Here is a 70,459-nt window from a genome sequence, read left to right as displayed (position 1 = left end):
AGTAGCAGAAGTGGATTCCATAACTCTACCTGGGCAATTAATAAGACGCAATCATTTATAAAGAAAGTGTGACTTATAGTAACTAGTAAATTCGGTCGACTAGGAATTTCAGTAAAAAATTGCAATCACTTAAAATCTTGCAGATATTTTCCTCATACATAAATAACTTTGCCATTACCATGGTTGCATAATGAACATTTACAAAAATCCCTGGAATTCCGTAACCAAAATCAAACTCCACAATCCATACAGTCAAATAATATATCAGCGTAAAAATTTCATACCATCGCTATCCATCAAACGCAGTAAGGGAGTAAAAACACTAGTAAAAAATAAACGTTGTTTCGTTATCCAAATAGGTTTTTTATTGAAGAAATTTCATTTAAAACGGTATCCCAATAGGTAACTTCATTTAAAACGCTAAAGATAAAGATAGAGAGAAGAGAGAATGCTAGATAACGAGAGGAGAACGCTAGACATAGGAAAACAGTTTCACTTCAACAATAATTGTGTTCTTCCACGTTACTGGAGATATTAAAGAAACAGTAGTCTTAAAAGTTTTAACCAACTAAGCTTGGTTTTGAACATGGCATGGTCGTTACTCGAATAGCCATCCATTGCCACCGCCATCAGCCAAGGGGACTGTAGTTGTATGTGCATTGGTGCTGACGTGGTCGTCGCGAAAAGGATGGGCTACCATAACTTGTACAATGGCAATCATCTCCTGCGAAAAGTTATGGGCTTCCCAAAAAGCTGTATCCGTGAAACAATTTTCTGGTACCTTTTGGGGGGGATCCGGAACCCCAAAAAGGAAGGGACGCAGATGGGAGAGAAGGCGGTGTGAACTTTTAGTGATAAGGGTGTGCTGCCGGGGCGTGCCATGTGGAAGCAGGACTGTTGGGTGCAGAAGGAAAATTACAGCCGGTGGTGGATTCGAGGAAGGCTTTGGGGTGTCAGAGTCCGAATCCAAGGAAATGTCAATGACGTCTTCATTTGGGTGATGATAGGCCAGGCGTTGGAGGAGCAGACGAACACTACAGCGCGGAACACGTCGACTACGATGTAGGGTATCCTTGCATGACTCGGCGTGGTGTTGGGTTGTCAATGATGATCAAGGCATAGCTGTCGGTCTAGCCCACGACTCCCGTGTACCTAGAAAATACTCGTCCCACAAATGGGGAGCAAGTGTTAAAACATCGGTTGTAAACAATGTGGCGAGACTGGATGCCTTCTGCTAACGATTCCATCAAATGAATTGTTGGAGTAAAACTGACCAGTTTTGGTGAATCTGATGAGCATGAGAGCCTTCCATTGGATGAATTGGTGGAGTAAAACTGACTAGTTTTGGTGAATCTGATGAGCACTAGAGCCTTCCGTTTGGAGGAAGTATCGGAACGACTAAGAACTTCCAAGGGGTCTTTCTACGGAGGAAGCCGAGGCCAGGATGGTTCAAACTAGAGAGAAGAGGGAGATGTAGAAATAGGTGAGAGAATCTAGAATGATGAAGAAAGGGAGGGATGCGATAGAAATAGGTGAGAGAATATAGACTGTTGAAGACAGAGAAATCCATCACAAATACTACAGAGCATTCATTTCGTCTCGCAAAGGAATTGGGAATTAATGTAAGTGTGCTGCGACCAGAATTGGGAATTAATGAGAGTAGAGTAATTTCGTCTCACAAGGATTAAATACTCCTCTACCCCTGCGATCGATCTCCGCATAAGACATATCTACCTGAGCAGACCAATATTGGAAAATGATTTTTAAACAGCATACTTAAATCTTATCCAGAGGAGGAGCAAGGAAAAGAAGTTCACTAGACTGGATGGGACTTAGGGTTATTAAAATCAGATTTAGGATATTTAAATGAACTTAGGGTTATTAAAGGAATGGGAAGAAAGGAACTTTTATTGTCCTCTAAAGGAAATCTGTTATGCTGGGATCAGATATGGACAAGGGGAAAAAAGATTGGTTATGAACAAGATCACAGACACTTACATCCGCGGCAAATATAGTGGGACGGAGCTGATGACCGTAGAAGAGAAGCTGTTATGTTTCTCAGCTAAGTTAAGATGCTTATTATAAACAATCTCATAGCTGGATGTTAAGGAGACTATAAATTGGTGTGTACAGAAACATCAAGCATAAACAACGGCTAAAATTTGTAATGACGCATGCGTATGACTCCTTAACGGAGCACATATGAGGGGAAATAAAATTCGATTTCCATGGGCGCAGTTGTATCCTGGTCATGGCGGTAGTAATCGTATGGTGAGGAATAGGAGACAGATTAAGTAGACTGTGGAAGAAGACTGGTCCGGAGATAGATTCAAAGGAGTTTGAAAGGAGATAGGGGTCTACAAAATGGAAAACGAGTGCGTTACACAACCGTTCTTAGCTCTCCAGACCAAATATTTCTTTCCAACGCAGGAGAAAAATGGATTTCCCAACCCTGAGCACGGCTTTTGGAAAACCAAGGTATTACACAACAGAGAGGCATTACGCACAGCACACAAATGCACTTAATGGCGCAAAGAAATGACATCAATCAAGCTAAGAAAAATGGGATGCAACACAACGACATTATAATAAAGCCATTGAAAGAGAAAGAGATGAGAACATACCTTGACGTCAAAGAAGCAGCGGAAGAGCGCCGTGCGCCTGCTGGGAGACTTCATGTTTCCGAAGGAGACAACATGTGATAGTTACCGAGTTCAGCCTCCGGAGTGCTTCCTCCTTCCTTCGCAGTTACAGGCTACCAGCGGATGCCCTAAATCTGCCGAGCGCGGGAGAGTGGAGACTGGAGGGTGGAGAGTGGAGAAGGAAGACCAAGAGAGTGGAGAGTGGAGAGTGGAGAGTGGAGAGTGGAGAGGGGAGAGGGGAGACGAGGGGAGACCGGGAGAGTGGATAGTGGAGAGTGGAGAGGGAGACCGGGAGAGTGGAGAGTGGAGAGTGGAGAGGGGAGTCCGGGAGAGTGGAGACTGGAGAGTGGGAATGGAGATTTAGGGCTCCAAACGCGGGCCACATATATGTTTCCTGCCATATATTTTTTCGTCCGGGACGAAAAGACGGGACAATTTTGTGCCGGGACGGGACGAAAAACCATCCCGGCATTTTTGGACGGGAAGATTTTTCTGTCGCGGGACGGAAAATCATCCCGTCCTCCGTCCTAACGCTAACGTAGGACGTTAGACGGGACGAAATTCGTCCTGAACCATCCTCGCCTCGTCCCGTCCCCGTCCCTGAACTATAGCCACCACACTAGAGCAGGCCTATCAGATTGTAGAAGACCTATAGCTATGTCAAAGTCTATACCATACCCCCGTCTATAATCGTCCTGCTCTTACCGACCGATCTCATTCTGACAATTCTGCTTATTCCAATCGTGTGGCCCAGCGCAATCCCCCGTTAGCTCTCCTGGCACCACCACCAGTTCCCACTCCCACTCGCACTCCCACCGATCACCGTCCTCCAGCTACGACACTGTCCTCCGCTACGCCGAACACCCGTACATCACCTTCCCTCGAATCCACTACTAGAGCTCCTCTTCAGCCCAATCCCGCACATATCGGTCCCTCTGGCTTGACCTGTTTGAAATGCCAAGGTCGTGGTCATAGAGCTTCCCTATGTCCTTCACGAGCCCTACATATAGGTCAGGAGCCCTCCAATAACATCCCTATCATAGATGATCAGCCTATCGATGAGGAGGAATATAGAGTAGATAGCTATTTCGAAGATGAATTCGTGCCCGAGGAAGATTTAGTGGGCTTCATTGGTATCACCGACTGCCCACCAACCCTTCCTCGTCGGGATCCTTCTACATCTGTTAGGGGAGTTGTCCGATGTACCCTTACCCAGCCTTTGACTGATAATTCTGCTTTGAGGACGTCCATATTCTATACATATTTCAAGATTCGTGACAAGATGTGTAAAACAATTGTAGACAACGGCAGTTGTATTAACGCTATATCTGATGTCATGATGTCACACTTGGGATTACCTTTAATCGACCATCCTAACCCGTATTATGTATCCTGGATTGATGCTACCTCGATTCCCGTAAAGAACCAATGACGTCTTCCTTTGAAGGTTCAGTCTTACGAGGAAGACGTATTGTGGGATGTGCTACCCATGAAGGTGGGCAGCGTTATCCTCGACCGCCCTTGGCTGTATGATAACGATGTACATATTTTTTGTAGGAGCAACACTTTTTCGTTCATCCATCAGGGAAAGAAAATTATGTGGCATCCTTATACCCAAAGTCCACAAAAGCCTTCGCCAAAATCTCCATCCTTAGGCTTGTGTATTCTTAACGGTCACCAATTTCAGAAGGAGCTAGATAGTAAAATGACTATGTGCTTAGCTATGATCCCCCATCACTCCTCCGAGGATTTCACCATCCCGCCCCCCGAGGTTTCTCAGCTACTCGAAGAATTTGCAAGTGTCTTCCCTAATGATTTACCTGATGACCTACCCCCAATGCTTAACATTCAGCACGCCATCGATCTCATTCCGGGGTCATCTTTACCCAACCTCCCTCATTATCAGATGGATCCCACGCAGTATAGGGAGCTACAGTGTCAAGTCCAAGAACTCTTGGACAAGGGATTCATCCAAGAGAGCCTCAGCCCATGTGTCATACCCGCACTGCTGGCTCCCAAAAAGGATGGGAGTTGGCGCATGTGCATAGACAGAAGAGCTATAAGTAAGATTACGGTCAAGTATAGGTTTCCTATTCCCCCCATCGAGGACATGTTTGATATGATGGGAGGTTCAAAATTTTCCTCCAAAATTGATCTTAAGAGCGGTTATCACCAAGTTTGTATCCGTCCAGGAGACGAGTGGAAAACTGCCTTTAAGATCAAGGACGGATTATATGAGTGGAAAGTCATGCCCTTTGGTTTATCAAACGCACCTAGCACCTTCCAGCAATTGATGAATCACATACTTAGACCATTCCTAGGGAGCTTTGTCGTCGTATTCTTTGACGATATTCTTATTTACAGTAGGTCCACACCCGATCATCTCCGTCACTTATGTCTAGTTTGCGAAGTGTTGAAGGCCGAACAATTATACGCTCACCCAAAAAAATGTTCCTTTCTTGTTAGTCAAGTCTCATTCTTAGGTTTTATCTTATCTGACCAAGGCATATCCGTTGACCCGGCCAAAGTTACCGCCATAATCCAATGGCCGATTCCCAAAAGTGTCCATGATGTTCGTAGTTTCCACGAATTAGCGACCTTTTATAAACGATTCATCTCCAATTTTAGTACCATCATGGCCCCGATAACATAATGTCTTAAAGGGAATAATTTTGAGTGGACTACCGCGGCCCAGAAATCCTTTGACGATATTAAGATGAGAATGACTCAAGCCCCCTTCCTCCGACTACCTGATTTTGATAAAGTATTCGAGGTCGGTTGTGATGCGTTGGGGTTAGGGATTGGTGGAGTATTGAGTCAGGAGAATCACCCCATCGCATTCTTCAGTGAGAAATTAAACGATGCTAAGCTAAAGTACTCCACCTATGATAAGGAATTCTATGCCATTATTCAGTCTTTACGTCATTGGCGTCATTACTTATTGTCTAAGGAGTTTGTTCTCTAGTCTGACCATGAAGCTTTAAAATATCTCCACTCCCAACAGAAGCTTAACCCCAGACACGTTAGATGGGTCGAGTATATCCAATCCTATACCTTCGTACTCAAACATAAGAGAGGTGTCAAAAATAGGGTCGCCGATGCCTTGAGTAGACAAGTCCACTCACTGAATGTTATGAAAGTCGACGTTATTGGATTTGATCAGATGAAGGACCTATATCCTGATTGCCCAGATTTTGCTCCCATTCTATATAGACTTTAGGCAATTACCCGAATCATGAAAACCAAGATTATATCTTAGAAAATGGATTCTTATTTTATGATCGTCGCCTATGCATCCCACAGTCCTCTCTTAGGGATTTTCTTGTGTGGGAGACGCATGCCGGAGGCCTTAGTAGTCATTTTGGGAGAGATAAAACCATCGCTATGATCGAGCATAGGTTCTTTTGGCCATCCCTCAAGCGAGACGTAGCCAATATAGCTTCCCAATGTCGTGTGTGTGCTCTCGCCAAGCAGGTCAAACAGAACACCGGCCTATATACCCCTCTACCGGTTTCTCAGAAACCTTGGGAGGATGTGAGCATCGACTTTGTGTTTGGGCTTCCGAGGACGAACAAACGCCATGATTCCATCATGGTGGTTGTGGATCGTTTTTCAATAATGGCCCATTTCATTCCTTGCTTTAAAACTTCCGATGCCTCTCATGTCGCTCCACTGTATTTCAATGAAGTTGTCTGCCTCCATGGACTTCCAAAAAGTATAGTATCGGACAGAGATGTCCGACTCACAAGCTACTTTTGGAAGACTCTTTGGCACCTCTTGGGGACAAAGCTCAAGTTTTCCACGGCTTTTCACCCCCAAACAAATGGTCAAATTGAGATCGTTAATAGAAGCCTTGGCAATATATTACAATCATTGGTTGGGGACAACCTTAAATCTTAGGATTTTTTCATTCCGCGTGCCGAATTTGCCTACGACGCGTCAGTCAACCGCACCACTGGCATGAGTCCATTTGAGATAGTGCATGGTTATTCACCTCGTACGCCCATTGACCTTATACCCATGTTATCGCATACTAGAGTCTCAGATGATGGTCATGAGTTCGCCAATCATATTAGACATCTACATGAGGAAATTCATACACGCATCATAAATAGCAATACCTCATATAAACAGACCGCAAATTTACATCGGCGTTTTCACGAATTAAAGAAGGTGACATGGTGATGGTGAGGGTTAGGCCAGAGAGATTCTCTTCCAAGCAGGCTACTAAGCTTCATGCTCGTAGTGCTGGGCCATTTCCAATCCTCAAACAAGTAGGAGAAAATGCCTATGCCGTCGACATACCCTCCACATGGGGGATAAGCACCACTTTCAATATCTCGAATTTAGTCGGATTTAAAGCCTCACCTCTTTCATCTAATGGCCCTCCTCTACCTTCGGACTTCTCGGTGAGTGAGTTTGACTTGTCCACTCCCCCTTCACTACCTTCTGACTGGCAAGAGAACATCGAGGCTATACTGGACGAAGTAATCACCTTCACCAAAGGTGGGACAGTGCGGAAGTTTCTTGTTCATTGATAGGGCAAAGCATCGACGGACGATACGTGGATTACGGAGGAAGACCTGGCTCACCTGCGCCCCGACTTGGTGACCCCGCTAGAATTTTCGGACGCTTACTCGACAGAGTCGAGTTCTTCGCACCCCGGGGGAATTGATGGCGAGGACACCAACGCATCGACATTGGACGCATCTCCACCGTCAACCGAAGTCAACGCCGCCTCTACGGACACTCTGCCACCGTCAATCGAAGTCAATGCCGCCGCTACGGACATGCCACCACCCTCATCGGACGAAGTCAAAACTCCGGCATCACACGCGTCTCCACGTACGCATGTCCCTACACGCATCATGACACGTCACCAACGACAGATCAACAACTGCCCCTTGACGTGACACGAGTCGCGTCTCTCGTCTTCTATTTCTCGTTTTTAATTTCTCGTCGTTAAGTTGTATTTTCTCTTTCCTCCAAGGCCTATATGTATAGGCCATTGTTTCAAGAAACAGTTAGGCAGTCATTATTCAAGAATTGAGTTTTTGTTTAACCCTTCTTGGAGGACTGCCTAGCCTCCTTATCCCTACTCCAACCCTAGCTCCGCCGCCGCTGCCCAAGGGTGCCCACGGCAGCCATCTCAAACCGCCTAGGATGGTGCCCGCGCCCGCTTACTCTGTCCATGCCTGTTCGACCGTCTCGCTCTCTACCAGGGCCTTACAACGCCCAGAACGCCCAGTCTTCTCGTCCAGTGGCTGCTCAACGCCCGGATTCGCCCAGACTTGTTACGATCAGAATTCCTCACAGCCTCTTCACGCACTACGGTGCGGAGGTATGTCTGAACCCTTTGGTGTCGAAGTGTTCTCCGTCCAGTATTCCATGAGAAGTCTCCACTGCCATCAGATTTATTTTGATTTGGATTTTTCCAAAATTCTCTTCGAGAGTTTCTATCGTGACGTAAATTCGGGTATTGATTTTGGTGCTTCGGCATCGTCGTAGTGGGTGAAGACAGTACTCCCGCCCTCGACGAGGATCGGAGCTGCACCACCAGTATTTGATCGGTTTTAAACTCTGAATTCGACCGTGTGGATTTCTGTGGTCTGTTTTATCCCACCCTTACCCAATCTATCCATTACCTTCCACCCGTCGTTATCATTTCTCCGTCCCTCTAGTCGTCCATTTCCTAGTCGTCCTACATCATCTCCTCTCTCTTGATTTAGAGTATCACATTTATTGTGAGTTAAGATGTCTTTTTTTTCTTATTGGGCCACGTCATCACTACAATTAAAAAAGAAAAATAATCAGCTATCATTCTCTGTTATGGGATCATGATTTAGGATGCCATAATTGCACTAATTTTACATAACATGATTTGGTTTCTAATCATTGCTGAAAACTCTCATTCATTACTTACTGACGGGTCAGATTGTGCCACATAGCACTATCATGAATTACCCCAAATGTATTAATAAATTAATATTTAAAAAAATAAAAGGAAAAATATAACTAAAAATATTTTCTGACTTATAAAATTCAGATCTTCATGAACATAATATCGAAAAAATCATAACAAAATTATATTCTGACTCGAAAAATTATGCATTCAGAACATGATAAATTCCTAAAAATACTTAAAAATTAAACAAATTAAAGAAACTGTTCTAAAATAGATTTATTCATTTTAGGTTTGCAACTATGCATATATAACCAATTCAAAGCAAATAAACATGTAAATATTTTCCTATTAACTATTAAGAATGTGTATTATTACTAGGTATTCCATTTTTACTAGTCTCGGCAGGTCATCCATTAATATATATTTCTTAAATTTTATAAGTTAATATATATATTTTTGAAATCATTTAATGGCTCTTTTATTTTTTCTGATCTCCCAAAATTGGAGGAGAGAGAAACTCAGAGATCTTAGAATGATCTGAATTCAGATTGCAATATCTGATGATCAAGAAGAAGTTTCAAGCTAAAATTTTGAGTGTAGCTTTTCGCGTCCTTTTCCATCCCTACAGTTGGATCTCTAAATGGAGCCTCAGATTTTCGTAAAAACTATCTTTAATATCACTTCCTCCTAGAGAGTCAGATTGAAAGAAAGTGAAGTTTTGAAAGACTATCAAAAGTATTCTTGGAGTCATGAGTGCTTCCGGAAGATCAATAGAGAAGTGGAGAAGCTGATTTTCATCATTAAAATGCCTTGATCTTGGCAGAACATAGGGATATAAGGTTAGTCTCTTCCCTTGCATTGGTTTCTCTCCTTCATATTCTTTTATTTATATCTACATCCCTATTTTTTTCATCTCCTTCTCATCATCATCTTCGATCATCTCACTCTACCACTGCCATTTTGATCTCGATCTCAATCTCGTCACCTTCATCTCGTGTAAAAACCCTAAAACATCTTTACATAATCCTCTTCTCCATCTCACAACCACCTATCCAATTTGTTGGGTTCTGGTGCCTTGATTGAATGATAGAAAATACTTTTATACACAATCGAAGCATTGATTGATTCCAATTCAATCTCTAAAAAACATAATATATCACATGTACCTTGTGAGGAACTTGTTCCACCCTTGACTTGATCCCTTTGAGATTTATCTACAGTCGTTCAAATGCTCGGCCTCTAGAAGTATCCACGTGATCAAGTTCTCTTGTATCTCCACTTCTTTTTCTCTCTCATCTTCAAATCCTTATACTCCTTCTCACCATGGAGAATCTCTTCTTGGATGAGTCGAGAAAGCTCAAAAGGAAGAGAGGGGGGCCACTCAGCACTAGTTGGCCTGGGTGCCTAAAATGGGTGCCCCTCCCCTATTTATAATTTACTTAAGATTTTTCATAAAAACTTATTTAGTAATATATATTCATCAATGACTTTGTCATCTTATGTGTGCGACCCTCTAGGCCCATATATCATTGTACTCAGTAACTTTAGCAGCCTAATTAGCGAACCTTATTTATTAGTTATATCAACGCATAGATTAATTAATTAATTAAAGATTGGTTTAACCCAATCGATAGGTTAAGTTCCAGCCCCTGGGGTGCCAAGCTACACCTCATACTATAGAAGATGTCGAGTAGTGTTAGAACTCTGTCCTAGAACCTTTACCGTCATCGGTTACCATACATGTATAATCCTTCGTATGTGTAAGATTCCCGAATGACTTAAGGTATGGTTGATTGTCAAATCTTAATCTGTCATCCGATTATGAATGATGTATAACAGAGATCATTGGAGAAATCCTCCAATATCCTCACTACCCTGGCCATAGGTTTAGTTACCTCTTCTTCCTTGAGTCAATCTCCTCTTACATTGAGGTTGGATGATCCTTACCTGACCACTTAATCATCTCCTATGGTTAGAGACTCGTAAGTCATAGTCGAAAAATAGTTGTCCATCCATGAGATGTCCTTGGTGTCTTATGTCAATGGTTCACTTATACAACCGTAACATGAATTAACATGATTCATGTTTAGGTATAATACCATTTAAGGATTCATTCGAATCAATTCAGTTAACTCTTTCTCCAAAGAGCACCCACTATTTGTCCTTAGTGTCGTCACACTAACATCCATACGATTAACCATACTTATCATTTAAGTAGGATCAGAAATTACTATTCTATCCAGATAATTCGATCACCATCTCGACTATCCATCGAATAGGAATATTTAGAATATATGTTTAAAGACTAGCAATCATTGTATTATGATCTCGTCATAATTCACTAGGTCATTGCACGTATTCATGTACTTCATATAAACAACACATTGAAATAATAATGAACTAATATTTCATTCAATGAACTTAAATAAAAATATGGTTGTGTGATTTGGCTTGAAAGCGACCATCAGATTCATTAGTTAGATCATTATCATATCGTCTTCAACCATTCTATTTCACTGTCATCCATCCACTCAATGAAAATCATTTAATTGCATGATTCAGAGAATAGGAGGTTCAGGTATGTTTAAGGTATAAGATCATCACTGTTGGAGTAGAGCTACTCCTAGCTTTCAGACCTAAGCCATTTAAAATGTAGTTTATGAAAGTTATGAAGGAATTTCTGTGTTACCAAATTCATAAGATCCTATAATTATGCAATGAAATCCTTTTCTCAATCTCACTCTTCCTCTTTCCTGTTTCTTCCTCTTTAGTCTTCCCCTCTATTTAAATATGTTTACACTATGAATCATGGACTGCGAACTTGTTAGCATTTAGTTTTCATTTAAAGTCAGATTGAGTGGTTGATTTCCATTCTGAACCTCCGTATGAAAATTTTCTCAGCCCTCAATGAACAATAACTGTCTTTATAGAAGTTCTTACATCTTAAGCTTACAAAGATAAGCTGAGAGGAATTACATAATTTCATTAATAACATTGAAAAGTATTCAGATTCATTTGGTTTCAATTCATATGTTTAAATATCCTGACGGTTCATTTTACTTTGATATCTGCATTCTATCCTTATAAAGGAACTTGACAATTTGTTTGATTGGTAAGAAATGTATTGAAAGATTAACAAATGACTAAGAGAGAAAACCGAAAAAGAGAGAGAGGAGATGGTGGGAGGGAGAAAGAGGGAAAATATTGCAGTCCTCTGAGAAAATAAAAATATGCTAGAAACGAGTATTAGCTGCTACGTTATGTAGAAGTCACAGAAGAGAAAGAGAGAGAAAATTACTTCTTCTGAAAGGTGACCATACAGAAGAAGGCAATGAGACGAAAGGCAACGCCATAAGCGATTAAGATCGATATACAAAGCCCCCAATCGCCAATCTCATAGTTACTCTTGAGAAGAGACCCGCAGCGGGTTACCAGCCAGACCCCGGAATACCTGAAGAAGAAGAGACCCATAAGAGATAAAATAGTTATCATTATTTGATACACTCTCCGCAAAAATGTCAAATTTTTTGACTTTCTGCAAACCTCTCAGCATTTGATATCACAAAGGCCTCCAGGGCCCACTTGGTGTAGCACAAGTCTGCTAACGTCCTCACACTCAGGGTTTGCTGTTGAGTGGCTATTAGAGTCAGAACTATAGGAAGAAGAACAGACCACTGCAATGAACAACGAAAACCATGAGTACAGTCTTAATGAAGGAAAATGACAGAGAAGTTCTAAGTTGAGTAATCCATGGTGTACCCACCATCTGGGCTGAGCCTGGTTGGAAAAAATTGGCAAACGCATACGCTATCCCGGTGACGCAGTAAACTAATGCCACCAGAATAATGTAGTTGTCTGTAATGGAGGACCTTGGATTGTTGAAAAAGTAGAACATCGATAGGTAAACAATGGGCTTGATAAGCGTATTGAAATGATCTATGGTATCTTTTGCCATGAAATAGGCTAGAGAGCTCATTCCAGACGCGCTCTCTCGCCAGTAATGCAACGTCTCCTGGGTGAAGGATCTTAAGGCTCCTATTTTGCACAAAAGAGCTGCAGATTGGACAAATGGCCCCATTAGAAGGTCCGCAAGTTTATTTTGTAATGAACTCCAGCTAAAAAGGGAAACCTTCGGTTCATATTTTATGAAAAAAAAAGTTTCTCTAGGACCTCTTTTTGGATCTAATCTTATTAAGAATATTGTTAAAAACGAAATTCTACATAATCATGCGTGGTTGACACTTTCAGTAAATGGAAACAATGTCAAAACTCGAGGATGCGCTTACATATCTCCACAGTTACTCAAGAGATTTCCAGAAAGGATGATTCTTCTAATGAATATGTTCCAACCTATGTAAACTCATATTCAGATGTAAAGTCGACTTAGCTCTATCATGGATTGACGTTTTTTTGTGTATGGAGCACGCTGTAACTTCACTAACTATGAACTTGATTTATTTAATCAAGAAGATATTTTCTGTCACGGAATGACATTTTCAGGAAAAAAAAATCAACCTTGGCGAGACAATCATGCAAATATTGGATAACCACATCGTAGGTTCAAAAGAATATTCATGGATTGTAGGATCTATAACCAAAAAAAGGGCCTCATCAGGGACCTACTATTTTTTCTAATAGAAGACGTACCACTGTGAGGCTTTACTGAATATTCATGTGCAAAATAGACAAATTTTAGGCATTCAAAAGTTGGGTGAATTAAAGTACCTCAAGTGCTTACTTTAATTCATTCGTTATTGTTTTTAAAATAAAAAGTTTTTTTACTGATTAACAATTTCTCCAGTATGACTTCTTCATAAAAAAATATTTGATAACATTTTTTAAAACTATTTTACTGGTTCTACAAAAATATTTAGAGAACTCATCACCTGTTCCGAGTTAAGAGAGAAGAGGAACTTACAGACAGCAATCACGGTGTACGTATAGCCAAGAGCTCCGAAGGTCTCATCGTCAACTTTGGCCAATGTTCCTAGGAACACCCCAGCCAATAGCAAAATAATAAAATCAATGAACTGTATCCGTGCCTCCCGCAGGCGTTGCTTTCCAACCCTGTGGACACCAAAATCGAAATCTAGATTGAGCTCGTTGACTAAACAACTCTGTTTCCGACTAAATTTGTATTAACCCAAGTATAAATCTCATTCTAGGATTGGGCGAACCTTCCGAGGAAATATCTGTACTGCCGGAAGACCCCTGGTGTCCTCCGGTTGGAAAGATCATGTGTTCTTGAGAAATTATGCTCAATGTTGTCTTTCTTCTGCTCGACTATGCACTTAACGTCACCCCAAAGTTCCCCAGCGATCGATGGCACCGGTTCTGATCCTCCACCCAAGCTCTCATCTCTCACCAAACCATCGTTGGCATTTTGAAGCATGTCTGGTGGGATATCGTAGTTGTTGTGTTGCATCCATTTGATAGGGAGCTGCTTGTAGTTGATGCCAGAGCTTGTGCTGGGTCTCACCATCCCTTCAAGAATATCGATGAAGTGGTCAGGGGGGTTTACTCTCTCCGGAACATTTATCCCAATGCCAGAGAAGTATTCTTCCACTTTTTTCACGGATCCATGGTAAACAGTGAGACCTCCCTTGGCTAGGAGTATTAGATCGTCGAACATCTTGAATAAAGTGTAGCTGAAATGAAGAATAACAGATTGAGAGAGAATCAATAGGTCAGCAATTTAGTGACATCGATAATTTCTGGTCACTTCATATGACAATATTGAAACATTTTCATGGGAATGAAAATTAATGGCAGTATTTTGACACTTTTGACAAGAGTTTTGAACTATCTGACAAGTCGAACCGCGGACACTTTTTTATAAACATGCGTGTGAAAACCGTTTATTGTCAACGGACAATTCATGACGCTTTTGACAAGAGTTTTGAACTGTCTGACAAGACGAACCACGGACACTTTTTTATAAACATGCGTGTCAAAACCGTTTATTGTCAACGGAAAATTCATAAATCCATCTGTGGTAATGATGAAAATATTCATGAACTGTTTTCATGCACACTCGTTATACAAATACACTCATCCAAGGATTTTACGCACGAGCTGTCCATATGATGAAGATGTCAATTCCAACGCCGAAATGCTACTTCATGATTTTTTTCATGAACACAGTCATTCAGTGGTTTTGATAAATCGATGTTAGTAATAGTTGAGCAGCTGAGCTCAATGATGATCTGACCAACCATTTAACGAATTATTTTCAAGGACCCTGATTTCGTCCTGCCGAGACGAAACTCTCAAAAGATACGCCAATGACGATGATAAACTGCAATTTCATAAGTTATGTTCATAGACAAATGATGGGAAAGTTACCTGGGTTGGTGGATCACCGTGATGATATTGACCCCCTCCAAGGCCTCACGGCGAAGTGCTCTGAGAAGAAGCTGGGAAGAAGCACTGTCCAAGCCTGAGGTGGGTTCGTCGAGGATCAACAAGGATGGCTCCATCACCATCTCTAATCCAACGTTGACCCGCTTCCTCTGACCCCCGGATATTCCTCTCTTCTCCACAGTTCCAACAAGAGAATCTCTAACCGGCTGAAGCCCTAGAGATTCAATCACTCTCTCAACCACCAAGACCTTGTCGGCCTTGGACAAATCGTCTGGAAGCCTGCAAGAACAAGATGCAAATCGAGACTGAACAGTCCACCAGAAATCTTAAAGATCAATCCGATGGATATCTTATATTGTTTAGGAAACCCTCGCTCAAATTTTCTATCTATATAGTCAAGTTTCTTGTTTGACAGAATTTGCAATCCTCTTTCATCTTGGTTCCTGGCTGATGAATTACCGCTTTTGCATTAAAATGAATGATCAGTTTTTCTTTAATGGCCTCAGCGCAATTAAATAAAGTGGAACATATTAAAGATACTATAATAAAGAAAGATAAAATCCCATTTTTATTACATACACCGCCTCCTGCCAGCGTCATCAATCACTGAGATATAAGGGAACTGGTCAGCTAATACGCATCGAGCAGCCAGGGTTAAAGATGGTCTCAGGATCAAACATGACGTCTCAATCTCCACGGTATTACGACAAGAAATATCCTATAAAACACCATCAATATGTGACACAAAAAATGCAGAAGTAAACGACGATCTCGAGCTCTGTCTCTTTCTCCCTCTATTTCTCTCTTCTTTTCGCTTCTCCTTTCTTCATTTCTTCATAAAATAAACTCTAAAATATGGGAACTTACATCCATTCACTCCTGCATGGACATGAATTACTACATGCATACATTTGTGCGTATATAAGATGTAAGAGATTGATCGACGAAGGATGCTGAAGGAAGCGACCGTACCTACATCTTGCGCTGAACCAGAGGTTCTCCTCCACAGTCAAGTTTCCGTGCACGACATCATCCTGTGGGACGAATCCGATGATCTTCTTGTACGAATGAATAGACTCTATCTTCCCGTTTATGAGAACCAATCCCGACATCTCGCATCCTGTAGCCTTCCCTGCCAGCGCGTTGAGAAACGTCGTCTTCCCCGCGCCGGAAGGGCCCATGACAGCCGTCACCCGCCCTGCCGTTATCTTGCCCGTCACGCACCTGATGAGATTCTTCTTCTTCCCCTTTAACGTGAGAGTTAGATCCTTGAACGCTATCTCGATCGTCAGCCGCTTCCTGATATCGGTGTCCGTCGCCATGGAAATCACTCCCGAGAAAGTTAAGTTTTTGTTCTGCTGCTGCAGCGCCTTCTCCTTCTCGATCTGCCCGTAAGCGTATTTAAATATTTGGCTTCGCGTGTGCATCTGCTTCCCCTTGGGCATGTTCTTCTTGATGTTCTTGTCTCCGATCTCTAGGTTGAATCCTTCGTCGCCTTCAGGGTTGTCCTCGAGCGAGCGCATCATCTTCGTAAGCTTGCTCGGTTCTTTGCTGTTCGGCGGCGAAGATGAACTGGAGCCGGGAAACTGAGGCGGCGATTGGGAATCATCTGATCCGAATCTGCTGAACCCGGGTATCTTCAGTTGTTCTCGGATGGATTTCTTTCTTGAAAATGTGCGAGAGAGCTGCGTTTGTAGGCCCACGGCGTGTTTCTTGGCTATGTCTTTTGCCGCCTTCCATCGTTCCCTGGCCTGCGCGGTTTCTCTTGCGCTTCTCGCTGCTGCTTCCCGGGACTTGGCTTGCTGTCTCTCGCGGCTCGTGAGAATTTGATCGGAGAAATTGTAAATGATTAGCAGAAGCAACCCCAGCGCGAACTGCCGCAGAAGATAATTTCAATGTGCTTTCTATAGTCTATGTTGTGGGGAAGGGGAGGAAGAGGGCACAATATTTTTGCAAAATAGCACGTACATGAGATAAAACAGAGCTAGCCTAAAGTAATGAATTTTAATCAATTACTTTTATTTCTTAGGTAAAGAAGTATGAGATCAGGAAGTTCATTTAACCTTTTCAGGTTTACTATAATTAATCGGTGAAGAATTCCTAAGATAGCAAATTTTTTAAACAAAAAAAATTCTGGTAGATACTGATTTCAAGCAGAAATCGATTAAAATGAACTATTTAATGATTGAAATGCTTTGTCGATAGATAAATTTTAAGTCAGCGGCGATTGATACCGTATGTCCGTGGATGGGAATGGAGGCATTTGATCATAAAATGAAATTATGATCCAACCGGTTCTAGTTTGAGGCATGATGGGAACTTAAATATCCTTTCAATTTTAGCAGAAAAAAGATATGATGAGAATATTTCGTTAAAGTATCCTTTCTATACGACGTTGAAATTTTTGTTGACGGAACAAATTTAAACTAAAAATCATTTCTCTTGCTTGAAATTCAATGAAACAAACAAGAGAAAATAAGATTCAAGATTACTCACAATTAGTAGTACACCGAAAAGAGTGATGTCTTGATTCGATGATCTTAGCGCACAAGAGCTCTTTTTGAAGCACCCTGATAATTTTCAATTGAAGTCAAAAGAATGATTCGCGACGAAGAGGATTTAAAATACCTGGAGAGTTCTAAATAGAATTGTACGGATTAAATCCTACCAAGATGACGAGAATTACTTCAACTACAGATTAAATTTGATAAGTAATTATCAAAATTCGCGTAGGTGATTATAGTATTTATCAAACAACTTTTCCACCTCGTGAAAAAGTCATAAAGATTAATGAAGTCTCCTACAGAACTGACTCAGAAGCAAGACAAAAATAAAATGAAATTTTATTTTGACGTACTATTCTGAGAGGTAGATCCCATCCTGCAGTAATGCCTGAAATTTTCCCAAAAATAAGCGTGTTATTTAAACATTAAGATAGACAGTCTATACATTTTTGCGGGAAACTAACGAAGAAACAATACCCTCTGCTACAGGGGATCTTTTTAGTGGTGCTTGGGCAGTAGAATCCCGCAGGGCAAAAAATCTCGCTACTACTGCCGACATCAGCCCATAGATCAGCACCACCGCAGGTGTGGTTCATTCGGCCAGGGGGCAGTTGGTAATTGTATCTACAGAACGAATCGGTAGGAATATCAGAGATTGGAAAGGGAAAATAGACGAGTGGTGAAACGCTGGGAGAGTTAAGAAGTGGGCAAAAATCACTCACGGATCGCATAGACCGGAGGTCTTGTTCAGTTTTGCCATCGGGCAATACGCGCCCAAGGGGCAGGCTTCATTCGAGAAGAAGAGAAATATCAGCCAAAGAAGATGTAAAGTTTCATAGAAGCAAATAATCGGTGCAAATGATTTCAGAAAAACCAGAGGAATTTCCACGTTTCGTGGCATTTGGCTTTCTTTTGTTAAGAACCATACCAGACCTTATCACCCACGTTTATTAGATTAAATAAATATAACCCAAGAGGAAAAAGTTGGTTGAGCCGGTTATAGAGAGACAGCCAGAAAGGCAGAAATTTAGAGAAGTCAAAGCCTGATCTTACGTATCATGCAAGTGATTCCATGTGGGCAGAAGAAGCCAGGGCAGCAGGGATGGCAATCGAGAACCCTAGACGGCATGATCTTGGAATAAAGATCGATCTTGTGATCTGCCCCCGCACTGCATGCCCATCCTGGTTCGCACCCAGCCGCCCATGATGTCAGATTACAATTCTTGTTCGGCTTCAGGACATTGCTCTTCCCTCCGTTCTCGTAGAAATTGGAGAAATAGAACTTGATCTCTGCTGATGTGCATACTCTCTGCATCATGTCCCCTGACGATCACGTCAACGAAGATCTCAGACGATTTGGGTGAGCGCTACTGTATGCTTTTAATAGGCTTTAAAAAGTTATTGAAATGATTATTGGCCATGATTCTGTAATGTATGCTTCTGAGCGCCTAATTTGTAGTTCGTTCTTCGATTGAGCCGATCGTAATTAAGATAAACGGGGAGACGGAACGAGTGTTCGTTGAAGGAACGAAGCACCGTCTTTCGCAACGCAGATCTCAAACTTTTGCACGAGGCGATCAAAGACGTTATGCATTTTTTCCGGAGTACTTTTAGGTTAATTTTCTGGTAGAATTATGATCTACGCTTCAAGCCAACTAACGGCGTTCATAATGAACCGAACATGAGAAGAAAAAAGGCGAGATTAGCTGCAGATAATCCAGGCACCTCTGGTTTGCTTGATACAATCAGTTAAGAAACCTAAATCGGAAGAGAAGTTGAAAGCTCCATTCCAATCGTTATCCCTGAAACGCCATTACCAGTAAAAAAGCAAGAAAAATTAACTCTTGCGCTGACACATATCAAAGCAATAAAAATTCAATAGTTCCTCGGCGTACTTGTCCTTGACGCAGAAGCCCAGACGATTACCGATGTCGGCCGCGAATGTATCTGTTAGATTGGAGAGCTTGCTATAGATAACGCTCGTGATGAACTGGTTCACGCTCGGATTGTCGATGCGTGCACCGCTGTAGTCATCGTCCTGGCACCTCGCTAGCGGTGCATTTGATGATAGAAGGACGATAACAGCGGCAAAGAAAACTAAGGAAACGCTGCCAGTCGTCTCCATCTCTCGTTTCACCTGAGGCGGCGCCATGACATTGCTCCTCCGACGGCGAGACGATCAACCTAAGCTCAGAAATGGCTGACCGTTGGTGATGATGGACAAAGGTAGGCCCCGGAGAGCCATAGAGTCGGCTCTAATTCTGGGTCAGGGACGGAGAGAGAGAAAGAGAGAGAGAGAGAGAGAGAGAGAGAGATTGTAAGGCGGGGAGAGACCGAGGACCGAACATTCCGGAAGAGAAGCCATGCATGCGTCGTTGTCCACGCAGAACCAGGTTTCAATTTGCTTGAGAGAAGCCATGGAAATGCATGGCGTATAGGAGGGAAGAAGGCCCCCTTTGTATTCATCTTCTTCCTGTTACAACCGAAATCTTGGTAGATCAGAGTTCCTTACGTAGTCAAGCCAACAAACCTACATCTCATTAGATATTATTCAGTCATCACAATTTGACCCAGGATAAGCGACACCAATGCCCACCCAGGTCAAAAAATCTCTGTTTCTAAGTTTCATTCGGCGGTTATATCAGTATATCTGATTTCACACCATATGAGGCTAATCTAAAAAATGTGGTGTTTTTTCACTTCCTACAGAAAATCGCGGTAGATCAGAGTTCTTGGAGTTGTTTGCATACGTTTCATTACTTCTAATTCATTGAATCTTCGTCTAGAGTTCCATCGAAGTCCGACTGCCTCCAACCACATCGAACTCTTAGTTTTTTCGTTTCTTTCGACAGTTTTATCGTGTTATACCAGATTTTATACTACAAGACATTACGGTAGAAAAGACGGATACAACGGCAGCAAGGGAGTGAATGATCGCTGACGCCAACTTTAATATTGCCGTGTGCTTAGAGACGGCAGAAGCGTGCCGCAGGCGGCACAACGTGCATGGCTCCCGTTGGCAATAACAAAAGTCAACCCTCACGTGCATGTCTGACCTTTTACCACGCCATTTTCCATGCGGAAGATTTGAGAGCACGAAGGTCAAATCAACTGTTACCGCATCGGTCTGTAGCGTGGTCAGCTGCTGATGCTAGAATCCAAGAAACGAGAATAAAATAGAAGTATTAGAAACAAGGAAAGAAAAACGAAACTTGAATGAAGAAGGTTGTTTCTTGTGGAAAAGAGAAACTTGAACAAGCAGGGAAAAAGCATTAAACTTGAATAAAGAAAGTTGTTTCTTCAATGAAAAGGAATTTTGAATAAACGGAAGGAAAGAAAACTCGAATAAGGTTTCCAGAAAGAAAAGTGAATGCCCAACAAAGCTGAAAGAAAAAGAACCCAGTTTCATATTTTAGATGACCGGGGTCGCGTGTCGTTTTGGGAAATGAATAGAGAGGGAAAGAAGTTGTGTAGGAAGTGGATGACTATGACTTCTTTGTCGCTTGTTTCTCACTGGGTGACAGAACGTCGCGAGAGAGGCGCAAGCCGATGTAGTTCAATGTAACAGGCAGGATAAGAGAGGGGGACCAAAGGCAGATTTCCTCGACTTCTGTCATTAATGCACCGCGCAGTGCCTGCTACCCTTCTCCGCTTCCACAGTGGCGAAGCAGAAACCCCACTAAATCATCCACCAGCTCATTTCCCATTAAAGCTTCTGCTGGGCACAGGGATAGAGAGAAATGGAATATATATATGTAATTCAATTTGATCAAGTATCATTTAAATCCCCGTTGAAATGATTCGATTATGTTAACATTGGGATTAAGGGATTTAAATCTGGACTTTGTTTGTACGTGTAGAAAGTTCGTTCCATTAAAGCTGGACTCTAGAGATTTAAATTGCCCTCATGGGGCACACAATATCTCTCTGGCATTCCATTACTACTGAGACTTTGGTTTCTTGATTTGTCTTTCTGGCATCTCATGTATTCGTGTATGTTTTATTTATTGGTTTTATTCATATTTGAGAATATATGCTAGCGTACTTAAGCTCTAAAATGACAAGGACGCCAAAGAGTACTTTAAGAGAGGAGGGTAGTTTTTTAGGGTTAGAGAGAGGATATAAAAATGGCGTGGGCACCACCTAAAAGACCGTAAGAGAGGCAGGCTGGATTGATATAATATCGGAGGCTGGAATCCCGAGGGTGCTGTTTTATTCTCCACTCCCTCATCAATGCAATGCTACGAATCTTCCAACTCTGCCATCGCTGCAGCCAGCTCAGAGCAAGTTAAATTCCTAGGCAAGAAAGATATACCCGATTTATCCTTTTCATCTTGTCCGCTTGCTTTATTTTCCAGCTTCGGATTTGTAAAGCTCGTCGCCATGGAAGGAAGGCCGAGGAAGATGAGGATAGATCATCCGCCTAAGCCAAAGACGCAGACTGAGAGAAAGAGGATTCCAGTAGTCTACTACCTTTGTCGAAACATGCATCTAGACCAGCCTCATTTCATTGAGGTACCTTGCTCTTCAGAAGCGTTATATCTCAAAGGTAAGACTGAAGTTCTTCCAAGCGTTCTTCCCATAGATACGCCGGCGACCTCTGATTTTCCCGCTGTTCTTGCCCAGATGTGATCAACAGGTTGAATTCTTTGCGGGGGAAAGGCATGGCTGCAATGTACTCCTGGTCTTGCAAGAGGTAATTCATTCCTCTGGTTTCGCCATTGATGAAAACAATAATGGTAAACAAGTTGAGAATGACTGCGGGAACTCAGGCTCTACAAGGGGGGATTCGTGTGGCAAGATCTCGCGGAGGACGATCCCATTCCACCAGCCCAAGAAAATGAGTACGTTCTCAAGGGATCAGAGCGCATGAATTTATCTTCTTCTGGTAAATCTTCTACAGTACTTTAAATTTTGGCTTGAATGATTGTTTAACATCTAAGAATAAGACAACGGAAACCTATTTTCAGATCATCCGAAGGCCTTCAGCCGTCTACAGCGAGTATCTCCTTCTTTGTCTAGCCCTGAGCTGCCGGCGAAAGCGGCGGCGCCACCACGGCGGCCACCGGCGCCACCTTCTACGCCGCCGCCAGACGGCGATCACTCGCCATGGCGCTACCGCGGAGCTCTAAGTATTTCAACTCAGACTGATGAAAGAGCCGCTGGACATCGAACGAGGGGCGTTTCAACAGAGGAGACCTCGTCAGACCGCAAATTCGAAGGGAGCTCTGAGATAAGTTCAGACGATATCTCCCCTCCTCCCACGTCATCCAGCGCGTCATCCTCTGCGGGGAAGACAGAGACGCTAGATGCCTTAATCAGAGCCGACGAGAAGAAGACGAGCAGGTTCACCACGTTGGAAGAGGAGGAGCTATCTCTGCCAGCAGCTGCGAAGATCAAGGCCGCTCACGTTCTGATGAATCTCATCACCTGTGGGTCTATCTCTGTCAAGGACGGCCATGGCGGCGGCTTTGTATCGGCGTGCAGGCCGAGAATCGCACGCGAAAAACTTGCGTCGCCGAGTTTATTGCGGTCGAGAATGGAAGAGGACTTAGACGGGCTTTTCATGGACGACAATCCGAGAAACAGGACGGTAAGGAGGATCGAGGAGAAGGAGTACTTCAGCGGCAGCGTGCTCGAGATGAAGAATCGCAAGGACTGCGAAGAGAGTCTCGTTCCCACCCTCAAGCGCTCATCTTCATACAACGCAGAAATGTGCGTGTGCTCTCTCTCTCTCTCTCTCTCTCTCTCTCTCTCTCTCTCTCTCTCTCTCTCTCTCTCTCTCTCTCTCTCTCTCTCTCTCTCTCTCTCTCTCTCTCTCTCTCTCTCTCTCTCTGATTTCTCGCATACAGGAACTCTAACTTGACGGAGGGGGAAACGAAGAAGATGCCAGGAGAGTCAGGAAGACCAAAGGGCCACAGCAGAACTGAGAATAACTCATCCGCAAAGGAGGCGAGGAATGAGAACGAGTACACCGAGAAAGCAACGAGGAGAGAAAGCAAACGACACACGGCAGCCTCTGCCGCCATTAAAGAGCCTTCCTCGAAGTCGGAGTCTTTCCGGGAAAAGGATAGGACATTCAAGATAGAAGAAAGTTAAGCCCTCTCTTCTTCTACCTCCGACTTCTTCAATCTCTCTTACTCTCACATCCCAATCGAACTGACGAGATTGCTATATTTGCTCTTGCAGGCTCACGTCCGGGGCTCGGGTTATAATCCACTCCGCCGCACCGCGACACAGAAGCGACGATAGCTCGAGCTCCTGATACTTTACATCTTCTTCGCCCATCATTTCCTGTACATAATTAAGCAAGTAGTTTTATTTACTTTCAGATTCTCACTCGCGCCCCTGCAACTGCTACTTATCCTTGTCCTGGTTGTATCTTTTGTCAAGATTTAGCTTGGGTTCCAGGTAGAACTCTGAGGCGTATCTGAGTCAAACACAAAGTCAAAGTCAATTACGAAATTTGAAAATCAAAGTAAAATCAATGCCAGTATCGGCTATCTTATTGGGCATACTTCTGCTTGCTTTTGAAGACCCTTAAGTCGTATGGACTTTTTTATCTTATGGGGCACTAGTATTATCTCCCTTAAAAAAAGGGGGCAAAGCTCTCAAAATATGATATGGTTAGATACTGATAAACAAGATGATATCCCGTGATTTCTCCATTGAAAACTAGATAACAATATTCACGAAACCATTGGGCTCTTTATGGAGCTTGAAGTCAAACCATTGGGCTATTGGAATAGAAAGGTAAAGTTTTGATTTTGGGCCTCAAAGGAGAAATTAGAGGGATGTGGACCACGACATCCTTCCATCCAGTTACCCCTTCAATTTCCCTCTTATAAAGAATTATAAAATTCAAAGAATTAAGCCCTCAACTAATGAGAAAATAGCAATAAATAGAAAGGAAATAAATTAATAAATGATGTGAGGGCATTAAATAATAAGTAATCATTCCCTACATAAAAATATTCATCTTCCTTATTTCATCATTCTAGACATCTTCTAATGGAGCGTACCAGCGAGACAAGGCTCTCCAGGATCTGGGTTTTTCAACCTAATTGATGCATGTATTTTGATGAGTTCACACTTTTTCATCATCTTCTTGTAGTTAAAAATGTACGATGCATGTATAATATAAGTATCTAAGTTAAGGGAGAAGCATTGAGGGATCAATATATGAACATCAATAACTTAAGAACCTATATGCAAGTTGTCCCAATCATTCCCATCCATTTCCCTTAATTTTCTTTCACCTTATCTTTCTATTCCACCAGATCCACCACTTTCTCTCCCTAGAATCCAATTTCTCCATCTAAAAGCTATACTTTACCTCAACTATCTTTCTCTAAAAGATTACCCAAATTTCCTTCATTTGACTTGGCAAAATGGCCAGCTGCCACTTTCCGCCATGTGCACGCCATCGATTGTGCATTATTTGTCATTGACTATACACGAATGTTGACCTCTCGCCATTGTGTTGTGTGACCTCGAGATCTACACTTACCACCATGTCACCGTAGTACCATTGGACATTCAGATCCACACCAACTTAGGATTCTACGCCATGTCATTATCCTTTACAATTTCATCATGTCAAAATTCCAGAATAAAATTCTGATCAACGGTGAGATTTTGTCACACCATCGGAGCTATATCAATGTGGCATTTGGTAGTTGAACCACATATATTCTTGATAATGGAAGATATTTTTTAAACTTGTCTCTTGTGATCATCTGCACATCTGCTCTTGCATGCCCCCTCATGTGTCTACTCATGTGTCTATCACCTATAGCTTGAATGCCCAGTACCTAACATGCTTACTTGTGCACCACAAACGTGATTGCCCCTGTGCCCACCTGAGTTCTTACAAGTGTTTGCTTGTCTGATATAAGATACCACATATTGAATTGTCAAACAGATATCAAATATCTGCCTGATATCAGTAATTAGGCCAGTGATTATTGAGTTTAAGACATGGGCAGATCCCCGTTGTGGATATTGGATATGTATGGCCACACCAAACGTTGGTGTGGAGATCAATATCTGATAACTGAATAATGGTTTGACACATAATATCACATTGTTCCATATTAGAAAAAGTAAAACCAATATATATATATATATATATATATATAAATATTTTCAAAGGGAAATGTATTGTAAAATGATCTGCGACCTATAAATGATCTGTGGACTTGGTCCAACTGGTAAAGGCGTTTGATGAATGTGGCCCATTATAGGCTGGGTTGGGCTAATATAAATTCTACTTGGATTTCAATAAAGTTCAAATCATCTATCTTAATTGAGTATATATTAAATTCATCATCAGTGATTAACATTACTCGCACATAGAAGAAACATATCGTCAATAACTTAATTACATACTTGAATATTTCATTCAAAATTTATATTTTAAATTATATATCAAATATAAAAATCCAATATCCAATATCGATATCCAATACTGCCATCAAATGCCTGAGGTGAGGTCGAATGTCATTATGAGGACTGATAATGGTATCAGATATCAGTACTATAGCAACCAGTATCTGATATCGCATTCGAAATTTGGACATCTGTCAAGATGGATCTATGTTACCTATGTATTTCAGTTCAGGCATGCTATTATGCACTTCTATCTTCCCCATGTCTTTCTTCTCAAAATTTTGACTTATCATTGAGGCTAATTCTTGTTATATTAAATCATCTATATTCTCCTCTCGCGTGCTCATCCTATTATCCACAATTTTAAATAATATAATATTATGATTATTTATTCCTTTTGTGTGAATTTAATTTGTATTATTGCATCATCTACAATCCAATTTATTAATGAACATTGATTATGACCCTAAAACTTAAAATACAAGTCAGAATCATTAAAAATAGTTAGTTCAACTTTAGTTAAAAGGGGTAATTTCCTTTCAGAGGAACACTATAAAGTTAGAACTGAAATTAATTTTAAACTGATAATTAAAATAAATAAATTTATATCGTTAAACCCGTTTCCATATAGAGAACATTCTTCTTAATTGTAAATATTCATTTAAATCTGGAGAATGCATGCAAAGATCTTAATTGTAAAAACTTTATGTTGTAAAAATTTATTCTGATGCCTTCAGATGTTTCACACAAAGTAATCACCCATATTATGTTAGAATCCATTGACTTTAAATCATATTTATACGACTACAGTTCATCTGAAAGATTTTAAATTTAGTTGAATTCATCAAAAAGCAGATTAAATAAAGGGGGAAACCTATTAGACTTGTCGAAGAAATCGCATTATTGAATGAGTTTGAATAATGTCAAAATGTTAAATAAGTTCATCTTGATTAATAGATTAAATAGATGGACACAAAAGAAATCCATCTCTTATCAATTTTAGGAACCTAATCATAGAAAGGAGATTGGATCAGGTTACAAACCAAGTCAATCATCCTGACGAGTTGATATCAAGTTAAAATGGAAAAAAAAATTAAGAGAAAAAAGAATTTGGCATAATTTATCATTTAAACAGAGTAATAACCATGAAGAACATAAAAAATGAATATAGTTATAATTAAACATAAATCATACAAGGGTGGTATTATATAACGTGAGTGTGTCTAACAAAAATATCTTTAAAAGAGTTTCAATTATTTTTTGATGGTTGAATAATTTATGGATTGTTGAATGACATTTTTGAAATTAAATATTACTTTGAAATCATGAAATTTAAGGAAATAATTAGATAACACGGACTTAGAAATTAACTGAAGAAGTTTATAGTACTGTGAATGTAGTAAAATAGATGTAATTGAGGTAAGTATAGGCAGAATATCTTGCACTAAGAAAAGAAAATCATCATGAGTTAAGTAAGGTCAATGAAATGTATGTATCTAAGTGAATCTTTTGGGATTGCAATCACAGGATAAAATTCATGTCATCCAAATGGTAAGCGGGTGTAGGATAAATCACCAAATATTATGAAGAGAAGTCTACACATGAGTCAAGTAATGTACGAGGCAAAAACTACCCATTGAAAACATGCATCCACATAAGATGACCAAAATTATACGCAAATCATTTAGTACAGTAATTCATCATCTGTGTGTGCATGTCAACATGAATTTCATTCAGTTTCATACAACATCTATAGTTTTGCTCTAAACTTCCAACTTCCATAGTTTTAGTGGAATTATGGAATTTATTTTGAGCAACCCCTCTTCACTTCATAGAAGCTTAATGCTCATATCTGAAGTATGATCATCTTATTTGAAGTACGTGTTGGGTAAAGAGAAAGAGAGGGCGCCTGAGTCTGATGGGCCCAGGAGTGTTCCATGGGCCAGCCCATGCAGACCCATAAAAGTCTTTCTTCAGTTGGACTAAGAGAACTGAAAAAAGATTCTCTATTTTTATAATCTATCCAGGCCATCCAGTAAGATCCAAGGTTTGATGGAGATGGCCATCCAATGGCCTCTCAAGCTGGGAGAGCAAATGGGTCAATCGGCTAGCAGCCAAGGGGGGCCACTCCAAAAGGAGGATTCCAGGCATGAAAATCAGCCCTTAAAAAAAAAATCAATGCCATGAAAAAAAGGGCATTTTAGTGATGAAACCTCAGTCTAAGGTCCTTAACAATTCCCTCTTGAAACTGGTTTAATGTCACTTGAATTGAATGTTCTTCCTCTTGAGATAAATGCGAAGGACAGCCTGACTGACTGACCAAATATAAAAGCACTGATGAGGTTTTTTGAGGGGAAAGCTACCCGCCACTAAACTTGGGGACGGCCGCCGGCGATCTGGGTCGTTCTCGTCCCAGATGGACCTAATCAAGCTGGGGCTTCTCCTGGCGACCGTCATCCACGGCGGCGCCGCCTTCCCGAACTCGACCGACCCGTCATCCGTCGTCGAGCACCTCCAACGGTACGATCCCCGGCTACCCACCAATCTCCGCCGTCGCTTCCTGACATGATTCTTCCAGGAGAGTGGCCGAGTCGACCCGGCGAGCCGCGGCGGAGCGGACCGGCGCGGCCTGCCGGACCGGCAACCCCATCGATGACTGCTGGCGGTGCGAACCCAACTGGCAGAACGACCGACAGCGGCTCGCCGACTGCGGGATCGGGTTCGGTCGCTTGGCGCTCGGCGGCAAGAACGGACGGACCTACGTCGTCACCGACTCCTCCGATGACGACCCGGTAAACCCCAAAGAAGGAACTCTCCGTCACGCCGTCATCCAGGACGACCCCCTCTGGATCGTCTTCTCCGCCGACATGCTCATCCGCCTGAAGAAGGAGCTGATCGTGAACAGCTTCAAGACGATCGACGGACGCGGGGCGAACGTTCACGTCACCGGGGCCGGATGCATAACGCTGCAGTACGTCACCAACGTCATCGTGCACAATATCCACGTCCACAACTGCGTCCCGTCGTCGCCGGCGGTGGTGCGGTCGTCGCCGACGCACGTGGGGGAGAGGGGGAGATCGGACGGCGACGGGATCTCGATCTACGGCTCGCGCGCGATCTGGATCGACCATTGCTCGCTCTCGCGCTGCGCGGACGGTCTGATCGACGCCATCATGGGTTCCACGGCGATCACCATCTCCAACAACTACTTCTCCCACCACGACGACGTCATGCTGCTCGGCCACAGCGACGACTTCGCCCCCGACAGGGCGATGCAGGTAAAACGCTTCCTCCTTTCCCCCCGTTCCGTTTTCCCCTCCGTCATCCCGTTCGGCATCCGTTTCGTCATCCGCCTCTCTATCCCTCACATGAGGTGCATGATCGTCCAGGACAGTTTCGTCATGAAGACGGTTTGGGATGGTTTTCGTCTCGTCCTACGTCCCGATTTTTTCTTTTGGGGTTGGCGTTATAGTGCAGGGAAGCGGACGGGATGATTTTTTCATCCTGGCACGAAAAAATTGTCCCGTCCGAGGATACGGGCGAATTTGGGGACGAAAATTCGTCCCGGGGACCAGTGGACAGGACGAAAAAATCGTTCGTCAGGAGGTCTTGGTTGGGATGAATCTGGACGGAAAACCGCCGGAGTCACATCCGACGGTTGAGATGTTGCCACGTGGCCTTGCAATGACAATTTGCATCAAAGTCCATGTATTTTTACGTGAGTGCAAATAGACGCCATTCAGAAATAATTGCACATATGTCCATTTGCGTTCTATCTCCTCAGTAATTCCTTAAAAAGCTTGAAAAATGTCCATATTAATATATTAAAAACATAAAATGGGTTTTTTTTGTCCGGGACGAATTTCGGGATGAAAATTTGTCCCAGGAGGACTGGACAGGATGAAAAACCATCCCGGTATGACTGGACGGGACGGTTTTTTATCATCAGATGAAAAACCGTCCCGTCCTTCGTCCCTGAACTTACTCTGGACGTCGGACGGGACGAAATTCGTCCCGTCCTGTCCATCGTCCACGTCCGGGACGATCCGGAACTATAGTCGTCTTTAAGAGTCTCTTCCAAAACTGTCTTGTCTGAACCATCCCATCCCAGTCAGATAGACTTTCTGAATCATAGAAGTTCTGAAATTCGAGAAAAAGAATCATAAAATGGAAATTTAATGCAGTCATCTTGGCAGCCATTTAACACGGATGCAGGACAATTTTTTCGTCCTGTGATAAAAAACTCTTGTCCTTCGCCTGACGGATGAGTTTCCATCTCATCCGACATCCGAGGCCCTGCACAGGATGGTTTCTTTGTCCCGGGGCCATTCTAAAATTTTAGTACATTCTAAAATTCGAGAAAAATAATCATAACATGGAATTTCAGTACATTGGTCTTGGCCACCATTCAACATGGATGCAGGAAAAATTTTTGGTTTCTTTGTTCTGGGGCCAAAAAATCGTCCCGTCTGTGTCCGTGCACCTTAGTCGGCTGTCCAGCCAGTGTGATCAAAGGTTTTCAGGGGGGATGACGATGACGAATTGCAGGTGACTATCGCGTTCAACCACTTTGGTGTGGGGCTGACGCAGAGGATGCCTCGCTGCCGATTGGGCTATATCCACATCGTCAACAATGATTTCACGCGGTGGGAGATGTACGCCATTGGAGGGAGCGCAAGCCCCACCATCAACAGCCAGGGCAACCGCTACACCGCCCCCTCGAACCCCAATGCCAAGGAGGTAAGACAAACAGGGTCATCCACCATTGTCATTGTCATTGTCATCATCATCGTCATCGTTAACAGCTTCTTGATGACATCAACATTCTGGGAAGATCTAAACAGACATGGGTCATCCACGCAATGATGATCTAAACAGACATGGATTCGTCAACCAGTCCTCAAAGTCAATGATGACGTTGACGGTTACCATGACTTTTGCCTTTTATTGTTGTTGATGGGTGCCATAAACGGTTGATGATGACGGATGAGGGCCATTGCTATTGACTGTCATCTGTTAGTGACAAGTCTTCTACCAGAGCTTGGGATATTTGCCTGTTTTGTTGACGATGATGATGACGGGCACCTTATTTTGTTGCAGGTGACGAAGAGGGTGGACACGGACGAGAAGGCATGGGACGGCTGGGACTGGAGGTCAGAGGGGGATATCATGGTGAATGGCGCCTTCTTCGTGCCGTCGGGAAACGGCGCAGGGGCAAGCTACGCAAAGGCGTCGAGCTTGGAGCCCAAATCAACGGGTATGATTGATCAGATCACCATGAACGCGGGCGTCTTCGGCGATCCCAGGTACGTAACCAGCCATGCAAGAATTCAATGATCAGTAAAAGAATTGAGGAAAATCTGGGGGTTTGATGAAATTTCTACAGGGGCGGCGGGTCATCGGAGGGGGATATGGGCGACGGCAGCGGCGGCAGGACGGACGCCAGCGACGCAGGCATGGTTTACGGTGGCGGGAGTGGAAGTGGAGGAATTGAACTTCCCAGTGGGCTGGTCTCCCTCATCATGGCTGTCTTGCTCACTTACTTTTCCTTGGTTGAGTGAGGTTGAGGGTGATACCCACCAACTGTGGGGTGGCCCAATATAATATTACCACGTGGCGGTTTATCATTCGCTAACAGGATTCGTCATCTCTCTCTCTCTCTCTTTCTCTCCGCTAGTTTTCAATCTCGAATGGGGAGAGGGAAACTAGTCTAGGAATGGAAGCGGTTTGTGGGAGAGTTGTGGCGCCGACGTGGCGGCGGTCGCCGCCGCCGGCGGTGGCGGCTGCGGCGGCGGCGCTGCGCCGTCGGCCGCGGAGCTTCCGCCGATCGTCGATCGTCGCCTCGTCCCAGTTCAACGCCGCCAAAGGTTGTTCAAATTCTCTTCTTCAAACGAATGTTTTTGGAAAATCTCATTCTGGGTTGCTTTGATTTCTCTATCTTAGTCCTTAGAACTGCCAAAGGTTCTTCTAATGAATGTTTTCAGAAAATCTCAATCTGGGTTGTTTTAATTTCTCTATTTTAGTCCTTAGAACAGCCGAAGGCTCTTCAAATTCTCATCTTCAAACGAATGTTTTCAGAAAATGTCAATCTGGGTTGCTGTGTTTTCTCTATTTTAGTCCTTAGAACGGCCAAAAGTTCTTCAAACGAATGTTTCAAGAAAATCTCAATCTGGGTTGCTTTGATTTCTCTATTTCAGTCCTTAGAACAGCCAAAGCTTCTTCAAATTCTCATCTTCAAACGAATGTTTTCAGAAAATCTCAATCTGGGTTTGCTTTGATTTCTCTATTTTAGTCCTTAGAACAGCCAAAGGTTCTTCAAATTCTCATCTTCAAACGAATGTTTTCAGAAAATCTCAATCTGGGTTGCTTTGATTTCTCTATTTTAGACCTTAGAACAGCCAAAGGTTCTTCGAATTCTCTTCTTCAAAGGAATGTTTCAAGAAAATCTCAATCTGGGTTCCTTTGATTTCTCTATTATAGTCCTTAGAACAGCCAAGGGTTCTTCAAATTCTCATCTTCAAACGAATGTTTCAAGAAAATCTCAATCTGGGTTGCCTTGATTTCTCTATTTTAGTCCTTAGAACAGCTTGGAAAGTCGCCAGAGACGGAGTCGAGGGTGGCGCGAAGCTCATTCCTGTAAGCTTCTCGCGTTCTTCCGCTTTCTTCTTTCAATCCTCGTGGTTGACAAAGTCAACAGGAATCTGTTCCCAGACCGGTGGCCCGAGTCGCCGTCGCCGCCGCTGCCGCTGCCGTGGCCTTGTTCTTGCTCAAATCCCTTGTCTCTACCGTTCTCTTTGTGGCGGTATTACTCTCCTACACTCGATTAAACGAGTAAATTTGCAAGTATTTGTGGGTTATGACTTGAGCCCTCTTTCAAGCAGGCGATGATGGGGCTGATATACTTTGGGTACATGGCCTTCAACGCCAAAGATGAAGGGACGAGCGATGGCAATGTGGAGGGCAAAGGCGACGATGAAACTCTGGAAGAAGCCAGGCGGATCATGGAGAAGTACAAGTGAGGTAGGACCGTTGATTTCTCAATCAACCGCGCATGTAGTCAAACGCCCTATTGATTTCTGAGAAGGGAAGAAAATGGGGGAGGGATGGTACATAGTTGCTGAAGAAGTTACTGCATGGGCACATAATACTCCGGTAAACTCCTTCCCTCAGATGAAATTAAGAGGAATGGGTAGAATGGATTGATGATGGAATGGATGATTTGATGTACATTTACATGGAATAATTATATTGAGAAAGAAGATAGCTGGATGGATGAATTTATCGATATACAGATGTTGAGAAAGATGAGTCTATAGATGGACTGGTGGTGAGATGCATGGAAGGAAAGATATGTGGATGGATGAGAAAGAAAGATTCATGGAAGCGTAGATATGGGGTCTGTCTCCGGGGTTCTATTCTGAGAGAATATATGTTGTTTAGGATCCATCCACAATCACATTGACTGCAGACCTAATCTATCATTTGAAGACTCACAAAGAAATCTTGATGACCAAATCACGTAGCATAGAATCGGATATGCTACGATTTGGTATTTTGATTGAGTCATTTTAAGCCGTGTACAAGATGTCTTCAGAGATACTGCAAGATCAACCCTCCATCACATGAGCAAGACTGGATGCTGCAATTCTTTAGGGATATAATGCCCTCAAATATTCTACAACAATGAATATTTAGGATACACAATTAATAATCCACATTCAACAAATTATAATCATAATTTAACCTGATCCTCATTTTATACCTCCTTAGACTTTCTGATTTAACATCAAATGTGAACAATAATGATTTTTTCTTTTATTAATGAACTTGAATGCAATATAGGATGTGAGATTGGCTTCTTTACTACACAACTCCACTAGAATGGTTTTACATTGATTGCATTAATGAATAAACAAATTCAAAAAAAAGAAGCATAAAATGGATGGATTATTTTTAACAAACTATGAAATCAAAAAAATGATTTCAAGTACAAATTTCAGGACGTATCAATCATAAATTCGAAAAATCTGGAAACCATTATTGCAGAAATGGACTATCGTTCCGATACAATTCAAACTATCTATGGAGTATTAGGTATAAATTTTGGATATTTGTAGAGGGGAAATAATGTAATTAATGCAGCTTTAGTTACATTACAAGTCTTCCCTTCTTGAAACTTCATATATTTTATAACCAAAGCTATATTAGTTTGGATATTACCAAGTGTTACTCAAAATATGTCAATGAAAATTTTCCCTTCTCAGTCTATGCCAACACCTGAATAAAATTCAAGTTTATGGTTGCATGAAATTGTGTTCCCTTTAGGTATATATTAGTAAAACTTGAATGGAAAATTCACCATATGATGAATGTACCTTCCAGTTTAAATTATCATTAAAATTAGCAATTGATGTGTTTCCCTGACCTACAATAGTCAACCTCATATTATAAGCCTTAAACTTTGTTAGTAATTTGATTTGTAATGATCCAGAATTCATTGATTAAATACAACTAATATTTCATTAAAAAAAACTAATATTAATTTGATATATTGGATATGAAAAAAATGATGAGAAAATGCAATCACCCAAAGAAGCTTATTGAAGTAGGGGGATGTATGAAAGATAGACCGAGTGCAAAACTGAATGCTAATGCTAAAATTTTCAAGCATCAAACTCAGCCCCAATGAGTTTAAATATAGTTTTGATGGTTCTAGTTTCAACAACATGCCTGGAAGAAAAAACTATAGTAGAGGGGTACTGAGAAAAAATTTATCAATACAATCATAAATGCATCTATTTTCAATTACCAGGATGCCGAATAAAAATTGCCCCTATGTATTTTATTCGTTGGGGAGTCTATTAGATAGCATGCCAAGTTTAAATGAAGTGGACATTATTCAGCACATTGCACTGTGTGAATAAAACGTGTAAAGCCCACAAAATATGGAATCTTTTTCCTAAAGGATGTTCCTAAAAACAAGGGACCCAATGCGGAATCTGAAAGGGGTGATCTTGGTAAAGGAATGCCACACTTTGGTCTCAGCATTGGACTTGGTTCCTGGAAAAATCTATACCTAGGTCTGAATTTTGCTCCAATCGTGGTCTGCTCCAAGACCAATCTGGTTCGCTTTGGTGATACTAAAAAAAATGGGGTTTTTATTTGTCACTGGTGCCTTTTGAGCTTAATCAATACAAAGAGAATATGTCAAGCTAGTGATGATCACAGATCATCTCCACAGGGAATGATAATTAAGGATTTAATATTCTTCAAAGCGATTAATAAGATGAAGGGGAGATACATATAAATTTGGGGACCATGAGATGATGAAAATGTGAGATGAGAAGGTGATTAATTATTATTAATAAGATTAAGATGATTAATTCAAAGTATTATAAATAGGAAAGAGTTATATGAGCAAGACACTAAGAACAAGCGAGATAAGAGGATGAAGTGATGATAACGCGATAATAAGATAGATAGATAGATAAATGGTATGTGATGGTACAGCGATATATGTATGAGGGATAGCAACAAGATAACAAAGACATGGTGACGTGAAAAGTGTAAGATGAAATAGAAATATAAAAAATATGTGATGTAATGGTGATAACAATATGGCATAAGAAAACAATGATGATAAAAAGAAATAATGTAAGAGTTGATGGTTCAAAAACTCACCATCTTTCAGTCAGCATAGAAATTTCAGAAGCAAGTTCAAAGATCATTTTATAAATTTCTACACCTTAATTTATTGATCCGAGGACAATTTTGTATAGTTCTACTTAATTACTTATTCGATTATTTCATTCTTAAAATTTTTGGTTATATGATTAAATTATATTCTATTTATATATATTTTTTCCTTCCATTAAGAAGAAGAAAATTTGCATAAATAAGAAGATAAGTAACAAGAAATTGAGGATAATACATTGATGGAAAGAGGGGAGAAAAACAAAGGTGCCCTCAAAAGTTTACCTCAATAGGATTTCCATATCATCACATCTAAATCTTTGAAGTGGGAGCAATAATGGACATCCATTTGATTAACTATTTTCTCTCCTTGTCATCATTGCTGTCGACTTTCCTTTTTCTGCTAATAGCTTTCAAATACCACACTTTTCCCTTTTAATGATCAGCTGACATTTTTTATCCACTACGACAGACAAATCCAAGAATTGGCATAAAAAAGAAGAAAAATAAACATTGTTTTAACAATACCTTTTCCTTTTTGTTTAATGACACATTGACTTGGATGCGGTGCCAGGTCAATATGTTTTTTTATAATCTTCGACAATCGAGGAATTTCTGTAAAAAATATGTGGCCTGCTAGCTAGTCACACATTCCACATCTTGTTTATACTTAGATTATAAATACAGAGATCAGTAGTTTTTAAACATGTGTTCTAAACATTTATATTTGAAGGATACTTGAAAATGGCAGTGAAGTATTCAAGTAGAATAAACATTGTCTTGAACTACGCATATGATGACTATGGCTATCCCCAAAGCCATTAGTATGAAGACATTAAGGACAAATAGTGGGTGCTCCTTGATAAAGTGTGTAATGCATTGATATGTATAAATACTTGAATGACATTATACCTATCATCTATCAAGTTGATTCATGTCACGGTTGTTTAAGTGGACGTTATACTTAAGACATCAAAGATGCCTTTTGGATAGATGTTTGTATTTTGACTATGACCTATGAATCTCTTGATAAAAATATATGTGGCCGGCAAGCCAATCACACATTCTACATCTTGTTCCATGTTCATTAATAGAACACATTCATTATAGTGATGTGTGATGCGTATAATGAAGTCCATGAATACATGATCGGACTTAGTGAATTATGATGAGATCGTAATACGGAGATCCCTAGTCTTTAAGAATGTGTTCTAAATATTCCTATTTGAAGGATACGCGAGACGGACATCGAAGTATCCAGATAGAATGGCACTATCTAACCTCACTCACATGATGAGTATGGCCGGTCTCGTAGCCATTAGTCTGGCGACACTAAGGATAGATAGTGGGTGCTCTTTGGCGGAAAGAGTTCACTAAATTGATGCGTACAAATCCTTGAATGGTATTATACCAAACTTTCAATCAGGTTGATTCATGTTACGGTTGTGTAAGTGGTCCTTAGACCTGAGATACCAAAGACGTCTTGTGGACGGACGGTTGTACTTTGGCTATGGCCAACGAGTCTCTAATCATGGGATTCTAAACGGTCTTAGTTTGGGTACATCAAGAATTTCACGAAGACGATTCAGTGGTCAAGATGGGATCGTCCACCCTCGGTATAAGAGGTGACAACTCAAGGAAGATGATGCGATGAAGTCCTTGGCCAAGGCAATGAAATATCAGAGAAGAGTTCTCTGATGATTTCTGAATGCATCAATACTAACTTGGATGATTGATTAGGGTTTGACAGTTGACCATACCCTAAGTCGTCCAAGGAGCGTCAAGTGGATGAGGGATTATACATACACAGTAATTGATGACGAACAGGTTCCATGAGTGAGTCAATACACACTCCTTTGTATCTTCTAGGACACAAGGTGTAGCTTGGCACCCCACTTGTCGAAGACTCGACCTATCGATTGTGTTAAATCAATCTAACATTAATTAATCTTTATGATGATATAGTTAATTAATTTGCAAGGCCAATATAGGTTATTGGGCCGCTGGAGTTGTTAACTAGACTTATACATGGGCCTAGAGGGTCCCACATTGGACATCAGAAGATATAATTGAGTTTTGGGGGTTTTTATGAAAGATACCCACTTAGTATAAATAGGGGAAGGCCCTGAATGAAATTCGCCCAGGCCAGAATTGTTCAGGAACCTTTCCCCTTCTTCTCCCATCTCCCAACACCCTCCCCCTCCCCGATGTGATCGGGATGACGTAACGACGTCGACGGAGAAAGAACGGAGCTCGTCAATGAGAAGGAGGAGATCCGACGTGTCGAGGACCACGTGGATACGTCTAGAGGCTGCACACGTGAGCAGCTCGACTCGGCTTACTCCGGGATCCAAGAAATCACGGATGCGATCCGTGGAAATGTACTTCATTTAACGTTTTTGTTGATGCTGTTTTATTCACAAAAGTCTTCCGCTACATATCGTTTTGATTTCTTCATCTAGATCCAAGCGTCTAGAACCCAACATCTCTAATAGGGGATTCCAAACCATCCTAATTCAGATGCAACAACAAATCCACAAAGTTGATTATGTGGTTTACATGGGATTGTCCAGCCTCGGTATTGGCGAAGATTAACTCAAGGAAGATGATGTTGTTCAATCCTTGGCCCAGGCAATAGATTATCAGAAAAATGTTGTTCAATGATTTTTTCATGCATCAGTACTAACTATAATGAATGGTTAGGATTTGATGATTAACCAGACCCTAAGTCATTAAAGAGTCTCGCACAGATGAATATTATACATACACGAAAACTGATGAATGTTAAGGTTTCATGAGGGAGTTGACATACTCCTTTGTATCTTCTAAAGCACATGGTGTTACTGGGAAACCCTCAAGCTGGAAACTTAACCAATTTTTAGGGTTAGATAAACCTTGTTTTAATGTATATATGATATAGTAAATTAATAAGGTCAGTCCAATACAGGCTATTGGGATATTAAAGTTATAACGTAGACTAATACATGGGCTTAGAGGGTCACACACCTAAAGTCTTTGGATGTTGGTGAATATACTTTAAGTTCGAGGAAATTATTAATTATGCTTAAACTTTATTAATGTCATGTTCGGTGTCCCCTTCTTTCTTATTTTCCTCTTCCTTGAGTGATGCTTCTAGTGGGGGAAATTGGATTTCCAACAGTAGAGTTTACAGAAAGAAGAGAGACCCAACATTGTGAAGATCACATCGCTATGTCTAGAGGGTGGAGATCTGAATGGCTTGAAGATACTCACACAAGTCATCAATCAAAATATATATTTTTTGTTTTCTGGTGTATGTTTCCTACAAATTGATTTTAGTTTCTCTAAATAAAAGAACCTTGCAAATCCTAAGACAATCTCCACGATGAAATCACAGATTCGATGAGTGCAAAGGAGATGAATTTTGTTTTTCTATGTTTATTATCTTGCCAATGAAGCCCACAAATTCCCAATAGAGAGGCTATGCCACTGTGCTGTTTTTTAAAACAATTTCCTACTTTGAACAATGCATAAATAACAACTGTTTTTCTTAGTTTTGTATATGCATTTATCGCAATTTTAAGTGCATTTTTCAAAAAAATAAACGTATGTCTGGTATTTATAGTGCCACAATGAAACCTTTTGACAATAATTTGCTGTGCTAATCATTGCTGAAAACTATGATTGGTGACCATTCAATCAAAGTGAACGGTGGCACATGGCGGGACAGGAATACAAGACCAAAAATATTAAAATAAATTCTGTTCAATAAAATATAAGCAATCAAATTATATAACTTACATATTACAACTTACAAAAATAACACATATTAGTGTATGTCAAATAATTAATAAAATATACTTAACTCTGACTCAGAAAATATAATATTTGATGATGTGATGGCAGAAAATTCCTTAAAAATACCAATAAATCCATAAAAATGAAAATATGCTTAAATAGTGTATTTAGTCATTTTAGGCTTGATAACTCACATATATTCGTATTTTAATGCAAAAAACATGTAAATATTTTTCAGCATTAACCTAATAATCATTTGACCTCCAGTTTTTTCAAGGTGACTAACCAATGTTAAAGTCGAAGTTTCGAAGTCAGTGACATAATGTTAAACTAATATTAGGATCCAAGTTAATATTAAAAATAAAAAATAGAATTATTCTTGTCAAATCAATAAAAAAATCAAATAAAAGTTTCTATAAATTTCAGATGCAAAGAATAACATATTATAAAATGTCTTATGTCAAAATTTGGAAACAATATATTCTCATTTCTGAAGCTTGATAAAAAGAATGTATAATTATGGGCCGCAAGAGAGTAAGAGACATGGGGGTTGAATTAGAGTGGGAGAGGGAAATAGATAGAGGGAGAGAGAGGGGAAAGAAAGAGAAAGGCAGACAGGTAGATAGAAGGCTAGCGAAAGGGCGAGAGTAAGAGAGAGGGGGAGAGAGAAAGTTAGAGATAGAAAGAAAGAGATGGAGAGAGACTGAGAGAGAGGAACACAGTTAAAGAGAGCAAGAGAGAGGGAAAGAGTGAGGGGGAAAAGGAGAAAGTTAGAGGTAGAAAGAAAGAGATGGAGAGAGAGGGGTATGAGAGAGAGTATGAAATATAAATTAGAATAGTCCAATTTATAACAGTGAGCCTAAATTGTTGTGTGGACTATTCTGGTCGAACAACAAGGCCCGTAAGGCCCATTATAACGATCCAAAAGTCAAAAAGACAATCGGACTGGGTTTGAACCCGACGTGAATCGAACACGCAACCTTCTGATCTGGAGTCAGACGCGCTACCATTGCGCCACGGATCCGGGATGTCAATCTGGCGAACTTTATTTATTATACAATAATTTAAGTTTTAAAAAATATTAAACCAAGTTACAGTTCAAACGTCACAGATCTTCTTCTGCCGTCTGCTCTACAAGCAAAGACCGGCCAGTGAATAGCAGGCAGCGAACCAAGAATGAACCGAGGAGTGTATGAAGATCTGAAACCTTCAGCCGCTGTTCCAGTTGGTAAGCCATTTACGATTCCTTCTAATCCCCGCGATATTCTGTCGTTCTCATTTTGTGTAAATTTTCTCCTTCTTGAGGTTCAATTAAGTTCAAATTAGAGGGAATTATTCGTTGGTGAAGTTCATGGATTAGCGTATGATCTCAGGAATTCCGAATCCGTAGAAAAAATTGGCTTTTTTGCTCGAGCCTAGTTTCTTCGAAACAGTTGTGGCGTTCTTCTTATTTTCCTCCGGCGGTTGATTCGAGGCAGTTGTCGGCTTCTTATCGTTGTCTTACGACGGTTCCTTTGAAACAATTCTGGACTTCTAATCATCTTCCTCCAAAGGGGTAATTACATTAGGCGCCGTGTTTATAGGTTTTGCGGCATGTTTAGTGAGTACACTTTTGCGTAGATTTCTCTTAAATTATTTCTGGTGTTTTAGTTTTGGGGTTTCCTTTGCTACTCATTTTACTTCGAAGAGTTATTATGATGATGATTATGTTGATATGGATGTAATAGAAAGAACCTTGCGAATCTATTTTCGTTGTAGTTGTATTTAAAAAAAGATTTTTCCACAAATCTAGGTTTAGATGCATATTTCTTTCGATGCCCGTGCGTTTTAGTAACACGGGCCTACCATTTCCAATTTTTTTTTTTTGTTGATCTTCTGTTACTGAAAAGTCGTCCTGACGTAGCTGATACATTATATGGTACGGAAAGCTGAAAAGATGAAACTGATTTCTTCAAGATGAAAATACATTGATGGACATACGAAGAGGGCCCTCTTTAGAATGCAACTTGTTGGAAAACAAGAAAAGTACGGGAGCATCAAACCAAGAAATGAGAGTAGGGACATCAGATCATCAATCGAGCAGCAAAAGAGCGCAAGGTTCACGCTAGGAAAATATAGCCGAAGAGCAGAAGTTTTTGAAAAACACAAAATAGGATGTCTTTTACCCTGGGGGGAAGCCCTTATTTACACAGAATGATTCTCGGATGCACTATCCATGAGTTGGACAGGAGTTTTATGACTTTTTTTTAACATAAAAATATGCTTTTTTTTAACAATCATACATTGATGTTAAATGCAATTATATAGGGCTTATGGTAAAAACATAAAAAGCTTTAGATACTGCCATCGAAGGCAATATCATATTCCCTGTACTTTTCAGCTGTTACTTCCCAAGAAATTAAATAAATGGAAGCTAGGTGGAGGCGTTGAACTTGAGGATTCATGATGGATGAAGCTTCCTTCTTGGGTGATGATACACTCTCAGACAATTGGAAGGCAATAAAAGTGTGGGGAACATAAGGGGGATGGGAGTGAACTATGAATTATCAGCGATAGAAGAAGGTGAGGAGAGGTGGAAGAAAGACAGAGGATAACTTGGACAACAAGCCAGATCTGCCCAGTCTTCCTCGGATTGTGAAAGTTCCCGTGCTCCAGTCAGGGCGCTGCCTAAACTAACTTCACAAAAATTGTCTTTCTCTGCCCATTATGTCCCGCCCCATTTTTATAGCATCCTGCCTTATTAGTAGAGGCCGCCAATCCTTTATGTTGACGGGCGCATTTTTTATTTTCCATAGGCTAGGGAAAGACTTGTATCAGGTTACATTATGTGCCTCCGTACATTGTGTATGTGAGCCTAATAAGTTATTAATCTATTGAGGAATACGATTCTTATGTTTCCAATATTTTCTTGATGTATATTTGACCTCATTTTCAGCATCAGCTTTTCCTCTGCGAGGGAATTTCTACTCTTTCACTAGTCGATGCCAAAATCTTTGTAGTAACTTGACAAACTCGAATCCTAATTTTAGTTGTTTTTAGTTGTCTTACTTATAAATGAGGATGTTCTACGTCTAAGTTAAAATTTATATGTTTTATCTCATTTTGTGTTATGTTTCAAATATCACCAATTCAAATCACGAGCCATTCATGCATATCCTTTTTGATTTTATGTTTACTCAGAGCCTTTCTCTGCAGCAAATTCTGGACAGTCTCTACCCAGAGCCAAGACTTTGCCAAAGGATGCAAAAGAAACTGAGCACTCAGAGGCATCGACGAGTCACTTACACTTTGGAAGATCAAAAACTGAGAGACGTAAACACAACCAACATGATGATCCTGCCGCTCAAATATTTGATGAGAATATTTCCGACAAGAAGAAGGTCTGTACTGATAAATTTTTTTATTCTGTGCCTGTTGCTGGAAATAATATTGCCATGTGTCTTGCTGACAAAGTAATCTTTTAAATATCGAGAAAGAGATTCAAGATCAATTGCTTCTTTTAAATGAAGCAGAAAACACTGTCTAGATGTCTTTGCTACAAATCTATTGATTGCCTATTTAATGTAACCGCCAATCTAAAGTTCATGAATACTGTTAGCTTTCCTGGTAGCCATTAGTTTTCTCCTTACTTTTTGTCTTCCCGTCTGTAGATCTCATATAAAAGGATCACTTATGGGACCTAGTGCATAATAGACCATGACCATCTAATCTATCCAGTAATTAAAACCGGACAATCTCAGTTAATGAAGCAGAAGAGTTCTGGCAATAAACCCCATCCCCTTGATTTGCAGCACATGAGGAAGATGAGCGGGCTGTTTCTGAGGAGTACAATTGAAGTGGAGATACTAACTCATGGACAATAAAACTGTAAATACAAGTCACATCTTCCCTGAGTTTTTATAAGTTTCATCTTAGTAAATCTTGTTCTTTCCTGAGGTTGCAAGTTCTTCAAAACTTTGACTCATCAACTGTGCTGGGTATTCCTTTCGCATGGTGGCTGAAATCTATATTTATTGAGTATTTGTTTCCTGTTGTTGAGTTTGAATGTTGGTGATTGTGCGATGTGTTTCTAGCACCCCTAAGAATATTTTGATCTGCTCTGTTTTGTTTTAGATTAAGATGTTGAATCGCATGGCAACTGTGAAGGGAGATGGAAGTGTGGTGTTTGAAGTTCCAGAGAGTGTCAGAATGAGGCCTGTTGATCTTGCGTCTGAGGAAGTAGGCGGCGAGACTGCTGATGAGGAAACCCTGGATGTGACAGATATACCTCCATTACAAATAGTAATGCTCATTGTGGGGACAAGGGGTGATGTGCAACCATTTATTGCCATTGGTAAAAAACTGCAGGTTATTTTTTAAACATTTGTTCTTTTCTCCAATTTTCTCTTTTTATTCCACCTCTTTCCGTGATATCACAATTATTCGTTTGTATTGCTTCCTGGTAGTGAGATTGATTGAATCTTGGACTTCAGCTGTGCTAGAGGATGGCCTTTGCACCTCAAGGGAATTATTGAAGAGGGTAGATGATTCATTTCTAAGAAGATGCTGAATAGAAACTGAGGTGATCTCGCGATTGATGAAGAAGCCATACCATAACAATAAGGATAAAGTTGACCTTTTTTCCATTCATTTTGATATCATTATGTGAAAGATGCATTACATCGGTCATGTATGATGGCCAGTATAGCCTTATACTATGCTCGTCACGTGTGCCTTGCGTGCTGCATAGTAATGCTGTAGCACCTCTCCTCAGACAGAGATGAATGTCTTGCATTCCCAACTTGAACACCAGGACTTCATATTGGTCTCTAGAAAGGACGTTGTTGAGAAGATGAGACAGTTGCTTTGTGGGAATGTAGACAATGTCAATAATCTGGACTCAAGTTTGTCTTTAATTAAGTGGCAGATAATCTTCATGTGATCTGGTTGTGCTGGATATATGATCGTGGGCCAAGCTGTTTGCAGATAAGTTGTTGCAATGGAGGGTGGTAGGTTGCATTAGAGAGAAACCAACTTGTGGAGGATGCCTTGAGAGCTCAAAATTCAGCTTCAGTACTGGACAAGGAAACAATTGACTGCTTCTTGCTTTGCCATGTGACTAAGTTGCTACACAGGAGAGAGCATATCTGTGTGATACAGCATAATCAGAGTCAGTATAAACTTCAAGGCTCTAGGATGTACTTTGGGAAAACATGAGGGTAAGATCAATGGATCATTTCATGTAACGTTGAATCTGGCCAAAAATGAGATATTTTAGGATGGTGCATGAACTGGATAAGAACATTTACGACTTAAGAAATGTTGGGTTGTGCATCAGCCAGATAAATGAGTTTGCCAATAAGTTGATGATAGGTAAGAGGATCAGTGTTGGGTTTGCTATTGTATTGTTCAGGTTTTAGGTTTGCTCTGATCAGATTCGAGACAGGTTGACATGACAGATACCCTGTTTCATCGAGAAGATAATATATATATATATATATTTCAGCTGGGACAGTTTGATACAACTAAACGAGTGACCTAACTCAATGCCTTAAATCTCAACTTTTAATGTCAAATTGATCACTTAGTTGATAATTGTAGCAATCCCCTGGGAGTAGTGTCTGGTGATAATTGTATCATCAACGTATACAATAAGAATGTTGCTGAAGTATGGATTCAACTGCTGATAGACAAGAGTATGTTCCTAGGTGTGGTTAGCATAAAAGGCTGCCATTTCAGCATTCATAGTTTCCTTCCACTGGGGTTGAGCTAGTGCCTCCTGAATAGTTCTGGAAAGATTTATTTGCTCCAGATTCATCAAGAAGATTTTATTCTCAGGAGATGCTATGGTTCCTCGTGGTCTGGCCGCATTAGGTTAGAGAACTGTCATGCCAGACTGTCATGCATTAATGATAAAGATCTCTGGGAAACTGCTTAATCAAGATTGAACATGGAGGGAGTTCCTGATTTTAATCAGAATTATTCTGCTTTCATTTCTTTCAGAATGTCTGTTGCACTGAATTACTTACAGTTCCTCTCCCTTAAAAGAACTGAAAGAAACAAATTCTGAGAAATCGGAACTTGTCTTTCAGATACCTTATTGCATTTCTTCTGATGAATCTGAATCTTTATTGACTTTGTAAAGTTCCGATGAGTCTAGCCAAGGAAGATGCATTCTGATAAGTAGGAACAATACTGAGTGGGAAAGGAGTACTGATGTCAGTTGGTTTGCTAGTTGCCTGCGAAGAGAGATTGGGTGATGAATTAGTGCCGATGCCAGCAGGACTGGATCTGATAACTAGCTCAGCTGCTGTAGAGATAGAAACAGGAAGGGCTCGAATTCAGGTCCGGATAAAATGTCTGGGGCAATATACTTGACTTACAGGGCCTAGAAGTGTGATCCACTCTGCCCATCTTTGAGTCATGTCTAATAGAATCTGAAAGGTGAGTAGTAGCGGAAGATTGAAGGGGCATAGAGAAAGATATGGAAGGCATCAGATATGAGTCTTGCTTGTTAGTATCCGAGGGTTGATGCGAATAATAAAATTTTCATTTGACAAATTTGAGGAGCAGTAGAAGAGAAAATTTTTTTTATTTCATCATCCAAAAGGTTACAAATTTGGTTTTTCACCAAGCATTTATACAGGCCTTTTGAGCCAGCTCCAACGGCTAGTTAAAAAACTAGCCGTTAGACATGTGTGGCGGGTCCCACCCCTATTTTATGGACTCGATAGATGTGCTTCTGGATGTGGGCCTGTTGCTGCATTCTTGGGCCTATTCCTATATTCTTTTGGGCTCATATTCCTTAACACTCCCCCTCAAGTGTAGGAATGCATACTTGTCATTCCAAGCTTGGATCTCAAATTCTTAGTTCTCTTGATAGGTAATCCCTTAGTAAAAATATCTGCACATTGCTCCTCAGTGCTTACGTATTCTGTCTTCAGGTCTCCTCTTTCCAAGTGTTCCTGTATGTAGAACCTGTCTATGTTTACATGCTTCATTCGGTCATGATCTACTGGATCATGTGCTATACTGATGGCCGACTTGTTGTCGCAGCGGATAATGATTGGCCTTAGAAAATTAATCTTCAAATCTTCTAGTAAGTTCTTGATCCAGATTGCTTCATCAATCCCCTTCGACATTGCCCGGAACTCTGCTTCTGTACTGGATTTTGATACTACGCTTTGCTTCTTGCTTCTCCATGTAACTAGATTTCCTCCCAGCATTGTGCAGTATCCCGTAGTTGACCTATAATCAAGGCGAGAACCAGCAAAGTCAGAATCTATATATAAAATAAGATCAAACTTACCTGTTTTCCGGTGAGCAATACCCAGTCCTGGTGTTCCCTTTAGGTACCTGAGAATTCTGTTAGCAGCTTGGAAATGCGAATTTCTAGGTGAGTGCATGAACTGACTTAGTACATTGACAGCATAACTTATATCTGGTCGAGTGTGTGCTAAGTACAAAAGTTTTCCTATTAGGCTCTGGTATGTATTAATTTCTATTCTGGGATCATCCTCATTTAAAGTTAGTCTATGATTAACTTCAATTGGTGTCTCACTTATGTGACAATTTACTTGTTTTGTTTCATTTAGGAGATCTAAAATATATTTTTGTTGGGTCATTAGAATGCCTTCACTCGACCTTGCAAACTCAATGCCTAGAAAATATCTTAAGGGTCCTAGATGTTTAACCTGGAAATTCTTATTCAAGTGTTCTTCTAGTTTCTTTATTTCTTCTAAATTGTTCCCAGTTATGATAATGCCATCTACATACACTATTAATACAGTTAGTAGATCTGGTGTATAATGTTTAAAAAACATAGTATGTTCTCCATTACACTGATTATACCCTAACATTTTCATGGCTTGGGTGAATCTCCCAAACCATGCTCTAGGTGATTGTTTCAATCCATACAACGCCTTTTTCAGTTTGCACACTTTTCCTTTATTCTGTTGGTTCTCATAGCCTGGGGAAATATTCATATAGATTTCCTCCTTTAAGTCTCCATGTAAAAACGCATTTTTAATATCGTATTGGTTTAGTGGCCAGTCTAGGTTAACGGCCAAGGATATAAGAATTCTAATAGTATTCATCTTGGTGACTGGGGCAAAAGTTTCCTGATAGTCAATTCCATATGTCTGAGTATAACCCCTAGCTACAAGTCGTGCTTTATATCTGTCTAAACTTCCATCAGAGTTACATTTAATAGTATAAATCCATCTACAATCTACAGATTTCTTATCCTTCGGTCGATCCACAATTTCCCAGGTTTTATTTTGAACTAGTGCTCTCATCTCCTCATCCATTGCTTCTTTCCAATTAGCAATGTTCATTGCTTCTTTGGTGGTTTTGGGAATGGTAATTTCTTGGATTTTGGTTAAGAATACCTGGTACTTGGGTGATACCTTCTCATAGTTTAAAATGTTTACCATAGGGTATTTCACACATTTTCGAGTCTCCTTTCTCAAAGCAATTGGCCAATGACCACTGACATCTTCACATGTTACTCCCCCTTCAGTGGATGGCTCTCCCCCTTCACCCAAGTCCAGATTGTCTTATTGGTGATCCTTTTTCCTTCGTTGGTAGTATCTAGGATATGGTGTAAGTTGGGATGTTGAAGGCTGTAGTGGATTTTCCTGTTCAGCTCGATCTTCTACCTGGGTGTCTGGTAGTAGATTTTCTTGATCTCTAATATTTGTATTTACTTCTTTATTGAATATTTGGTATCTGTCTGACTGTTGTACCAGCTCAGGTGTAGGATCAGTGGGTATCTCTAGAGTTCCAGCTTCACAATTGAGTATCGAAGTAGTATCTCGATGTGACTCCGTTCCTCTGGGTTTGTAGTAAAATTTTTTTTCATCAAATATAACATCCTTAGTGACAATGTATTTGCGAGTGATAGGGTGATAGAATTTGTATCCCTTTTGTGTGATAGAATATCCTACGAAGACACATTTTATCCCCTTTGTAGACCACTTATTCTGTTTGTGGTTATGATTGTATATATAACCAACACACCCAAATATCTTTGGGGATAGTCCTGTCTTTAGTCTCACATGTGGGTATTTTTCTTCGAGCAAGTCAAGTGGGCTTTTGAAAGCTAAATTACTTGAAGGAATCCTGTTGATAAGATGTACTGCTGTCATCACTGAAAAACCCCATAAGTTTATAAGAACATTCCCTTGTATTAGAAGAGTTCTTCCTTTATCCACTATATCCCCTATTTTCCGTTCAGCTACACCATTCTGCTGAGGAGTATATGGGCATGATGTTTCATGTCTAATTCCTTCAGACCTAAAAAATTCAGTAAGCTCAGTATTAAGGAAATCCTTTGCATTATCACTTCTTAATCCTTGAACTGGATCACCAAACTGTCTTTTTATGAGGTTACATAATCCCTTTAAATTCTTGGTGACCTCATTCTTGTGTTTTAGCAGAAAAATCCAACTATACTGACTATAGTCATCAGTACATACTAGAAAATACTTATTTCCCAGTATGTCAGTTTGTGGAGATGGCCCCCAGACATCGCAGTGAATAATCTGAAAGGGTTTCAGCATTCGTGTGGAGCTCAAAGGATATGTGTTTCTCTTAAATTTTCCCAACTGACATGCTTCACAAACTAAGTTTTCGACAACAATGTCTTTAAACAGATTTGGATACAAGTGTTTCAGGAGATGGAAGGATGGATGACCCATTCTTTGATGGATCTCTATGATATTTTCTCCAGGAGGTATCCTCACTGCTGCCACTTTTGATGTCTCTTCGGGGTGATCCAAGGGAAGGTAGTAAAGCCCATGATGAACCTTAGCTAGTCCAATCCTCCACCCGTGCTCCTTATGACACAAATAAGCGTCTAAGTTATCAAATAAAATACTGTATTCTTTACTGAGATTAAGTTTATGGACAGTTTTGGTACATGCAATACTTGTTTTAGTTCACCAAGATTTTTAACATGTAAATTGCCGATGCCAATTACTTGTAGTAATGTACCATCAGCCGTTTGGACATACTTATCAGGATTTACTGTCTCATATGTCATAAAGAAATCCTTCCTTGATGACATATGATCTGTGGCTCCTGAATCTAAAATCCAAGCACTTGTTGGATTTTGAGTAAGTAATGTAAGAGAATGGTTTAGATATTCCTCACCAGAGTTCGCCAGAGATGTTGACCCGATGACGGTTCCAGAGTTAATAAACGACTTTATATTCTGTAATTCTTGCATCATTCTCTGGAAGTCCTGGGCTGAAGGAAGACAGTCAGAAGATTTCTGACCTTCTCCGGCTTCCCCTTGTTGCATCATCATATGGGCTCGAGCAATATGAGGTGGCTTGCCATGAAGTTTCCAGCACTTGTCCTTGATATGCCCCTTCTTTTTACAGTAGTTGCATACAAGGTCTTCTTTGTTTCTACTTTCAGATTCACTCCTTTGTTGATTTTGAGCTCTAGCTGTATGGGCTGTACTTTCAATGGAACCTCTTACTGAGTTGAGCCTGCTTTCTTCTTGCATAACTTTAGACACAGCTTCATCAAATGTAGGCTCATCTTCTCTGTTGTAGAGTTGACTCCTGACCATTTCAAACTCTGGTCGAAGTCCATGTAAGAACTGACACAATCTATTTGTCGCCTCATGTGCTCTTGCAACTGGATCTGTAGAGGGAGGTCTACAATGATCCAATTCATTATGAATATCTCGCAATTTATTTGAATAGGTCAGTACATCCATTTCTCCTTGCTTGAGCGTGTAACATTGTACAATGAGATCTATAATCTTGGCTCTGTCATTCTTCTTAGAATGGTTCCGATGAACAGCTTCCCATAGTGTTCTGGCTGTTTCATAGGAAGAGTATTGAACTAGCCGGTCAGCAGAGATGGAGTCAAGCATCCATCCGAATACAAGCTCCTCCTCTACTACCCATCTTGGAAATTGTGGATCAGTTTCTGGTGGATGATTTTCTGTAAGGTGATGTGCCAGCTTCCTGGGCTTTAGAGCAGCTTGAACTGTTCTTTCCCATAATAATAAGTTTCTGCCATTGAAAATATTGCATTTTGCCATGATTGGGAGGGTAGTAATCCATCTATCGGTGAGAGTCATCTGATTCTCCGATGATGGTGTTACTTCTTCAGATGTAAGCTTGGCCACTAACTTGCAGAAAAAACACCCACTTGTAAATAACAAAAAATTTGGCTAACCTTTAGAGTGGGATGAATCCTCCCTTGACTGCAACCAGGAGCTTTAGAACAGAAATAGTCCTCCCGTGGGATGACTCTGGCGCAAAGAAAAAACTTCAGAGATCACTTGGTTGGCTCTGATACCATGACAAATTTGAGGAGCAGTAGAAGAGAAAAACAATTTTATTTCATCATCCAAAAGGTTACAAATTTGGTTTTTCACCAAGCATTTATACAGGCCTTTTGAGCCAGCTCCAACGGCTAGTTAAAAAACTAGCCGTTAGACATGTGTGGCGGGTCCCACCCCTATTTTATGGACTCGATAGATGTGCTTCTGGATGTGGGCCTGTTGCTGCATTCTTGGGCCTATTCCTATATTCTTTTGGGCTCATATTCCTTAACATCATTTATTAAAGGTAACATCCTCAGAGATCAGGTTACGTTGTGTGGGAGGATGATAACAATTATAGGCCTTTTGAGTGTTGGAATAGCCAAATATAGAAGGAAGAGCCTGGGGAACTAATTTTGTAGTTCAGTGGGGATATAGATGTACATAGCTTTGATGCCGAAAGAGATTAAGCGCCAAATCATGGTGTGGCTGAGGAGTTTGCAAGTACTAGTAGCCACTTCTAACTGGGTTTTGCCATTGAGAGACATCGTAGGACGCCTATTTATGAGGTTAGTTGAAAGCTTTGCAGCTTCCTCATCAGAAAGTTTGGGCCATTACTCTGGATGATGAAGAACTTTGGTTTTTTATAAAATATGCTCAAGTTTCCTTTCAGCCACTTCGTTCTGGCAAGGTCTATGCACACAAGAGAACTCATGTATTATATCTTTATCCCTAAAGATGTTTTTTATTGTAGAATTTTTAAATTCTCATTCATTATCTGTTTGAAAACATTTAATTAGTGGACCATCCTTTCGAGTAATCATAGTCACTTGGATTCGCTTACTGACATCATCTGTAAGAATTAAAAATCAGTGAAAACCATGTAAATCAGCAAATGGATAAGGTCCCCACACATTGCAGTGAAATAATACATACACACTGGTAGAGGAGGAATCGGTAGAAGCATGAGTACTCAGTTTACGTTTAGGGAACAAAATTATCCGTACGACAACCCTGGCAGATATGACAGGAAGGATGTCGTAGCTGGCCCTGCAGAATCCAAGCTTGGTCTTCCTCTTATGATGACATGCTAGACGAGAAAACCTCCCCAGCTGTAGGCACCGAGCAGGATGTACCACCACGGGACGAACATTAGTAGAGACCATCCCATATCCTAACTAGCCCCTGACGCAGGACCGCAGCCTTGTCACAAGGAAATGCTTGTTTTTATTTTTATAAGACTGGCCAAGAGGTGAGGGACATGTAAGACATGTAAGAATGCTAAATGGTTTGATCTCCACGCTACCAATCTCAGAAACTGTAACCTGAGTGCCATGAACAGTCCTAGTGTGACTGTATTTTCCATATTTTTTTGAAAGGAAAGCTATGGCATATTTCATATTTTTAGAATTCTGATTTCAAGGAAGTCATATGGTCAGTGGTACCAGAATCTAGATTCCATGATGTGGATGGTCCAAACAAAAATTTTGCAATTCTAAAATATAAAGAGGTACCGAGAAGAACAATAAACGTGAATCCAACAATTCCTAAGAAGATGCAGTCTGTCGTGCAATTTTCCCTGCTCACTTTCTTTGTCAATGTATTGCTCTGCGTCGGTGCTGTCAGTTGTAATCCCACTGTTGATCTTGCTATGCAATTAATTTGCCCAGGCAGGACAGCCATGTAGTTTCTAACTGGTGTCTTTCGTATGCCAATGTCATCTACAATGACTGCACATTAACTGGTCTTTGTCATCTCCACGAGGTCACCTCAGGTTGCATCTTCTTGGGCCCTTGTGATGCAGTCAGTGGTTGCAGTGGGTTGATGTGGTTGTTTCATAATGCTAGTGGAAGTTGAACTGTAGAGATGGCCGGAGGGGTCTGACCTTGAGGACTCTATTGTTGGCGGAAGTTGAACTGTAGAGATGGCAGGAGGGGTCTGACCTTGAGGACTCTATTGTTGGCGAGCATGTGTAACTGTATCTTCAAAATTCAGTCTATGCTCATGGTTGAATAGTTTAGCTTTAGCATTTTCAAATTTTGATCACGTAAAGCATACTGTTTATCCACTGTATTTTCAGTAGGTGGACGATAGAAATCAATTTATTTCCACACTGCGTGAAATTCGTTAGGATACTCTAATGTAGTGTAATTTTCTTGGAGAAGAGTCAGATCTGTTCATGTAGACCATTCTGTCTATCCACTGAATTTGCTGTAGGTGGATGATAGAAATTAATTTCTTTTCACGATGCCTGAAGTTTATTTGCGTGCTCTAATGCAGTGCAATTTTCTTGGAGAAAAGTCGCAGATCCATCTACACGATCAGCAATCTGAGATTCATCTTCCCACATCAAGTATCTTTGCTGAGCGAGATCCTATATTTCCTTGATGTGCTCATTGTCTGTGTATGATTTGCCAATCTCTACACCTCATCGTGACGGCATTTGAGATAACTTGAGTCATTTTCTGCGGGAGGATCATCTGTCAGATGATGCAGTTGGCCATTAGGATGAAGTGTATGTTGAATGTACTTTGTCCAATGATAAAGATTATGATCTGTGAATATATTGTGGCATGGTTTGCAGAAGGTGATACGATCCCTGCCCCTCCTGGAGGAGTCTCATCGTTTGACCATTAAGGGCATCTAATCCCCTCCCCTCCCATGTTCCCCTTGAAATAGCACAGCAGAAGGGCAGACTGGAAGTTATCTTATTGGCTACTCGTGCCCCTCCTCTTCTCTACTCTATGTCCATGCTCCTTCTCCCCCTCTACAATCCCTGTCCTCACGATCATCTCTTCTTCACCACGTCTTCAGGCAGCTTGCCTCCTGTCTATCCCTAATACCCCTTTCCATTTGGCCTTTCCCTTGACGATTTCTGTCCTATCTTCAACACCCCGGGAACTTTTCTCTTGTCTCTGCCTCTCTTGTCTCTCTGTGAACGATAGTGGACGCATCTTTGGTTATTATTGTTAAAACGCCGTAGACGCGAAGCATGGTAGGCCTGCGCCGGGGGAGCAACGCATAGGTTCCGAAGGAAAGGGAGCCCGGACGGTGGAAGAGCCAGGGGAGGCCGAGTCATTTGACGGAAATGGAAGGTTCAGCATGAACGGCTCATTCATTCTTGAAGAGGTTCCGAAGAGTTTACGAGCGGGTTCGATGGCGCTTAGTTAGGAGCTTTTACGAGCGGGAGCGGCAAAGTCGAGCAGTCTCAATTTTACTTGGGATCCCACTACAGGGCAGATCGATCACGTTCCCAAGTCAGGAGTGTGTCTATGTACCAATTGTCCCCCATTGAAATGAGAGTAGTGCCCATATTGGCACCAGAATTCTCTTCCATTTTAGCCATAAATATATAGAACTATCAAATTGAAGAATATGCAGGTAATGGACAACAACAATATGCAGGTAAACAAAAAAAAACACTTGGCATATGACAGAAGAATCAATGAGTTAAATGGATCATGAACTGGTACTTGGTCAGTCGAGCAACCTAGTATAAGAAAAAATAGAGATTAGTCTGTCGGAGAATTTTCCGTCAATTTGTAGAGAACAGTAGAGAACACCTAAAGTTTTCTGGGTGAAAGCAGCAATAAATGGCCCTCAAGAAACGATCGACAGAGACTTCCAAGAAATGACCTATGAGAAAGGACCGATCGTGAGAGGTCCTCTCTGTAGCAGGTGAGGGACAACCGTCAAGAATGAGCTCCAACACCGGGGAGCAAATGAATGCTTTCAGCAGGAGACCCACTGTGTGCTTTTGTGGCAGGAGCGAACATGTTCTTCAGAGGGCAGATGGGAGTCTGGGCAGGGGGGACGAGCTGTAGAGCCAAGAACCGGTATATGTCTGAATCACCGTGAAAGGACCTTCGATATCTCTGATACCATGTGAGATGAATTCACAATTGAGGAAGAAATTGTATCAAAAAAAGAACTGATAGAATTGACTCATTTTTTCTATTCATTCTCTTATCAATTTATAAAATATGCATTACAACAGTCATGGATAATAGTCTTAAAGTATGTGCCTGACGTGTTCCTCACGTGCTGCATAGTAATACCAGAACATAAATGATTCGTCCTCTTGAAAGTTACAGTCGCACCATATTCTAGAAAGAAAATGTTCTAGGTGGTAAGTTCGTCGCAGGGAGGAGGTATGTCGGACCCTTGTGGGACCAGATTATATGAGAATCAAGATGAAGAAAAATTGAAGGGAGGCATTAGTAAACTAACTTTGCAACACTGCCCTTGAACGAGTAAATGAAGACAACCCTGTCCCAAATGTGGTATGCTTTTCTGAATTCCTCCGGTGTAACTGTTAATTCGATAGCAACATGGACTGGCGAGACGTTTGTGTCCATAGTATATCATTAGTATGATTATTATCATCTTAGAAGCAGTTCTAATAAATAACGAATGGAATGAAACCTCAGAATTTTTCGAGCAACCCTTCCAGAGAATATAAATTGCGAAAAGCTTAGGGTAATTTTCTACAAGATGGGCTTTGATGCCATGTTTCTATCCAAGATTGAAGTTACAATTGGAATTAGATGCAAATATTTTATATTTTGTGTCAGTGCAGTCATATGTTTCCATTCAACTGCACAATAAATGATAGAGAGAAAATAGTCTTTATTATCTGTGATTTTAGCATGAAAAAGATGACACCAGCTGTTCTTTCCTGAACCGTAAGTATTGTGGCCATGCCGGAATAGAAAGTTTTTTTTTTTTAAACAAATAATGCGCTTATTTCTATCAGGACTATGGTCATCGTGTACGACTGGCTACTCATGCAAATTTTAAGGAATTCGTGTTGACTGCTGGTCTGGAGTTTTATCCCTTGGGGGGCGATCCTAAACTTCTAGCTGAGTGTGAGTTACTCTCGTGTTCTTTCTGACAAGAGTTATAATGATCCATATAGGAGTTGAATTTGTTGTTTATGGATTTTTTTGTATTTAGACATGGTAAAGAACAAGGGGTTTTTACCGTCGGCACCATCAGAAATTCCAGTACAAAGGAAGCAAATCAAGAGTATCATCTTTTCATTGCTTGCGGCATGCAAGGATCCTGATGATTCTGGCATTCCTTTCAAGCCGGATGCAATAATTGCAAACCCCCCTGCTTATGGTGTGTTTCTTATGTTATTCTTCATTGTTTTGGGCAATGATTATTTCATTTTTTCCTAGTACAATTGACTGTTGATAATTAGTAATCGAAACGAGGCAGCAGTCAGTATTTGAACTTATCTTTAATCAAGTTATATCAAAAAAAAATAGTTAACATATTTGGATGTCCTCACAGTTATTGCATCTTTTGTTCCCGTTGCATATTTTGTTATAATGTAGGATAACATGCTGCTTTTGAATCATATAAGAGATTTTTTTCTTTTTTATGTTGCATAGTTCTCCCCATAAAAGAGTAACAATCAATGAAACTAAGGGTTCTATCCCGACTTTGATTTAGGGCAACAGAGTTAGTCTTACCTCGTCCCTCCTCTTCCTTTCTTTTTTTTTACATCCTGAAAATCTCAACAAAATTTCCAGCGGATGATGTTCCAGCACGTTGATAAAACAAATCATTTTAGATTAAATATCTAATAAATAAAATATTATACCTATCAGTGTATAAATTCAATATCGGTGTATTAAAAAATGATTGCTTCCTTTGAAATGATTTCATTATTTTATTTTCAGCGAAAAGGATACCTAAGGTTGCATTGTTACGTTGACATGTAATATATCCTGGTATATCTCATGCAACTTTATATTTGCCGCTTGAACTTTAGAATGTGTTAGTTAAGTGCTTATCCTCCTATTGGGCCCTATTCTATAAGCCCTTTAGGAGCTCTTATTTCCTCTCTCTCATAGGGTATAAATACCCCAATGTAAGCCACTTACTCTTTTATGTCAATCTATTCTCTCATTTCTCAACCTCCATCGACCCTTCTTCTCCTCCAAACCCTCTAGGGTTTGTCATGGTATCAGAGCCCTAGGGCTCCTGATCTTCCCTCTCCTCTCTAGGGTTTGACATCACCCTTTAGGGTTTGAGATCCCCTTGATCTCACCCTCCCTCCCTCCTTCCTCATTTCTAGGGTTTCTCCTTTGAAACCCTAGAAAGGCTGTTCTCTGCAGCCTTCTTGGTTTGATCTCTAGGGTTTGATCTCACGTTCTCACCTGAGGACTTCCGCGCAGAAGCCGCGCAGCAGCCAGCCGCGCGACCAGCCAGCCGCGCGACCAGCCGCCGCGCACAGCCAGCCGCCGCGCGACCAGCCAGCAGCGCACAGCAGCAAGCCGCGCAGCAGCCAGCCGCCGCGCGACCAGCCAGCCGCACAGCAGCAAGCCGCGCAGCCGCTCAGCCAGCGCAGCCAGCCGCGCAGCCCGCAGCGCAGTTTGCCGCACAGCCAGCCGCGCAGCCCGCAGCGCAGTCAGCCGCGCAGCCAGCCGCACAGCCAGCCGCGCAGCCAGCCGCACAGCCAGCCGCACAGCCAGCCGCGCAGCCAGCCGCACAGCCAGCCGCGCAGCCAGCCGCACAGCCAGCCGCACAGCCAGCCGCACAGCCAGCCGCGCAGCCAGCCGCACAGCCAGTCGCGCAGCCAGCCGCGCAGTCAGCCGCGCAGCCAGCCTCACAGCCAGCCGCGCAGCCAGCCGCACAGCAAGCCGCAGCCAGTCAGTTGCTGTGAAGGTCCTCGCACTCCGCCCCGTCCGCTGCAGCCGCCGCCGCCGCCCCCCAGTTTTTTTTCTTGAGGAAACCATGCCTTACACAGAGACCGACTTTGCGGAGAAGCCGCTCTCCTACAAGATCACTCATCCGTTGCCTCTGGTCCCGGAATCAACTCTTCTCCGCGGCCCGAATCTTCTGCAGTTGTCTCGCTTCATCGAGACCACCCTCAAATCCCGTCAACTGTACAAGCACTGCACCGAGGATCCCTTGACCGCCGATCACCCTCACTATGCGGCTTGGGACGCCAAGGAGCAGTTCATTCTTGGGTGGCTGTCCACGTTCACATTGGCCCCCGATTTCTGCGACCGCTTTCCCCATCAGAAAACGGTCAAAGGGTTTTGGGACCAAGCCACAAAATTTTGCGGGCGGGAGAATGATTGGTGGCGCATCTACGCCCTCGCTGCTCAAGCTTCCAACCTGAAACAGGGCTCTCTGTCAATCTCCGATTATGCTCTCGCACACAAGAAGGCGTGGGATGAAGTGGACCACTACCTGCCAACGGACGACCCCAAGTGCAAGACCTATCAGAACATGCTTATCCTGCGCATCATGGGGTTTCTCAACGGCCTAAACCGGGAATATGAGGCCATTCGTCGTCGGGCCCTGCACAACAAAGATGGCCCTCCGGATCTCGAGACGTTGGTGCACCGGACACTTCGGACGGGGGCCGAGCAGCGGTGGGGACGACTCCTGATGACGCACCAGCGGCTGGGCCACCCGCCTTTTGCGACTCTTCAGCGTCTTTCCCCTGAATTATGTTCTGGCTTGGACCTTAAGACCTTGGTGTGTGACGCTTGTCAGTTGGCGAAGCATCGCCGTTCTTCCTTCACTCCGTCCTCGGCTCACACATCTGTCCCGCTGTTCCGGGTGCATAGCGACGTGTGGGGACCTGCCCCGAAACCTAGCTTGAAAGGTCATCGGTACTTCCTTCTACTTGTGGACGAGGCAACTCGCTATACGTGAGTCTACCTCCTCACCGCGAAGTCGGAAGTTGCGCAGAATGTCCGTCATTTTTGTGCGATGGTGGCGACGCAGTTTGGTCGGGGTATCCAGCGGTTTCGCTCGGATAATGCCTGCGACTTCTTCAACAACGACCTCGACGCCTTCTTCGCCGACCGGGGGATCCTCCACGAATCTTCATGCCCTGCCACCCCGGAGCAGAACGGACTAGCCGAACGCCGCATCGGCTATGTCACCTCGACGGCCCGGACGCTCCTTATCGACGCCAAGGCCCCGTGGCCGTATTGGGGCGATGCCGTTCTGACGAGCACCCATCTCGTCAATCGCATTCCCACCCAGCTGTTGGCGTTCTCTAGCCCCCTGGACCGGATGAGCGCGGCCTTCCCCGACACGTGCCTGCGGACGGGTCTCTTGCCACGGATATTCGGCTGCACGGCATATGTCCACGACACGTCTCCGGGCCGGACAAAGCTTGACGCTCGTGCTGTTCGGTGCGTCTTCGTTGGGTACTCCTCTCTTCAGAAGGGGTATCGGTGCTACCATCCGCCGTCTCGGCGATACTTCATCTCGGCAAATGTCACCTTTGCCGAGCATGAACCCTATTTTGGGGACCACTCTTCCTCATCCCGCCTCCCGTTGGATGAGGCTCCCTCGGCTCCCCACTTGGGGCCCGTTCCTCTCTTGGAGCCCACCGCTCCCGCATCTTCTTCCTCCTTCCATGATCCCTCTCCCTTTGATTCTTCTCCGTCGGTGACCCCCGAGGGGCCTTTGGACGTGCTGTCCTCCCCATCTTCGCTTCCCGCAATCCGGCATGCTCCTCCTCTTCCTCCTTCCTCCGATCAGTCCCCTCTCGAGTCATCCTCCTCGCTTCCCGTTGCGCCTCCTCCCCTTGATGACCCTTTCCTTCCCTCCCATGACGAGTCTTCTTCCCCTGCTCCGTCATCTGATTCTCCCGTGGGGGTTTCGCCCTCCCCGAGGACTCCTCCCCACTGCTTCCGCTCATCTTCCGTTGGCCGAGCCATCCTCAACCTCTCTTGACGATGACGACCAGTTGGGATGGCCCATTGCCCTCCGGAAAGGGGTTCGTCAGTGCACTCAGACGCCCCGTTATCCTCTTTCGCATTTTCTTTCCTTCGACCGGCTGAGTACTCCCTACCGGCTGTTTCTTGCTCGCATCGAGTCGGATCCCATCCCTCGCCGCTTAGCCGATGCTATCGCTTCTCCTCATTGGAAAGCGGCGATGGACGAGGAGATGCAGTCTCTACTCCGAAACCGCACTTGGAACATCGTCCCCCTCCCTCTTGGCAAGCGGGCGGTGGATTGCAAGTGGGTCCACACCAAGAAGCATCATGCGGATGGCACCCTTGAGCGCTACAAGTCTCGACTTGTGGCTCGCGGGTTCACCCAATCTTACGGAGTGGACTACTTGACGCGTTCTCACCTGTGGCGAAGATGGAGACCGTTCGCCTCCTCCTGGCCCTCGCGGCTCACTTCCGTGGGCTATCCGACAGTTCGACGTCAAGAACGCCTTCTTGCATGGCGACTTGACGGAGGAGGTGTACATGCAGCAGCCGCCGGGTTACTCTCTCGGCCCCCCTGGCCACGTCTGCCGACTGCGGAAGTCCCTTTATGGACTAAAGCAGTCTCCGCGCATGTGGTTTGGCCGTTTCTCCGCTGTTCTGAAAGCCGAAGGGTACACTCAGAGCAACGGAGATGCCACTTTGTTCTTCCGCCACCGTCCGACCGGGATCTCCATCCTTGCTGTGTACGTCGACGACATCCTCATCACGGGATCAGATGCTGCTGAAGCCGTTCGTCTTAGCACCGCCCTGGCCAAGGAATTTGAGATCAAGGCCCTTGGCCTTCTCCGATATTTCCTCGGCCTTGAGGTGGCGTACTCCTCACGGGGCCTCTTTGTTTCACAGCAGAAGTACGCCGTCGACTTACTGACTTTGACAGGAATGACCGGGTGTGCGCCAGTGAGCACTCCTATCGACCCCAACGTCAAGTTGGGCAAGGGCGAGGACTCTCCTTTGACGAATGCTCACCGCTATCAGCAGTTGGTGGGCAAACTCCTCTACCTGACTCACACTCGGCCCGACATTGCATTCGCGGTCAACCTGCTCAGTCAGTTCATGCACTCACCGAGGGAGATCCACAGTCAAGCCGCCCACCGGGTACTTTCGTATCTCAAGGGCTGCCCGGGCAAGGGACTCCTCTTCCCTCATAGCTCGGACAAGACGGTGAAGGTGTACACCGATGCCGATTTTGCTGGCTCCGTTGTGGATTGTCGGGCTACCACGGGTACTGCACGCGTTCGTTCTTGGCAGCCTCGTCAGCTGGAAAAGTAGCAAGCAGGACAAGGTGTCCCGCTCCAGTGCCGAGGCCGAATTTCGTGCTCTTGCTGATGGGGCAGCCGAGGGACAGTGGATCCACAACATCCTCGCCGATCTTCACGTGACGTATGTGGGACCAATCCACTTCTTCTGTGACAACAAATCCACTATCGCCTTGGCCAAGAACCCCGGACAGCAAGGGCGCATCAAGCACATGGAGCGCAACCGCTATTTCTTCAAGGAACGTATGGACGAGGGCCTCTTCGACCTCGAATACGTCTCCTCTGCTGACCAGGCAGCGGATGTCCTCACCAAGGGACTGTCCCGGCCGCTGCTTCAACGTGCTGTATCCAAGCTCAATATGGACGACATCCATACTTCGCTTGCGGGGGGGTGTTAGTTAAGTGCTTATCCTCCTATTGGGCCCTATTCTATAAGCCCTTTAGGAGCTCTTATTTCCTCTCTCTCATAGGGTATAAATACCCCAATGTAAGCCACTTACTCTTTTATGTCAATCTATTCTCTCATTTCTCAACCTCCATCGACCCTTCTTCTCCTCCAAACCCTCTAGGGTTTGTCAGAATGTTCTATCTTATGATATTTTCTTTGTCTCTACTTAATATTCGGTTTTTCCACCCAACTCTATTTATGTTTGGCTGTGAAACGTTGTTCAGTTGCCATTTTATGTTCTCAGGGATCACTGATTGAATTGTAATGGTTGGATGCTTTTATTCTCGTAGTTAATAATATTTTAATTTCAATGGCTATTTAAAGACTTCAGTTCATCTCCTGATGCAGAAAAGTGCCTTTTCAGGGCATACACATGTGGCTGAGGCGCTGAAAGTACCAATTCATATATTTTTCACTATGCCTTGGACGTAAGTCTCTGAAAGTAGGCTTTTCAAATAATTACATGTCCAATTTTCCTATTTATTGCTGAATGTGGGTGCATGACGTTCTCGTGTTGGCTGGGTTTCAAATGGCCAATCCACTCAAACTGCTCGAACAGTCTTGGCGTTTAATTTAATATCGCTGTCGGTCATCTTAGTTGTCTACAACTTTACGTTGGCAAATTTTAATATCACGTGTTTAATCCTATTTGTTTTGATGTCAGACCCACTTCTCAGTTTCCGCATCCTCTTTCCCGTGTCAAACAGCCTGCAGGTTATAGAGTAAGGTTCCTTTCCTACAATATGTTATTTCTAATTTCATTTTATTTTTGTTGTAGGTATGAAGTTGACGTTGCAACACATAGTTATGGAATCATTGATTTTTCATGCATTTGGTTAAGATTTTGTAATTTCGCTTTCTAGTCCATTTTTTGTTGATTTTAGTATTAATTCTCTGGTCAGGTGCTCTTCTGTCTCCCCTTTCACAAGAAAATAGAGGCAAAATAAAATTTCAAATAGATTACTCTTAAGGTTGAGCATTCCTAATATAAGTACCTGAGTTATTTGGCTTGACCCAACAACGGGGAAAGAGAAAAATAAGTGAAGAGAGGTAAAAATAGTGTACCGGTTGGTCCCAGTAGGGAAAAGTAACAACTACATCGAAATAATATAAGGGACGATAGAGAAGTAGCCCATAGCTCTGAGACCTTGTAACAAGGGTAAGTGGCTAAATGCTGAAAGAATTATGAAAAATATATGTTTCAATACATGAGATAGTGTCCATGGTTCATCCGTTCAATTAATCTGTCAATTACGATTTAGTTTTATCACCTCTCTTTAGTTCTATGCTATTGTCATACTGCTTTTTTTTCTTCAAAAAAAATTGTCATGCTGCTTTTCGTTCTCTTATTAATAAATAACGTGGAATATTCTCAGAATATCTGACGGTATTCCTAACAAAGCAAGACTTTATTTCATTTCTTTACTATGATCTTCTGTTTCTTTATTTTCAACCTCGTATGCCTCTGATTTTAGCTGTTTTGAATCTTCAGCTCTCGTATCAAGTAGTGGACTCCATGATTTGGCTCGGGATTCGAGACATGATAAATGATTTCAGAAAGAAAAAGTTGAAACTTCGACCTGTGACGTATTTAAGTGGTTCTCAAGGGTCTGCATCAGATATTCCCACGGGATACATTTGGAGCCCTCATTTAGTCCCTAAGCCAAAAGGTTTGTGAATTCCTTGTCAGACATTAATGCTAGAGATGGTCACAGTTGGGGTGCTGAAATTTGCTCCAAGTAGGGAAATTTCCTATGGCCCCAACACCTTGGGCGGTGAATGGGCCGTTATGGGGCAGAAATCCTAACTGGCCACCACCCAAAACTACCTTGCCACAAGACTAGATGACAAAAAAGTTCATTTTATTTAATGCCAAAAAAATACATTTTGAACAGGTTTTGAACTGACGACCGTGTCACACAGATGGAACCTGTTAATCAATCACCTACATGAGTCACTGATTTAGTTTGCTATTTTGTTTATCAATCAAAATTGCCCATTCGCTCTGCACCAGGCCTTGTGTGGTGAGTGGAGCAAATGCTTAGTGGAATGTGTAAAGGGCAGTTAGAAAATTCGCTCTGTACCAGGCCTTGGGTGGCAAGCGGACCATCCCTAATTAACTCTGTTGATGGTTACAAACTGGACATAATCTGATGCCTTCCTAAACGTGAATGTCGCAAACAGGAATCGGCATTTTCAAATTTGGTATGGATAGAGTATGATCGGGATTTGTGCTGTATAATTTGAAGTTAACCTGGATAGAGGGTTTCCATGTCATCATTTTGCTAGTTTTTTTGTTTCATCCTTTATGACTAGTTGTTTTTGTTTTTTTACATTTTCAGATTGGGGACCCAAAATTGATGTAGTGGGTTTTTGTTTTCTTGACCTTGCGTCAAACTATGAGCCTCCTAAAGATCTAGTGAAGTGGCTGGAAGCTGGAGAAAAGCCAATATATATTGGTTTTGGAAGCCTTGTGAGTACCATCGTTTTCACTTTCCTTGGACATTTTACTATAGTTCTTTATGTCTGGACTTATTGCTGTAATTTTTGCCATAATTCTTATCCGAACTGTGCAATAAAGTAATTGATAACTCTTCCACAGTGCAGTGGCAGTCTACATCCCCACTTATATATTGTTCTTTATGTCCCATTTGTAATCATCATAGATACAAATCACTGTCATTGGCTTGTCATAGTCCTGTCATTTTATCTCTTATAAAAAACAGACCTCAACTTGACGATGACAATCACCAATTCGTCTGCAGTACCCTGATAATCCTAATCCCCTCTTTTCATCATGTCTACAGTGACGAATCATCATCATCATTTGTTGAAATCATCCAAAAATGCTCCTAACGTCGTGCCTTTGGCTTGACATTGTATTTTGATTGTCTCACCATTGATCTTGAGCTAAAAAATGGACCACAAAGGTGGGGTGACAATGACATAACGATTCTTGTGCAGTGCCTTGATAATACGAATCCCCACTTTTCATTGTGATGACACTGACGCTAATGAATTATCTTCGCCATACACAACTCGTCACTCATCTCCTACCAAAAATGTAGAAAAATTGGGGATGAGGACTACAAATTTGTAATCTTCTATAAATCCTAGTTGGAAGCAGAGTCATGAGATATTCATCATGGGTTATTGTCTTAGCTCCCAGGGCTTTGAGCTCCTCCCATCACCCTGCTCGTCTCTCTGATACGCAGATCTTCACCAATTGTCACTTTGAAGAGAAATCTTGAAGAAAATGGTCAATGCACTGGAACTGAGGCCCAAATCCAATCCAAATGTATCTGTAGTATCCAAGGTAATAATCAAGAGAGAGAGATAGAACGAATTAGACATGAACAGTGGCATCTTTGGTAGACTCCAGCCGCAGTGGCATCACCCTGCTCCAGCCTCAGGTCAATCCAAAGGCTGTTCAAGTTTCAAATCTTGAAATGTCGGGCTACTTTCTTGTAAATAACATATTACTTCCCAGCACTGACGACATTCCAAATGTCAACACTAATGCTTAATTAAGCTATTGTTATGACAAATGACTCAAATTCTTGAGAAAAGCTTTTAATATTCTCCGACAGGCGTTATGAATAATAACCCTGTTGAAAGTCACCTTGTGGTATTCTCCAGTTTGGTTTTTATCCCCCACAAGATGAGAATAATCTTCATTTCCTCCATCTATACTTTCCATGGTAGTGTTATTTTATGTGACTGTTCTATTGTAAACAAGTCAGCGGTGGAATTTGAAAATTAAACTGTTATATTCCTTTCAACTTTATTCTCTCTTGTTTAGAGTGCTCTTGCTTTTACATACTGGATTCGAGGGGTTTCTATTGGAACACACAAGTTCTTTGCTAAGTTTAACCTTTGTACGGATTTGGTTTGTGAAAAAGCTATATTTTAAAAAACGTTGAGCCCTATCGCAGCCTGTCCAAGAACCTCACAGGATGACAAATATTATTGTCGAGGCGTTGGAGGAAACAGGACAACGAGGGATCATTAACAAGGGATGGGGCGGTCTTGGGGAGTGTAAGTTGTTACTTGTTGAGTTTCCAGTCTGTAATTCAATCATCTTCTGCATGATATTTTTTATTTTCATTTCATTTACAGTGGCCGAACCCAAAGAATTCATTTATCTGCTGGACAACTGCCCCCACGACTGGCTTTTTTCTCACTGCAAGGCCGTGGTAGGGCACATCTTCTCATTCTGCCTATTATCTCTCTTGATTGACAAATCTTCAGTTCATCTCGAAAAAAGAAAGAAAGAAGTTGATTGAAAAGTGGATTTCTTTCTTTGTTGCGAAAAAAGAAAGAAGTTCCCGTTGCTCGAAATCTACTATTTTTCCACTATTTAAGTTTCTGAATAAGGTTCAAAATTTGACCAATATAAATGCAATTTTTATATTGTGTATTTAATTGCAATGTAGCTTTTTTACTTTGTATGAAGTTCGGATCGTCCTAACTTCATCACTGAATATTTTAGGTGCACCATGGCGGCGCCGGGACAACTGCGGCGGGTCTCAAAGCTGCCGTAACCATGCTCATCATAATTTCTTGCGTTATATTTGTAATTTATAACTCTGTTTATTTTCTATTATTGGATCTGATAATCGGCTCCCATTCGCGCCGCAGTGCCCCACGACGATCGTGCCTTTCTTTGGTGACCAGCCCTTTTGGGGAGACCAGGTCCACGCCAGAGGTGTGGGCCCCGTGCCTATCCCCGTTGACCAGTTCTCGCTGCCAAAGCTGGTCGACGCCATAAATTATATGCTGCAGCCTCAGGTACGAAGACTTGTCAAACATTGACAAAAATGTTGACCGTTGACTGAAGATGAGGCGGTGGAATTTAATCGGTTGGTTCGGCGTAGGTGAAGGAGAAGGCGACTAAGCTGGCGGGGGCGATGGCGGCGGAGGACGGCGTGAAGGGCGCAGTGATGGCATTCTTCAAGCATCTGCCGCGGAGGGGCCGGGAGCCCCTTCCGGGCCCGGCACACCCCGATTTTTTCCGGCCTTGTTTCGGGCCCATTAAGAAATGCTTCGGCTGTTCCTGATTCGTATTCTTTCTCCCTACTTTATATATATATATATCTATTATGTAAAACTTCGTCCCTTGTCATGGAAGCCGTTTGATTCCCTTGTATCTGATGTAATTAATGAAAAGCATGTGCTTGCTTGAAGTTGTGTATAAAAAATGCTGTTTGGTGGATGTTGTGTATGAATTTTTTATCTGTTACCTTAGTTTGGTTGACTTTTTGACTTGTCATCGACTTGGCCAATTCTATGACTGACTGGCCCATCATACTTTAGAACAAACTCCATGGCCAATCTGATAGATCAGAGAGGATGTACAAATTATATTTTATTATTTAATGAAAGAGTTGTTTTTGATAAAGATAAAAAAAAGAGATAGAGGATTAACATTTTTAATAAGCTGATCAGATCCAGAGAATGAATTGATTGATCGAGTTGGGTGAGCTAATTTTTGATGGTCTATTTTGGCCGAGTTGGTTTAGGCGACTTGTCATTAACTTGGTCAATTCAACCAACTGATTCAACAAATTTAGACTTTGGATAAACTTTTTTCAACTCTGCGTCAAACCAGTGTATCCAGGCCGATTGTTTGACCTTCGATCCCATGATGGCGAGTAGAGAGAGAGAAAGAGGGGGGAGAGAGAGAGAGGGAGAGAGAGAGAGGGGATGAGAGAAAGAGGGAGAGAGAGAGAAGGCACAAGAGAAAGGAGGGGAAAGGGAGAGAGAGAGGGAGAGGGAGAGGGGGAGGGAGAAAGAGGAGAGGGAGAGAGGGAGGAGAGGAGAGAGAGGGGGAAAGAGGGGAGAAGAGAGAGAGGGAGAGAGAGGGGAGAGAGAGGGAGAAGAGAGAGAGAGGGGGAGAAAGAGAGGGAAGAGATAGAGAGAAAGAGGGAGGAGAAAGAGGGGGGGAGAGAGGGGAGGAGAGAGGGGAGGAGAGAGGGGAGGAGAGAGAGAGAGGAGAAATAGAGGGGAGCGAGAGGGGAGAGAGGGGGGAGAGAGAGAGGAGGAGAGAGGGGAGAGAGGGGGGAGAGAGAGAGGGGGGGAGAGGGGAGAAGAGAGAGAGGAGGAGAAAGAGAGGGGAGAGATAGAGAGAGATAGGGAGGAGAGAGCGGGGAGGAGCGAAAGGCGGAGATTGGGGAGGAGAGAGATGTGTATAACCATCTCCAGTCAATGGGAAATGCGTATTTTTACTGAGAACAAAGCAGGGAAAAAAATATTCTCTCTCTCTCTCTCTCTCTTTATGTGATGTCTCAGTGAGATTTGAACCAAAATGGAGAAGGGAAATGGTAAATGGATTATAAAAAAACATTTGGTAATTATGACTAATTGCAGAGTTGCCAGTGATGGTGGCAGATGCTTCTAGTATCTGCCAGTTTGGGTATATATGGGCTAGATTATCAACATAAGACAAACTCAGGTTCAAAGATTCAACTGTGCCAATGCTATAAAGCGTGGAGGATATCATCAGTTCATTAAATTATCTAAAATGATGGAGTTTGTTATCTAGTTATTATTCAATAATGCAATTGGCAATCACTACCTTTAATTTAGGGGCATATGTTAAACAAAGAAGCTATAAAAAGATAATTAGTTGAAGAGTAGAGTCTTGTGTGACAAGATACTTTATGTTTGGAAGGTATTAATGCAAAATTAGACAAATGTAAACTAACTTCTATATAATATTTGTAATGGGGGCCATTAATGTGGTGGAGGTGAGAATAAATTTCCTACAGAAGGTGTCCAAGACGATATATTACAAACATCATGAATATTAATGATGCATTTCACCTTTTGTGAATCTTCGTGGCAGAGAGCCCAAAGTCTCAGAAGATGATTGTTATGTGAGAAGGGCAACTTTGTAGGAATCGTAAAGACATGATATTGATACTACACCTTGCATAAATTATTCAAAAATTCCAGTTGTTTAGCTATTACTTGAACGAAGATCACTGGATCAAAAATGGAAAAAATATTACCTTGGATTTTATGTACATACATAATCAGTTTCACGTAAATGCTATGCACATTAGGCCATGCGAATGATATGTCTACCCGCTCCTTGTCATTAAGGTAATCTTAATTTATTCTTCAAAGAAAATCCGCACTTTGTGGTAACCATTCTTAAGACCACCGTTAATAATACTTGACCACTTCTTGCTGTATCCAATGAATTGTCAAGAGAGGGGTTACAGAAATGGTACTCAAGAATGATTCAATTTATTTCCTGGATTCATATTTATTATATATATTTCATGGTCAAGGAGGACCAGAGTTGTACATGCGCTCAAATTATACAGTATCAAAGATTTCTATAACAGTTTTATGATCAGTCTAAAGCTCCTCATGTGCTCATGGTTTTAGGCAATCGTGTTGCGAGTTGGGTAGTGAGGCTCGTAAGACCAATCATTTCCATATTCAATGAGAAAAGTGATAAGGAACATATGTAAGTATGTAGGGAACTCATAAGAATATTAGAGTAATAACTCATCAAAAGCTTTATAAAGAGTTGAATAATGTTGTCGAATCAAATCTTAGGCAAAAAATCAACGTAATCAGTGAGACATGATATACTATGGGTACTGGATGCCAATCCTAATGAAGGGATTGAGTCAGACATGATATCCTTATGAATCAACCTGATTTACAGTTTGGTATAGTGTCATTCAATGATTCATAAGGATCAATACAATGAACTATTTCTCTTAAAGAGCAACTATTAAATGTCCTTAGTGTCTTTGCACTAATGACTATGGGATTGCCCATACTCATCATATGTGTGAGACTAAATAATACTTTTCTATCTGGATTTTTTATGTCCTTCAGTATCATTTGGATAAGAATATTTATAACACTTGTTTAAAGAGAACTGATTATTGTAGTTTGATATCATCATAATTAGCTTATTCATTGCATGTATTTGATGACTTCCTCAGTATAATATCAAAATAATAGTGATGAATAATAATTATTTCATTGAAAATTAGTGATATTTAAGAATAGACTGTCACATTCTATTACAATTTCATTGACCACTTCAGTACCATGATAAGAACTTTCAGAGACTGTATGCAGAGCTGATAACTCAATGGGATTCCGTTAGCCAAAAATGCCTTCAAGGACTTAAGGTCAAGATAGTTTGTGCTCCCTTCCTTAGTCTTCCAGATTTCTAGAAGTTATTTGAGATCACCTGCAATGCTTCTGGGTTGGAAATTAGAAGCATCCTCAGTCACTAAGAATCTTCCTTCTTCATCTACGATCTGGAATTTATGCTCTATTACATTGTCATCATTGGTGACAATATTTTTCAGTACACCAGTTTTATTCATTTTTACCATCAGGGACTAAAACTTCTCCACTTCCTACAGAAGTTGAATCCCAGGTACACATACCGGGTTAAACATATTCAGGATTACATGATAGTCGCTAAGCATATAAGGTTAGTTGATAATGAAGAAGTCGATGCATTGAGTTTTAGAAGCCACTTCCAAGCTGTGATGTGTGTGAAAGTGAGTGGTTTCGAGAGGGTAAAACAATGTTAATCATTGTGCCCTAATTTTTCTTGTATGATTTACTCGCTAGATAGTGGTTCTAGCCCAATGTTCAAAGGTTATTTGTTTGGAGAATGCCTATCTTGTGTTTAGAGACTGTGCATTTGACATATATATTTTCATAACTTCCTAATATGGTAACTCTATTCAGGTAGTCTTGGTAGCCCATTCTAGCAAGACATGACAATCTTTTGGTTCAATGTCACTATTTTTGGCCTGCCTCGAAGCAAGTTGTGATTTGAATAGCTCTTAGTGTGAAGTTTGCACCCTAGCCAAGTAGGTCAAGTAGAGCAGTACCCTATATATTTCCCTCCTAGTTCCCCACATCCATTAGAAAGGCATGAGCGTCAATTTGTTCTTGGGACTACCTAATACTTTCACATCTTTAACGGTTTTGCAAATTAATCCCACAAAGCCATATACTTCAGATAAACAAGTGAGTAATTTTTAAAGCTGTCCCAATGCATTCCATGTTCCAAAGCTCCAGATGCATCTTTTGTCACCACCATATATTTTGATGGAGTTGGTAGCCTTTGTGGGATCCTCAAGTTAATTATATCTGATAGGGACATTTAATTCATTGGTAATTTAACACCTTCCACCCACAAAAAATTGATCAAAGTGAGGTGATAAATAAGAGCCTTGATAATATTCTTTGGCCATTGATTAGAAATTATATCAAGTCCTTGGATTCAATCGTTCCAATATCTGGATTTTATTATAACTAATCGTCAAACTAAACCACTTTAATGAGTTATTTTTAGATTATGTATGGTTATTCACCCTTTGAAATCATAGTCTTAATTCACATGTTAAAACGTCCATAAGAATCTCACCTAATGCAAGGGCTTTATGCAATAGATGAGTGTA

General features: G+C 41.7%; 5 protein-coding genes and 1 non-coding gene across 9 annotated transcripts; 4 read left to right on the top strand and 2 right to left on the bottom strand.

Annotated features, from left to right (window-relative positions):
* Nucleotides 1–11,740: 11,740 nt before the first annotated feature.
* ABCG28 (ABC transporter family protein) lies at nucleotides 11,741–18,787 on the bottom strand. Its single transcript, XM_078571510.1, has 12 exons — nucleotides 18,468–18,787; nucleotides 18,137–18,200; nucleotides 17,892–18,038; nucleotides 17,768–17,802; nucleotides 17,407–17,480; nucleotides 15,883–16,784; nucleotides 14,893–15,189; nucleotides 13,725–14,195; nucleotides 13,466–13,614; nucleotides 12,311–12,600; nucleotides 12,091–12,221; nucleotides 11,741–11,998 (listed from the first exon to the last, which is right to left on the bottom strand). Exons 1-12 carry the CDS (start codon nucleotides 18,730–18,732, stop codon nucleotides 11,842–11,844), a joined length of 2,982 nt encoding a protein of 993 aa, XP_078427636.1. The 5' UTR covers nucleotides 18,733–18,787; the 3' UTR covers nucleotides 11,741–11,841.
* Nucleotides 18,788–21,623: 2,836 nt separating this feature from the next.
* LOC144700108 (protein SOSEKI 3-like) lies at nucleotides 21,624–23,753 on the top strand. The gene is made up of 6 exons (XM_078571507.1): nucleotides 21,624–21,963; nucleotides 22,041–22,110; nucleotides 22,187–22,302; nucleotides 22,385–23,129; nucleotides 23,267–23,508; nucleotides 23,604–23,753. Exons 1-6 carry the CDS (start codon nucleotides 21,648–21,650, stop codon nucleotides 23,627–23,629), a joined length of 1,515 nt encoding a protein of 504 aa, XP_078427633.1. The 5' UTR covers nucleotides 21,624–21,647; the 3' UTR covers nucleotides 23,630–23,753.
* Nucleotides 23,754–28,137: 4,384 nt separating this feature from the next.
* Nucleotides 28,138–31,440, top strand: LOC144700109 (putative pectate lyase 5). The gene is made up of 5 exons (XM_078571508.1): nucleotides 28,138–28,325; nucleotides 28,384–29,083; nucleotides 30,354–30,545; nucleotides 30,906–31,111; nucleotides 31,192–31,440. The coding sequence occupies exons 1-5, from the start codon at nucleotides 28,222–28,224 to the stop codon at nucleotides 31,364–31,366; spliced, it is 1,377 nt and encodes a 458-aa protein (XP_078427634.1). The 5' UTR covers nucleotides 28,138–28,221; the 3' UTR covers nucleotides 31,367–31,440.
* A 54-nt stretch (nucleotides 31,441–31,494) lies between these two features.
* On the top strand, nucleotides 31,495–33,090 carry LOC144700110 (uncharacterized). Its single transcript, XM_078571509.1, has 4 exons — nucleotides 31,495–31,672; nucleotides 32,380–32,441; nucleotides 32,503–32,607; nucleotides 32,687–33,090. The coding sequence occupies exons 1-4, from the start codon at nucleotides 31,522–31,524 to the stop codon at nucleotides 32,822–32,824; spliced, it is 456 nt and encodes a 151-aa protein (XP_078427635.1). The 5' UTR covers nucleotides 31,495–31,521; the 3' UTR covers nucleotides 32,825–33,090.
* Nucleotides 33,091–40,227: 7,137 nt separating this feature from the next.
* Nucleotides 40,228–40,299, bottom strand: TRNAW-CCA (transfer RNA tryptophan (anticodon CCA)). Its single transcript has one exon. It is a non-coding gene; the product is annotated as a tRNA-Trp (tRNA).
* A 58-nt stretch (nucleotides 40,300–40,357) lies between these two features.
* SGT (UDP-Glycosyltransferase superfamily protein) lies at nucleotides 40,358–66,271 on the top strand. Of its 4 annotated transcripts, none has more exons than XM_078571503.1 (14): nucleotides 40,358–40,503; nucleotides 42,471–42,655; nucleotides 43,389–43,622; nucleotides 55,298–55,409; nucleotides 55,498–55,665; nucleotides 61,369–61,432; nucleotides 61,669–61,726; nucleotides 62,497–62,674; nucleotides 63,347–63,477; nucleotides 64,940–65,042; nucleotides 65,124–65,200; nucleotides 65,497–65,544; nucleotides 65,646–65,795; nucleotides 65,882–66,271. In XM_078571503.1, exons 1-14 carry the CDS (start codon nucleotides 40,452–40,454, stop codon nucleotides 66,062–66,064), a joined length of 1,743 nt encoding a protein of 580 aa, XP_078427629.1. In that variant the 5' UTR covers nucleotides 40,358–40,451; the 3' UTR covers nucleotides 66,065–66,271. The 4 variants fall into 4 exon arrangements, with proteins under 4 accessions (XP_078427629.1, XP_078427630.1, XP_078427628.1 ...); XM_078571502.1 differs by having other exon boundaries at nucleotides 40,391–40,503; nucleotides 42,456–42,655; XM_078571504.1 differs by lacking the exon at nucleotides 55,498–55,665 and having other exon boundaries at nucleotides 40,390–40,503; nucleotides 42,456–42,655.
* The last annotated feature ends 4,188 nt before the right edge of the window (nucleotides 66,272–70,459 follow it).

The sequence above is a fragment of the Wolffia australiana genome, chromosome 2 (genome assembly GCF_029677425.1).
Source record: "Wolffia australiana isolate 7733 chromosome 2, ASM2967742v1".
In the NCBI taxonomy this organism is placed as follows: domain Eukaryota; kingdom Viridiplantae; phylum Streptophyta; class Magnoliopsida; order Alismatales; family Araceae; genus Wolffia; species Wolffia australiana.
The sequence above is the reverse complement of the archived record's forward strand: the minus strand, read 5'-3'. Positions and strand labels throughout refer to the sequence as shown.

Bases quoted from the DNA above. Each gene is read 5' to 3' on its own strand.
- LOC144700110 (XM_078571509.1), top strand. From the start codon at position 31,522: ATGGAAGCGGTTTGTGGGAGAGTTGTGGCGCCGACGTGGCGGCGGTCG. The intron at 32,442-32,502 runs GTAAGCTTCTCG...CAAAGTCAACAG, and splicing joins GTGGCGCGAAGCTCATTCCT to GAATCTGTTCCCAGACCGGT. The intron at 32,608-32,686 runs GTATTACTCTCC...TCTTTCAAGCAG, and splicing joins CTACCGTTCTCTTTGTGGCG to GCGATGATGGGGCTGATATA.
- LOC144700109 (XM_078571508.1), top strand. From the start codon at position 28,222: ATGGACCTAATCAAGCTGGGGCTTCTCCTGGCGACCGTCATCCACGGC. The intron at 28,326-28,383 runs GTACGATCCCCG...TGATTCTTCCAG, and splicing joins GTCGTCGAGCACCTCCAACG to GAGAGTGGCCGAGTCGACCC. The intron at 30,546-30,905 runs GTAAGACAAACA...ATTTTGTTGCAG, and splicing joins CGAACCCCAATGCCAAGGAG to GTGACGAAGAGGGTGGACAC.
- ABCG28 (XM_078571510.1), bottom strand. From the start codon at position 18,732: ATGATGCAGAGAGTATGCACATCAGCAGAGATCAAGTTCTATTTCTCC. The intron at 17,481-17,767 runs GTACGTCAAAAT...GAAAATTATCAG, and splicing joins GGGATCTACCTCTCAGAATA to GGTGCTTCAAAAAGAGCTCT. The intron at 12,601-13,465 runs GTAAGTTCCTCT...TCCAATCTGCAG, and splicing joins GTACACCGTGATTGCTGTCT to CTCTTTTGTGCAAAATAGGA.
- SGT (XM_078571502.1), top strand. From the start codon at position 40,452: ATGAACCGAGGAGTGTATGAAGATCTGAAACCTTCAGCCGCTGTTCCA. The intron at 42,656-43,388 runs GTCTGTACTGAT...GTTTTGTTTTAG, and splicing joins ATATTTCCGACAAGAAGAAG to ATTAAGATGTTGAATCGCAT. The intron at 65,201-65,496 runs GTAGGGCACATC...TGAATATTTTAG, and splicing joins TTTCTCACTGCAAGGCCGTG to GTGCACCATGGCGGCGCCGG.
- LOC144700108 (XM_078571507.1), top strand. From the start codon at position 21,648: ATGCAATGCTACGAATCTTCCAACTCTGCCATCGCTGCAGCCAGCTCA. The intron at 22,303-22,384 runs GTAAATCTTCTA...ACCTATTTTCAG, and splicing joins CATGAATTTATCTTCTTCTG to ATCATCCGAAGGCCTTCAGC. The intron at 23,509-23,603 runs GTTAAGCCCTCT...TTGCTCTTGCAG, and splicing joins GACATTCAAGATAGAAGAAA to GCTCACGTCCGGGGCTCGGG.